Consider the following 70,253-nt stretch of genomic DNA (forward strand, 5'->3'; position numbering starts at 1 on the left):
CGGGAGAGAATCACCATATTTTGAGGGAAACGTGCTGATTTCCCGCGGAAACGCTGCGCTGCGCCGCGGGGATCGATCCCTTATTTCGAGGTGCACGGCGCGCACGTGGGCGCTTCCCACCGTGGACACGGGCAGACACACCCGTGTGCGGGTACACAGACGTGGTGCGAGTGTGAGCGGCGTGCGTACGTGTGTCTACGCGTGTGGACATTTTATATCGGTGACACAGGACGTGCCCAGCGAACGGCGGAGCCTCTTTCCCGGGGACACCGCTCCCAAAGTCTTTTCCCTCGGAGCTCTCGCGGTGAAACGCACACCGGCTCTGCCAGCACCGGGTCATTCGAAATACTCTGCCGTGTGTCAGCAGCCTTTTCCAGAGGGGATCTCCTGCCCGCTCCTGCCCGCTGGAAGTGGGCTTGGCGGCGGGGCTGCGGCTCCGCGCCGGGGCTCCCGCCGACCCGGCCGCGCTGCGGGGTTGCCTGCGCGCCCGCCGGCACCGGCCCGCCGCCGCGCCCGCCGCTTCCTCCCTTTAAAAGTTGCTCGGAAAGGAGCAAGCGCTCCGGACGTGGGAAAACTTGCAAAGTCGGAGCCGTGGCCAGAAAAGCAGTAAATAAACGTCCCGATGTTACGTGCATCAGCCCAGGGACTGCTACTTCCTTACGGCCAAAACAAGGGCGAGAAGCAGTCGAGGCCAGCGCGGAGCGTGTGTCCCCATTTCAAACAGTGTCTGCTTTAAAGAAGCTAACTTTGTCGTGTGTGAATGCCGGACTCGCCTTTTAAAAAATTCAAACGATCATTCAGAAGCCATTAAAGCGACCTGAAAGGCGAGTCTTTCGAAGGGGAAATGGAAGAGCCAGATTATTGTTTTGCGTTTAACTTTCTGCACGCAAACAGCGCAAGCACGGCCAGGGGTTGCCGTGTGCGCCCCGCGGGCACATCGCCCGAGCGGGGACAGCGCACACAGCCCCCCCCACACCCACCCCAAACAGCCCCCTGCGCCCTCCCGAGAGCGCTGCCGTGCTGCTGGGGGTATCTCCAAACGCTCTCCCTCGGCGGCAGGAGCCTCCGCGGGCGCGGGAGTCCGCGGACGGCGGACGTCGGGCCCCAGCGTTTTAGCTGCCACGACACAGGCAGCGCGGAGCGGCGCAGGGGCTGCCGGCACGGCCTGCCCTGGGCTCGGCGCGGCCCCGCGCAGGCAGCCCCCCGCCTACTTCGAAACCTGATAACCCACGCAGGAAAAGTACGCCGACAGCATCTCAAGAGACAGACATTAGAAGGAAAATCGTGGCCCCCGTCGAGGCTGGGGAGCCCGTGTTTCTCCCCGCAAGCCTTCGTGAGTAAATCTGCAAAGGACTCCTGGCTAGAGGAAAGTTGGCTTTAGGGACTGAAACAGCGTAGAAACAGCCGAGGGACGCCTCACAACCTCTCCGCCTTTAAAAATACCCCTCTGTCTGGCGGGGATTGCAAAGCCCTGCTCCCCTCTCCAGAGCCAAGCAAGCAGCACAAGCATGGCGTGGACTTGAATTCAGCATCAGCAATTCCAGCCCCAGCGATCGTCGCTAATTCAGAACATACACGGGATGGCGATCACCCAGTATTGCACCGCTCCCCCCACACCCCCCGATAAAAAAAACAACAAGCAGCAGCAGCAACACCACCACTAAAATCATTCTTTCTGCTGTAGGACGCTCAAACAAGCCTCAGACCAAAAGTTTAAAAGAATACTCATTAACCAAGTGCTCCAGTACACACAAGTAACAGATCTGTGCTAAGCGACCACTAGGGACTTTACAGAAGTTCAGAGAAACTTGCAATACACATCTTTAAAATATATCACCCCCACCACGTTTCTCCGGGTTTATTTTACAGTGGGATGGCTCAGACTATCTCTACCATTTTATATTTTTTTAGGTACGCTCAGGTTATTTTTTTAAAACCGCTGCCTGGTCAAGTCGGCGGGACAGTTAACCTGAAAGATTTGCAGACAGTAACATTTTCGGCGCACGAAACATTTTTTTTTTTCCCCTGGCTCTTCTGCCCGGTGGGTTAGATTTGCTCAAGTACCACCACTTTCTGCCTAGGTCCCACCGGGCTCCAACTTTTTCTATCTCGCCAGACCCTGCAAGGTGGCGCTCTTTTCACTGGAAACTGATATTAGCCTTATAATAATAACATTTTGTAGAAAGTAAAGTTAAAGTGAAGCCTTCCCACGGGTGCTGCAAGGAGCAGACGGTGATGCCGAGCTGGCAGGAGTGGGGCTTCGTCTGAGCAAGGCAAACTTTTTTTTTTTTTTTGGGGGGGGGGGGGGGGGCGTGCTTTGGGGCGGTGAAAAATCTCCGAGGGAGATCCCCCAAATGTTACGGACAAAGAAAAACACTTGCAGGGTTTTGCTGTCGGATAGACGGGCTGTGCTCTGGATGGGTTACAGCCAGAGCTAGGGAGCGCCCGCATGGATATGAGCAGAGAGCGTCTTCCCCCGGCACCCCCCCCACCCCCCCCAGCGGTTAATATGGCTATTGACTCGCTGTACACATAATATTTCTTTAAAGAAGCTGTTAAAGTGTCATCTTGGTCTACTGGAAGGTCAGTTTGTGCAATTCACTCTATGACATATCACAAGCCCTCGCAGCTTTAGCCAACCTCATGATTTGTGTTGTCTGTTGATATGTTGTCTGCTTAATGGGGCGATCATGCAAGCTACAACCAGGAACAAAGCCCAACAGTTCCAACAACCGTAGCTAAGTTAGTGGAAGCAGTACAGCTTGCAAATCTATCAAACTAAACTGCAAGGAAGACAATCTGATTTAGAGAAAAGGCGTTCTGCTACAGTCATTAAGCACAAGTAATTTAGATTTTTTATATTGTCTTCTCATTTACAAATTTACTGTATCAACGCCAGCCAATGGAACGAATTTCTTAAGTAAATGAGAAATAAATAAAAGAGATAGAAAGATAATCAAATTACATAAAATAATTCTTATCCCCTAGATTTATTTTTTTAGAAAGCTATTAACACTGGCAAAATTATAGTAATAATAATAACATAACATAAGAAGTAATTGATTTAAATTAACATCACGTTTTAAGGAATATCAGGGAAAAAAAAAAAAGGGAAGAAAAAAAAAAGAAAAATCCAAAAACCAAACAAAAAATACACCCAACAACAACAACAACGGCCTTAGTGAAACAGTGCTGTACTTCTGGGAGTAAAAGGCCCAAGGAAAGCCATGAATCCACTGCCTGAGAATTAGTTATGGTCATAAATGCCTTAAATTAAAATAGCAACCGAAATCTCTTCTGTTTTAAATCTCCTAATATATGTTATCCGAATTAATTTAATTTAGGGACCCAGTCTATGCAGATTCATGGGCAGTGTTGGAGTGGAGTGCAGCACTTCTCGTGTAACAATTCCCCACATTAATATTTATGTAGCATATGCAATCTATTTCTGTTATTTTTATGGTTGTTATTCTATGTCTGCAAAGGTCATTTAAATTATACTGCGGCCGAAAATTTGTTTCATAAATTTTGATATAAATACTAATTACACACTATAGTAATGCCAGCAGGGATCCTTTCATTTATCACATTTATATCACCTTCGCTGCTTTAGTGATGACATAATGGAAAGCAGTGAAAAACTGGGACAGTTTTATTCTAATATCCTAAAGCTAGTTGGAGTTGCAGCAGGTTGACTTAGTGAATAAGAATTCCTACCACAATTCATGGGATTTAAGAATCTTTAATAAGGTACGAAATGTTACCAAACAGTTCTGTAAACTAAATTTTACATACCAATTCTTCTAGCCATAAATATTGAATATCTTGTAACATGTATAACCGGACCTTTACATGCGGATAAATATGGAAATTAGGATTTATATACATTATGTTCTTGTATTTGCCAAAAGCAACGGACAGATATAGTTTATATCTTTTTTTTTTTTTTAATATCACTTTACATAAACAAATGTAACAGTTTGACACGCAGATCCAGGCTTTCACTATACGAATTTCTTGACAGGACGTGTAACAACATTTTACTGCACTACTTAGACTGGACTTTGGGACGAAATGTTGCACTTTATACAAAAAAGCACATTAATACCAATAATATTCTGTTAGATCGACGTTTAGACTGTAATAATACAAAGTAATTCACATTTTGGTACACATTTACTAGAACATTCTTGCCATTCAGTACAAATAGTTGAATTTCTACCTCTTCCCTCTGCCCCCCCACCACCTCCGCCCTCCCCGTCGCCGCTCCCGCCCGCCCGCCCCTCCCCCCACATATATGCAAAGACCACAAATCCACATATCCCCTTATTCAACTTGCGATATAACTATTTACAAAATCAAACAGTACATTTTTTTGTTGTTTTGTTTTTGAAGCTAATAATTCTGTATTTACAAGAGGGGATGGGGGGGGAAGGCCGCTGCCCGAGCAGACATGCAGTTGGAGATCTCTAATCAGTGGTTTCCAGTAAAGCCCTACACAGTTGGCATTTGCCCTGGTAACCTTGTCTTCTTACGCATTCTACTAACCCCTTCGCCTACCAAGCCTTGGAACAGAGCAGAACAATAAAAATTTAAAAAAAAAAAAAAAGAAAAAAAGAAAAAAAAAAGGAAAGAAAGAAAAAATTTAAAAAGGAGAGAAATAAAAGAGAAAAAAAAAAAGAAAGGAAAAAAAAATTTAAAATGAAGTCTTCATTTTACTCAGTCCTGGGTCTACTGGCAGCATTTTATTTTGTTTGCTCATTTAAATTCTGATTTCAAAGTGTTCATTATTTTTGGAGTCTTTAAATAGGGTATTTGTTTGCTCGCTTGGGGCTTTTTTGTTTTGTTTCGTTTTGTGTTTTTTTGTTGTTTTGTTTTAGCGTTTTAGACGTACCATTCGTTAAAATTTGATGTAAGCGTGCTGTGGCTGGACGTGTGGTGGACTGCGGAGGAGGAAGGGGATAAGGAGCTGGCGGTCTGGTTTTCTGTGGATGGAGACACGATGGTTGGAGGGGTGGAGGACTCGTAGCCTGAGCTGGCGGCGGGAGAAGGCTGGGACCCCTGCGAGGATGATTCATGGACCTGCAAGAGAAAACCCGGGCAGAAATAGAGAGCGGCGGGGGACGGAGGCCCTGGCGGCGGGCGCCTTCGGCGGGGGACGCGCCAGACAACGGGACCCAGCGCCGAGCCCCGGGCTCGGGCATCCCCGCGGGGCTCCCCGCCGGCTCCAGCCCCGGGGCCGCCCCCCCGGCCCCGGCCCCGGCCCCGGCCCCGGCCCCGGCCCCGGCCCGGCGGGGAAGGCCGGGCAGCGCCCACCGGCCGCCTCCTCGCACTGCCCCCCCCTCCCCTCTCCGCATAAAACGCACCGACAAAAGGCCCTGCCCGCGGCGCCGGGGCCGAGCGCGGCCGGGCGGGGGGCGGCGCGGCCCGGCGGGCCCGGGGCGGACTCCGGGGCCGGGCCCGGGCCGCGGCAGCGCGGAGACCCGCAGCCGGCCGGCCCCGGGCCGCGCTCCGCCCGCCGGCCCCGCCGCCCCACGGCCCCGGCGCTCCTGCCCGCCGGCCCCGCAGCCCTTTCCCCCGGCCAGGCCCGAGGCGGCGTCCGAGCCCCGCACACCAGGCGCCCTCCGTTTACCTTCATGTGCTTTCTGAGGGAGCTGGGGTGCGTGTAGGACTTGTCACACATTTTGCAGAGATAGGGCTTGTCGGAAGTGTGCACATGCATGTGCTTTTTGCGGTCGCTGCTGTTTGCAAAGCGCCTGTCACAGCCCTCGAATTCACACTTAAATGGTTTTTCACCTATTGCAGACGGAAGGGGGGGAAAACGGATCTGATTAAGCAGGGCCGGCTGGATAGCTCATTGTCCCCATCGCACCGCCGGATGGAAGCCCAGGGCTCCATTTCAAACACTTGCAACTTTCTAACTTCAACGAGGCTCAAATCCCAAAACCTTGCTTCTCTTCTCTGTCCTTTCCGCACCTCCGACCCCTGCTCAGCGCCCATTTCGGGGGGGAGGGGGGAGGGGGAAGCTAAATAACTTTTTTTTTTCTCCCCCATTGGAGGGGCGAGTTTCGGTTACAGCCCCAGCCCTGGGCACCTCTCCCCCCTCGCAACGCTCCAAGCGGGAGAGCAGGCGTGGTGGTATTTACACACAATCCTCAGTGTCTAGTTTCCGTTTTTATAGCTCATTCTCGTGATATTTTTCGCTCCCACCCACCCCAGCCCCCTCCCCCGTATTTTCTTGCAATATTGAAAATTATCCGGCCGGGAAATACAACGCGAGGGCAGCCCCACAAACCCTCTGCAAAAGCGCTCGGGAAAGCGGCGCTGGCTTTCGGCACTCGGGGGTGGGAGCAGGGGGAGAGCGCTCTCCCGGCCAGGGGCTGCTGCTTTTCCACCTCCCGCGATGGGGAAAAGTTCTCAGGGATCCCGGCGCCTGCCCTCCGCACAACAATAACACATTAACGCGCCGGGCTCGGTTTATTTAAAATCGCTCCTCTGAATTAAATATTTACCAAGCCCTGAATTGCAGAGGGGAGACGGATGAGCTGCCTGCAATATTTAGCACAATTTCTCATCGTGCCACAGTCAAAACTGCCGAACAATTAATTAAAACCTATAAATTTAAACAGGACAGGTTGCTGCGATTTTCTCCCCCCACCCCCCCACCCCCCCCCCCCGCCCTAACAATCCCAGCAGCAAACCCTGCCTTTCTCCCCCTCTCCCTCGGCAGGGATAATTTTCTTTTTGTTGCTGCCGCTGGCGTGGCTGTGACCGAGCTCGTCTCGCAGCGGAGCTCCGAGCCTGCCTCTCCTGGAAAAATCAGTGGCCCTGGACCATAACCCTCCCCCTTCCACCCCGACCCTCAGCCAAGCAGAGCCCCGGCCCCCCCCCCCCCCCCCCCCCCCGCGCCCCGCTCCGGCCCCGGCGCTGGGCGCTTCCACTCGCAGAGAGAAAAGCTACCGCGAAGGTACCGTACCTGTGTGAGTTCTTTTGTGTATTTTGAGATTCTCTGATCTGGCAAACACTTTGCCACAGCCTGGGAAAGGGCAGGGGAAAGGTTTTTCACCTGTGTGGACTCTGATGTGATTTACAAGTTTATATTTGGCCTTGAAAGGTTTCCCTTCTCTCGGACACTCTTCCCAGAAACATATGTGATTGGACTGCTCGGGTCCTCCAACGTGCTCCACCGTGACATGAGTCACCAGCTCGTGCATCGTGCTGAAAGTTTTGTTGCAGGACTTTTTGGGGTTTGACAATTGCTCGGGCTCAATCCACTTACAGATGAGTTCCTGTTTGATGGGCTGCCTCATGTAACGAAAGAAGGCCCCTGCCCCGTGGTGGGCTGCCATGTTCATGTTCATGTGGCCGTAGCCGTGCAGCTGGGTCGAGGCGTAGTGCTCGGAGCGGGGACTGGTGACCTGGCCGTACTGGTCGGGTCTGCCGTACATGTCTCCGGAGAAGCCCAGGCGCATCTGCCCGTTCACCACGTTCGGCGAAGCGTGGCTGGTGGCTTGTTCGTGCAGCCCCGGGAAAAGTATATGTCCCGCGGCATCGGTGTGTCCGTGGGGTCCGGCGAAGCTGCCGGCGGCGGAGGCGAAGAGGCTGTGCTGGGCGCTGGCGGCCGCCGCCTCGCCGAAGCCGCGGTTGCGGAACAGAAAGTCCCGGGTGGAGTTGAAGGCGGCGCTGGAGTAGGAGCTGACATGGGTCGGGTGGTGGTGGTGCCCCAGGGCCGCCGCCGCGTAGCCGGGCGCCTGCGAGGTGAAGGCGGTCTGGCCGGCCGAGGCCAGCTCGTGGGTGCTGGGGTTGATTTTGAAGGCGCCCATGCCGTCGGCGAAGGGGTTGATCCCCAGACCCACTTCTCTGTCCGTGACATCGGCCGTGGAGTGGTGGCGAGAGGATCCGAAGGTAGTGACTCCTATGGCGGGATACTGCGGTCCAGCATCCAGAAGCATCTTCCCAGCGTCGATGCAGCAACCAAAAAAAAAGCACGCGCGCACACACACAACGCGGAGAGAAGCAGCAGCAGCAGCAGCAGCAGCGGCGAAAACACCCTCTTTGGAAAGTCAGCGACGATCACCACCAAAGCAACCACATCAAAAACACCCCCTTCGGCATCAGCGCAGGGGGAAGAAAAAAAAAAGGGGGGGGAGAAGGGAAAAAAAAAAAAAAAAAAGAGGCTGGTGCGGAAGGGGGGAAGAGATCTTCGCAGTTGCAAATAATAATAATAAAAATGTGCCCCAAAAATATTCACTGTCTCTCTGCTTTGACTTTTCAGGGAGGTTTAAGTGGGGAGGGGGGAGTTGGATGGGCTCAAAAATAAACTGGCTGCAAATAACAATAACGGAGAGAGATCAACACAGGCAGCAAAAAAAAAAAAAAAAAAAAAAAAAAAACCAAAACAAAAAAGAAACTTCCTTCAGTGATTTTTTTGGCTATAGGAATGTTGCAAAGTGGCCGAGAGATTGTTTCTCTCTCCTCTTCGAGCTTCCCCACACTCTCCCCGATTTTTTTTTTGGGGACCTTTTTTTTTTTTTTCGCTTTGCAAAAAAAGGCGCAAATCATGCACAATATTGTCTTTTGCGGTTTATCTTCCTGGGGAGAAACTTTCACCTCCTCAGCCGGGCGGTGAACGCGAGACTGATAGCGGCAATCATTCCTGCAGATAAATGAATTGAAAAGACGACACCGTCCCCCCCCTTGATGAATGGGAGCCGGGGGCGGGGCGACGTGCGGGCGGACGTGGGCGCTCATTGGCCGCCGCCGGCTCCCCCTTCCCCGCGTAACTCCCCCCGGCCCCGCCAACGAGGGGCGCGCACGGCCGCCTCCCGCCGCTGATTGGCCCCTCCGCCTCATCAATCGCAGGTATTGTGAGCGCCCTGACATCCCTTCTGACAAACAGGGCTGCAGGAGTAGCAACTTTTTTTTTTTTTTTAATATATAAAGCCTTTTTTTTTTTTTCCACGAAAATATTTCCAGAGCATCTTTTTGTGTGTATGTGTGCTAAGGAAAAAAAAAATCTTTGATTATTATTAGGGTTATTTTCTCCCCCGCTCTCCCTCTCTCTGTCCCTCTCTCTCCAGCACTCAGATAATGATGGTAATGATGATTTCTTGGTGATCCAGAATTTTTAAGATCACTGAGCAACTTTTTAGTCTTTGAAAAGAGAAGCCCTGTAGGGACTCGCTTCTTTTGAAGTTGTTTTCCGCTTGTTTAAAACTGAAGCTCTCCGAGAGTAGGTGCTGGGTGCATTTGATTTTATTTTTAAACACCAGGCGTGATTTCTCTGAGTAGCTGACTCTGTCCCTCCATCAGGTTTCTGAAATAAATCTTGTTTTCTGCACCCATCAAAACGCAGGTGGGTGAGAACTCTTAACTTTCTACTTTTGTTGTTGTTGTTTTGCCTCTTTTTTGTTATTTTCTTTCTTCTTTCTCTCTCGCTCTCCCTTTCTCTCACTCTCTCTTTTTACGGAGTCTCTTTCATTCAGGTAAAACTGTAAATTTCCCAAACCTACATTGTTTCTCCTCCTGCTGCATGAAACTCCCGGATATTTCTTCTCTCTCTCTCTCTCTCTCTTTTTTTTTTTCTTTTTTTTTTTTTTTGTAAAAATTTATTTTAAATCCTCGATAGGAGCAATGTAAATTTTCTGACATTCAAACCTTTTCTAGTTCACAAATCAGTCACCCTTGTCACAGTTATTGAAATTCCTCAACTTGCCACACCAGGACGGTGGAAAAAGCAGGCGGTGTCTTTGTTGCTGACCAGGCTTTTGATCGCCAGAGAAAATTTACTTACCTTCAGATGAGTGAGCAGAAAAAGAAATAACACTCCCTTTGATTTAGTTAGAAAAATGCAGACATTTGGATTCAGTGCAAACATACAACACTTGGTTGTTTTCTAGATGCAACCCTCGATTAACCTGTCTTTCCCCAGCTCAAAGTCTATTGAAAAACTGCGGATAGTTCTGTTTTGTTCTCTCTACAAAGAGCTATTGACTATATATTAAAATGATTGTTGAAAGGTATAAGTATGGCATTTAAAAGCAGAAAACCTTTGTGGTTTAATCAATTAAGCTAAGCAACATTTGTACAATATTTTAAACGATGCTTCGGCACTAAAGAAAAAAAAATCTCTTGAAACTTTAAAATATAGACGTCTTTGTGTGCGTACGTATATATACACTTACGTATGTGCCCGTGTGTGTGTACATATATAAAACCGGCAAATTATTTATTTACTCAGTCGCCTGCATATTCATTAGCTCTAATTATTTTCTAGTAACGAAAACACCAAAAGCTCGCTAAGAGTCGGACTCCTTCCATTTCGCCTTTGTTCAACCCTTCACTTGCCTCCTTCGCAGCTCAATCCGAGCCCCTCCAATTCCTAGTGCCAAACAAAGAAACTTTAAACTCATCCTCTCTAATTAAAGGCGCTGGTAAGCAATCCGCAGCGCAGGTACTGGGGAATGAGACCAGCAGCGCTGCTGCGCGAACCCTTCTCGGGTGAGAACTGCCTCATTTCGAGAGGTATCAAAATGGCCATTGCGCCTAGAAAACAAACAAACAAACAAACAACAAATAAACTTTGATACGCCTTGAAGGAATGTTTCGCTGCAGTTTATCTGCAGATGCAGTTTGACTGTGCTCGGTGCACGGAGATCGCTTTCAAAGCAGATGTATTATGTAATTTCCCGTGGATCTTGGGAGGCTTTACAGTTTTTTTCAGAATAATGCTGGGCTGAATCTACACGTTTGCATTTATTCTGCCAAATCCATTCAAAGGAATTGCAATAGCTTATAGCAACAGGTATACCCGCTCTAGGAGCGCGCCTGTGTGTGGGCATGGTCTTTAGGCGGGTGTTACATTACTTTCTGTATTTGGTGCTAAAATTAAGCAAAGGACAGAGTTGTCAGCGTTATTGTGAAGTCTTCAGGGCGATGGCATTAGGAGATCCAGAAAGTTAGGTAGTCCGGGGCTAGCCTGCCTCCCAGTGCAGGGGGAACCCAGTGATCACTCCAGGTCGGTGCAAAATATACGAGAAAGCAGACGAGAGGATATTTTTAGGAAGCGTATCTAAATATACAGTGTAAGAGTGAATGTAAAAAAAAAAAAAAAAAATGTTGTGGGTTGTAGAAGTTATCAAGTGGGATTTGCGGCGCGCTCTCTGCAGGAAACGAAAGCTGCTCCAGTTCAAAGCCACATGCACCAACGTGACATATAAGCCATTAAAATATCATCCTGACGGCTCATTTCTGCTTCATCATACATTCCCTAACTGCTTCCAGAAAGCAAGAAAAGAAGAAATGAAGGATGACCGCCTCGATGGAAGCGCCAAAGAGGTGGTGGGTTCCTAGGGGGGGGTTATTGTTTTCTTCTTTCATTCTTTCTTTCTTTTCCCTTCCCCCCCAGCCCCACTATTATTTTTGTCAGTTCAGAAATGAGGGGAAACCTCAACAGGTCGCAGGGGTAAGTGTCTGGGAGCAGGGGGTGCCTGGGCAGCCCGGGCAGCTGGCGAGCCCCCACCGCCTGCCCCAAGGGCTGGACGAGATCTCCCTGCCCGCGGGGGGGCCCGGCGAGAGGAGGCTTGGCCGCCCCGGGGAGAAGGGCTGGAGCCCCGCTGTGAGGGGGGGGCAGTGCCTCGGCTGCCCCTCGCCCACGTGGGGGCCGGCCCCCGGCGGCACCTCGACGTCCGGGGGCGGGCGGAGGGAGAAGCGCCCGGGTGCCGTCGAGGAGGGCTCCAGCACCCTCCGCCGGACTCCGGGCCCCTCGCCTGCCCCCCCCCCGAGTCCGGGGCGGGGGGGGGGCGGCCCGGCTGTCCGCGCAGTGAGGGGGGGCTGGGGTCCGCGGAGCGGGGCGGAGGGGCTCCCAGCCTCGACAGCGGTCGGGCTCGGTGGGGACGGGCAGGCGGCGGGTCCGGCTGGGTCCTGCGGCCGCCCAGGCGGGGCCGGAGGGCCGGGGCGGCGGGCAGAGGACGAGGAGCGATGACAATGGCGAGCCCCGTGGGGAGGTCTCCCGGGGGACGCGCTCCCCGCCCAGCGCCTCGCCCACCGCCTCGCCCGGTGCCACGGGGGCGCGCCGGGGGAGCCGGCGCTCCGGCACCGCACGCCCTTCTTTATAGGCGGGACGGAGCCCGGGAGCCCGGCCGGCCCCCTCCACCCCCACCCCCACCCCCCTGCGGGCAGGGCCGGGGGAGCTGCCAAAGGAGCTGGGTGCCGCCGCCAACTTCGCGCAGAGCCCGCGGAGGGGCTGAGACCCCGGTCCCAGCCCCGTGGGGCCGCCCCGCGCCCGGCGCCGGCTGAGGAAGGGGAGATGATCCTAAATCCCCGCCGAGGGTGATGTCCCCGAGGGTGACCTCTGACCCGAGCCCGGCTCCATGTGTCAGCCCCGGGCACCGGCACAGCGCCGGACCGGACGGGGACGGGCGGGGGCTCCTCGCCGAGCCCCCCCGCCCCCCGCCTTGCTGCTCCTTTGTCACGCACGGTCCCTCAGCCCCGGGAAGTCCGTTTGCCGGGCGGGGAGCCTGTTCGCCGGGCTGGGCTCGGGAGTCGCTGCACCCGGAGCCGAGGAACTTTTATTTCTGCCCCGAGAGCTTCCCGGCGAGCGCTCCCTTCACCCCGCGCCGCCGCGGAGAGCACAGGTTGCGTGACAAGCCGGTGGCAGCGGGGCACACGCCGTCCCCGCCGCCGTACGCTCAGCCCGGCTCACACATCCCGGGGCAACGCCGCCAAACCCGCCCGGGGCCGCCGGGCTCCCGCGGGGGCGGCGGCTGCTCCCAGCCCCGCTCCGCCGGCGCACCGCTGGCCGGGTGTCGAAGAGAGCATGTGGGGAGGGGGGGCCGGGTCCCGCCTGCGCCGGCTGCAGCCCCTCGCACCCCCAGCCCCAGCGTGGGAGCCGAGGGGGGACTGGTACCCCGCAGTGGAGCGCCGGGGGTCGGCCCGGCCGAGACCCCGCCAGGTCGGGCAGTGGGGCACTCGCACCCCCCCGCTCCGCCGGTGACACTGCGTAGATGAGAAAGGCGTGCGAGGTCGAGCCGGAGTTTTAGCCAATATTTACTCTGAAATCCACAACTGTTTTTGCCTTCGTGTTTTGTCATCTGGTAATCATTTGAAATATTAAATGCAGCGATTTTTTTTTTTTTTTTGTCCAGTTTCAACAAGTTTTGGCGAACGCTTGGGAACCGAGCACTCCTCCAGCCTCCCATCCTAACCAATAAAGCACAACTCCTGCAAACCTTTCGCTAGCAGGGCAGTGTTTGCTGCTCTGACTTGATAAAAGTGTGAGGATGAATGGAAGTTGACTGGAAGATATAATTCCTAAGGGGTTCCTCTAGTTCTTTTTATTTCAGCAGTAATTTTCATCACAGCGGTGAAAATATTGAGGACATCAAATTATTTGTGATAAAGTATGACTATGATACGCTGATGAAGTTTCATAATTAATATCATCAATTATATGTGTTACTATAGATTTTTATTTACCAGCCCTACAATAATAGTAGCAAAAGCAATAATAATAATAATAATCTCCCTTGAAGTAACTGATTCCAGATTCTAGCGTTCTTTTCCGTATTGAGGGAGAAACAAATAAACAAACAAAAAACCTCAAACCCAGACCCTGAGAATTTCAAAGATATGTGCAAAAATTCAGACTCGGACACTGCATCAAACCCCAGATCTGCTCTCGGGGTTATTGCTGCCGCTCAAAGAAAGCTGTGCAAAGTTCTGCCTGCAGTAGTGGCAGTGCTCTGCCTTGCAGAGTGCAAAGAGCAAGCTGAAAATTATAGGCAGGAAGAAGTGCCAGGGTGGTACTATACTAATCCTTGCTGAGACAACAACTTGCGTTGGAGGCTCGCAGAGAGTCCGAAATTTAATTTCGGGAGGGAAGGATCTGTAAACAATATAGTGGAGTTGGTAAAAACCTGCCTTACAATAGCCTGCCAGAAGGTGAATGTCAGATCAAAGGAGAACTGAAAAGATGTCCTTTCATATTTTTTTTCCCCCTAAATCAGCCATGGAAACTTCATGACTCCATAAAACATGTGCTGCTTTGCTGGGGAGACAGCCTCCAGTTTCCCCTCGGAGAAGGCTTCTCTTCCCCCCTACCCTCGCTGCTTTACTCTTGTGTTTTGTTTGGGGTTTTTCTTTTCTTTTTAAATCCACGATGCCCGAGTCGTACAGCGCCTTACTCATTTCATATCACACACAAATGGTTTTGCTCTTAACTTTCCAACTCTCTCCCCAAACAGGAACAAAGTCAGGAAATGAGGCACAAGACTCCCCTTGTAATGAGGAAAAGAAAACGACTTTACAGAAACATCCTGGAAAAGTCAAGTAAGTTAAAATATGCTTCTTTTTTTTTTTTTCAGTTCAAAGGAGACAATTTTTTTTCAGCTTAGTGTTTAACGTACTTGCATAAACACAAATCAGCGACACAACTCCCCACCAGCAGCTGCCTAATCCTGCTCAATGCCTATTCATTTGGAGGTTCTAGAATTAATATTTGACGACTCTCTCATTGAAACAACAACCCCTGACCCCATGTGATTGCACTGTCACATTATTCTATGACATATTCATCTTGAATTCATTTACGGACGATTTGATTGGAATGAGGTTTGACATGTATTGGATCCTATTAAAGAAGACGACTTTGATCTTGTTGATGGGGTTTACATGATATGTATCATCTTTACCAGGGATACCAGGCTTCCACAATGTGGTGTCTAAGTAGTTAGTGACTGACAGCTTATCTGACAGGAATACCTTAATCTTGAGGTACTGAATGAAATATTCTATTTAAAATAAGCATATGATTTACTTGTCCTAGGGTAGCTCTAGGTCACAAAAAGTGAGAGGCAAACCTAGGCACAAACCGTTGCTCGTCTGGTAGCTGAGTTCCCATTATCCGAGAACCCTGAAGTAAAGAAGACCCCGTAAGTGGCAATGGGGCGAGGGAGTGGAAACAAAGGCAGAATGTGCTCCCGAGCCACCGGGTACCCTCTCCTCTTCCCTCCGGGGAGATGCTGGCACTACTGAAAGGCTTTCTTGAACCACCCTGCCCCCGGCAGGGACTCGGGCTCAGGTCCTGCGCCTGCCCCTGTGTCACTCGCTGCCGCCCTCATCTCTCCGTGTGAGCGACTCTGGGGGCTAAGGAATCGCACAGGGTGACTTCTTGGTCCTCTCCGTTGTTCTTCCTCGCTTTTTTCCCTTTCTCACAGTAAATGTTAGGATTTTCAGATGAAATCGTTCCCCTCCTCTCGTCCGGGAGTTGAAGCCTGGAACGTGCTGTTTGGAGACTTCAGGGCATCCCGTCCAGTTCAGTCCTCGGGCACCGGCTGGAAAGTTTCTAGCTGGCTCGTCGGGAACGGAAGTTTCCGCAGGGGCGGGCGTGGGAGAGCACGGAGCTGGGTGAAGGTCAGATTTTGCTCTCCCCGATGCTTCCCGGGGCTGGAGCTGCTGCTTGCGCTGAGCCACGACTCTACGGGTGAGCAGGATCCGGCCCATAGTCAAAGAGCACAACACGAGCAGCCCCTGATTTTCTGGGGCTTTGCACCTCACCTTCACAGCAAGCCCCTTCTCTGGGACCAAGGTAGAAATACGGGTAAGCGCCTTGCTCTATAGGTAGATTCCTACCCAAACCAAGGCAAAGGCTGGTGGATCTGTAAAGCCGTTCGGCAACGGGGGCTGTCCCCAACCCGAGGGTTACCCCAGAGGGGTGTGGGACGCAGTTTCCATCCTGTAGGCCCCGGCAGCCGTTGGGCACCGGGCCGGGGTGCAGGCAGGGGCCGGAGGGTTGGGGCTGCCCTGCTCGGCCCCGTACCCCCGAGGTGTGGGCAGGCGGAGCTCTGGGTCCCGCACGGCGGGGCAGGGGGCAGGGAGGCAGCTCAGCTCCCCTCCCAGGGCACAGCCCCGACGTGCGGGGCTCCTGCCTTCTCCCGGCACTGCCTCGGCCAGCTCACCTCTTCCCCGAGAGAGCTGGGCCGGGGGCAGGGTCGGACGAGGGGAGCGAGGAGGAAAAGTGCTTGTGACTCGTCTTTACAACATGTCACCTCTCTAGAGCAGCCCTCCAGCACGGGCGGGCTTTGGGGCGGGGGACTGTGGACGGAATGGCAGAAACACAGCAGCCACTAGAAAATTTGTACTCGGGCTCAAGCTGCCCGTCTGTTCGTGCTGGTCTGGCACTCAAGAGAGCACCGTGGTCCCTCTAAACTCCTCTTCCCTTAAGACAAGATCTATCCTTTAGATCTTATAAAAATATTGTCCTGTGGATGTGCCCTGGTGTCTGAGTTTCAGCTTCAGCTCAGGATGTTTCTGTTCTGCTGCTTGAGCAATCTTGGTTTACCCCTGGAAAGGCTCTGGCTTCATCCAGCTCATGAGTCCCCAGGGTAGTCTAGAAGGGGATGCCCTTACCGTAGCCAGGTGGGTTGGAAAGGAAATAATAGTAATTACAAAAAAAAAAAAAATAAATTGGTCCTGCACAAGCTGATGTTGACACATTTGAGAGTTTGCCGAGAGCCCGACTTATCTGGTCAAACAGGGCTCAGGCCGCTGCCAAGAAGCATGAGACCTCGGTCACCCCTGGAGTGGCAGCCGTGCGAGCTCAAGCTGCCAAAGGGCTGCACAAACAGGCATTAAGTTTTCAAAACATTCTGGGAGATGCGCGGAGCAAGGCCGGGTCTGGCCCCGCTCCCCTCCTCTTCCCCGTTTCTCCGCCTCCCCGCAGTCATGTGGTGGCCCCCGCCCGCCCCCCGCCCCGCTCCCCCCCCCCACACCAACCGGGGCTCACACTAACTTCACCTAAGAGTGAGGGACACCGAGGGCCAGGTTCTCCTGCACTGCCTGGAAAAGGGAGTGAGAGAACGCCCTGAGTGAGGGGCCAACTGAGAGCCATGAGTGTCTGACGAGAAACCATCACAATATTTTAAATGAGCTTAGGGCAAACCGGTTATGACATTTTTTTTAATTGATAAACTGTTCCAGATGTTTTCTCCCTTGACTGAGAAGTGTCAGAATTGATGGATAACAAGTATGTAGAGATGCAGTGTTTTAAGGAGGTATGAGGAAAGCAGCTTTATTTGGAATTCACACTCTCAGTACATTTGTAAGTAACAGATTCATCCTTCCTAACGTTTGTCTCTTCTGTGCACTCCTATTGAGATGGTCATGAATAGGACTGTCAAATCCATTTCGTAGAGCAAGTAGACTTGAAAGTTGAGATATTGTGAGGATGGTGTGGGGTTTAAAATGCCTGCGTAAACATGTTATGTAAGGGTGGAGAGCTAATTGCATCATTTGTCACTTTTCATCATCTCCACTCCGAAAGATGTACACAAGGATGTATCTATAGCGAAGTACCTAAATATCAGACTTGTGTTACAAGGGAAATACGGTAAAAACCAAGCAGAGCCAAAATACGTAACTGCAGCCAGCCCAGAGTACGCGAAGCTGTGACAAAAATGTCCCCTATGTGGTTATGTATGTCCTACACTTTAATCTTATGGTTTCTGATCATTGGTTGGTAGCTTCTGTTGTGAGAGTAGCTGAACCGAACATTGCCAAACAGTTTCTTGTTTTACTACTTAACATAAAGCCTATCGATCGCCGATACTGTTACATTTTTATGGAGATGCAAAATTCTGCACTGGAAGCTTTACCTGGCGTGCATGCAGTTACGTATCCACTGGCAAGTTAACAGCAATTGAGTGTATAAAAATGCTGAGAGTTTGACAGGATGGATAGGGAATTCATTGTTGCTTTATTTCATAAGACTGCGCGTTTATTGGTGGAGTTGGTTTTATGTCAGGATCCGAGTTCTGTGGCAATACGGTGGGCAGAAATTTATAGCTGTGTTTTTCTTTCCTGAAGCAGAAGAATCTTTTCCTGTGTTTCCTTTACTTTTTTAAAGTTCACAATCCCCTTCTTAAAAACTTAAGTAGATGCTTCCTTCTGTGCTGAAGCCCTAAGCTTTTCTAAACCTGTAAGGCCTCAGTGTATAAAGCTGAAACCCTGACCTACACTTTCATCACTAGCCATGCAAACGCTGCAGACCCATGCTATTTCCTTCAGGTGAGAAGCCTCAGAATTGAGTCGGTTATGAATGTTTTGCGATGCTTTTTTCCTTCGAGCCAAGGATGGGGATTTTACATGGAACTACCCTGTACGTGTGCGTGAGAGAGGGAAAGGAAGAGAGACTCCCTCTTCTGGGTTAAACACTCAGATTCAGTCTGAACATCACGATTTCTCGCATCGCTCCGGCAGCCAATAACCAGATAACTGCTAAAAGTTGTCAGAGGAGGAGGAAGGGGACAGGGACTCTTCCAGGAATCCTTTGTCAGGGCTCAGGCGACGGTACAGCAGTCCGAGTACAGGCCAAACGCGTACGCCCAGGGGGCGAGCTGCGGTGCGGCTCCCGCCGCCGTTCGTGCCGGGGAAGGACCCGCTCCCCGCGCTGCCAACAAGTGTCAGGGACCCGCAGGCTGGCCCGGGCCCGCTTCCGCGGGGGGCGCAGGGCCGCCTCGCCTCCCGCTGCTCCGGTCGGGCGGCGGGGACCGGGGGGGCTGCCGGGGCTCTCCCGGGGGGGTGGGGAACCCCGCGGGCTGCCCCCCGCGTCGGGGCAGGGCAGCGGGAATGGACAAAGGCCGGGTCGGGCAGCAGGGACGCTCCCCCCGCCGCGGTCCCGCCGCCCGCCTTGGCTTTGTTCCCGCACGGCAGCAGCCCCGGCGGCGGAAGCTCGGCGACGGCCCGACGGCGCGGCCCTGGGGGAAGGCCCCGGCCAGAGCCTCCCGCCACCGGGCCGGGCTGAGGCCGCGGGCTCCGCCGTGCCCCGGGGCCGGGCCGAGGGGCTCCGCGGGGCGGGAGGGGGCGGGGTGGGGGGGTGCCAGGGGAAGGGGGACGCCCGGCGGCGGCGCATGCGCAGTGCTCCCCCCCCGCCCCCCCCCCCCCGCCGCACCGAGAGATAACCCTTTCAGTCGGCAGCGGGACCTGTCATCGGTGACGTCACCCAGCCGGCAGCCAATGGGAAGGCGCGGCGATTGTTTGGCCGGCGGGGCCGGCGCCGCGGCCCGGGGGCGGCGCGCGGCCGCCCGCGCCCCGTCCCGTCCCGCGGCCGCGCCGCGTGGGGCTCCCCCGGCCCCGCGGGAGGACGGGCCGCGCGGGGGGACCTCCCCGGCCCGCCGCCGCCAAAAGCGGGACCCTGCCGGCCCCGCCGAGCCCACCCGCTGGCAGCGCCGCCCGCGCGCCCCGCCGCCGGGGCAGCGGGACCGGGAAACTTTTTGGGGGGAGAAAGAAAAAAAAAAAAAAGTTGCTTTTTTTTTTTTTTTTTCTCCTACCCCCCTCTCTGTGTCTCTCTCCTCCCGCAGTCAGGTGACTTTTTAGCGTTAGAAGCTAATGAGCGTGGATGCTCTGGGGCTCCCAGTGATGGACCCTGCTGCTCTCTCCAGGCGGAACACGGCGCTGAGATTAGTAGACTTGGCGGGGGCTCCTCGCCACCACCACCACCACCCCCCTCAGAGCATGACAGGCTTCCCAGGCTTCGCCGGGCACCCCCACGCCACGGCGCCCACGCAGCCGGGGGAGCACGCCGCCGAGTCCCGCCTCGGGCCGCACCCGCTCCGGCCAGAACACATGGGGCACCGCCACCATCCTCCTCCTCATCCTCCTCCTCAGCATCACCCCGCGGCCCTTAAGCTCAGCCCTGCCCCTCATCCCCACCACCAGCTCCACCACCACCACCACCACCATCATCATCATCATCATCATCATATGGCAGGCCAAGCCGAGGTGGTCTCTAGTCAAACGGGAGCGTTTGGCCCGGCGCAGTCACCAGCAGCCCCTTACCCCGTCTCTCACCCAGCCCAGGCTCTGGCAGCAGGTAGGGACTTCTTCATACGCAGAGACCTGCCGGCCCCACTCATGCCAGGGCTGACCGAGCAGCACCCCGCTGCAAGTTCTCACCACGGACTGTTTGTCTCAACAACAGGTAGCTACCCCGGACACCATGGTCACCACCACCACCACTCAGAAGCTGGGAATCCCTCTCTGTTCACTGGACTCCATGAGCAGCCTCCCCATGCAGCTCCAGGTGGCCATCTAAACGGACAGATAAGACTGGGGTTACCTGGAGAAATGTACGCCAGGTCTGAACATTTCACTCAAGTACCAGCCTCCAGGACAGATCCTTTTGCTGCTTCTTCGCTTCATAGCTACGGTGGCATGAATCTGAACGTGAATCTGGCTCCACACCACGGCCCGGGTGCCTTCTTTCGTTACATGAGGCAGCCCATCAAACAGGAACTCATCTGTAAGTGGATTGAGTTGGACCAGACTCCCAAAAAATTATGCTCGAAAACTTTCAGCACGATGCACGAGCTGGTGACTCATGTCACGGTGGAGCACGTTGGAGGACCCGAGCAGTCCAATCACATATGTTTCTGGGAAGAGTGTCCAAGAGAAGGGAAACCTTTCAAGGCCAAATATAAACTTGTAAATCACATCAGAGTCCACACAGGTGAAAAACCTTTCCCCTGCCCTTTCCCAGGCTGTGGCAAAGTGTTTGCCAGATCAGAGAATCTCAAAATACACAAAAGAACTCATACAGGTCAGTATGTAAAGCTCTCTTTACTCTCTCTCTGTGTTATTCAGCATACTGTTTCGCTTAATTTTGTTTTTAATGTATCCTTTGCGTTGTTATTGAATGCACGCCAAGTACTGCTGGAAAATAAATTCTCAGATTTGTTTGCTTCTTTACCGTTTGGAGGAGGGTGGAGAAAAGGGGGGGGGGGGGAAAGGGAAAGCGAGAACAAATCTCAGAATTCTCGTCCATATTTTTTTCTGGTTGTGCGGAGAGGCTGCTGTAATGTTTATGCGGGTAGACCTGTGTAAATATAGAGCGATATAGCTAGTATTTCTGCTAATTCACAAAAGCGAGGATATTTTTTTTTTTGGCAATTTAAAGTTGTTGGGGAAAAAAATGAAATCATTGTGCAAGCTCACAAATTAAAAGTGAACAATAGAAGTTACAACTTGTCTAGTCAGTTTTGACTGATGTCGCTGAGATGCTGCTGCTCTAACATTGTGAGAATAACACAGCTGCGACCTTTTCGTTCAACAGTTTTGTTTTGGGCAGAGGGAGTTTCAAATGTTTGATCTGAATAACACTGACATTTTTAATGAGCATTGCCTTCCAACGACTCTCTGCATTTGCAAATATGGGGAGCTGCAAGTTCTGATTCTCGGGAGGGGGAAAAAAAAGGAGAAGAAAACCTGGTATTGTTTCGGCCTGTACATTTTGAAATGTCATTTGCAGATCTGCTAAGCGAAATTGGGACGTGTCAGAAACATCTGTTAGTTCTAGTTAACAGAAAATAAAGTAACTCGATGGACGATCTTGCAAAAGTACGTTTGAACTCTTCCGGCCAGGAAAGCATTTATAATTAATGAAATTGCACGTAGAAAGTTTTCACACTTCCAGGAGCAGCTTGTGAAGTTGTATTAATTAGTTTAGCAGCCGGTGTTTGTAGTCTGTAGCGCTGCCTTTTTTTTTTTTTTTTTTTTTTTTTTTTTTTTCCCCCCTCTGAAGAAGAAGATAAGAAATAAGCCCTTTTTGGAAAATTTAATCTGTTCCAGTGTAGGGTTTTCCACCTCCCACCCCCTTCTGTACAGCCCTATGCACTGCGAGGGAAACTACATAATCCTATTGTAAGATCTGCTTACAGCCAAACGATTTTTTTCGCCTTCCAGTTCATAAAACTCCCCTTCCCCCATGCTCGGTGCAGGGCTTGACCTTCCAGGAGTTGCATTTTTATGATATAACTCGACGTGATATAATATGCAGAACGTATACTAATTTCGTATCGCTATCGTCTAAACATAGCACAGAGATTTTACAGCGACCGTCACTCGTCACCTAATTATTTTTCCATCGCTCTATGAATAGCTCGTCTGTGTGCGGTGGGGGTGGGGGGGTGGGGGGGGTGGATAGCAAAGTTGTGTTCCTCTGCTGCCTTCTCGGCCCCCTTTTCCGAGGAGAAAGGAGTATCCCCGGGTCACATAACTTGTATCCGAGCCAGCTCCTTGTCGGATCAGCACAGGTACAGCCATTAACCGGGAGAGCTCATCCCTTAATGACAGTGTTTTTCTTAAGTAAACAAACTTTTACTGCTCTTTAACGGCCTCACTGTTTGAAGTCTCTGAAGCAGAAAATGGTTAAATTCTTGGGAAAACTGACCTACATCGGAGAGGCAGGTTCAGGGCAAACCCGAGATCGGAGGTTTGCGTTTATTAAACATCATTCTGCGCGTCTGTACTTTTCGCTTTAACTTTCCCGGTGATTAATTGCTGTATTGTGAAAACTCCTGCAGGGTCTTTATGGTTCCACCGTTTCTATTAAACACCCAGAAGTTGTCAAAAACGCAATGTTTCTGAAACCCTAATAGAACTCGCTACGAATTATTCATGAAGACAGTTCTAGATTCAACAGGAAAATTATTGCCTCCTCAAATATTAATGACTTCTGATTTCTCCGAGGCTGGGGAGCAGGCAGAGGGATTTCTGGCGATGTGCGGATTTTCCAGGTTGGAGGATAAGGCCGTTAAGGCGGTGGCAGCGGGACGAGCAGGCCGGGCAGGGATCACTTCGCCGCCTTCCCAGCGGGCCAGGAACAATGGTGCGAGGCGTGGGACGGAGCCCCGCTCCCTCCCGGGAGGCCCCCGCCGCCCCCGCGCCTCGCCCGCCGCCCGGGGGCCGCCACCTCCGTCTCCCCCCCCCCCCCCCCCCCCCCAATCACCCCCCCGGAGAAGTTGGTAAATACCTTCATCCACTCCCGGAGACGGGGTGGGGGGGTTATGCCACAATGTCCAAGCCGAATTTCACTGAACACTTTTGCCCAGCTACAAGTGTGGGGTAAAATGGCGGTTGAGATCCTGCGCTTCTCCATCGCCCGGGGAACTTTCTGCGTGGCTGCACCTCCGTGCCCGGGCTGCGGCAGCCGGGACCTGTAAAATGTCCTCTCCCTGCCGGGTAGGGATTTCCACGTAAGAAAACCTGCTCTCGCGAAAGGAATACTTGCAAATGGCTCGGGTGGCTCCTCTTTATCGAGGCGTTCCGAGAATGCAAACCGGGCGGCTGAGAAACTGCTGCCCTCTTCCCACTTGAAACCTGAGTGTACGGAGGGACTTTTCCGTGGCTCTTTCAGGGGGTTAAGCGAAGTTGAACATTTTTCAACTCTCGGGAAAGCGGAATGCGCCGCAGCCCGCTTTTACCTGAATGTAACTCACTTTGCACAAGCAGAGTGCTTATGAGGATGGCTTTCCCTGGGGTCTCCTAACTTACTGCTTGCTTGTACTACACTAATATCCTTGATTTGTTGTCTCAACTTGGATGCTGAAGGTCAAATTGTTTCCTTACGTGAAACTGTAATTAGATTATATGCGTGCGTGTGTCTATGCATATGCACGGCTGTATGTCGACAGTATTTGGTTACAGGGCCCGCGTCGTTTTCCAAGAGACCTTATTTTTAACCTCTTCCCCCCTTGCCTCTAACGCCAGGTATTTACCCATCCTCTGTGCAAATCTTAGCGGTGCAGGATGAGAAAGTCCTTCGTTGACTATTACAGTGCGGAAAGGACATACTTTAAACGCGGGGCCATGAGCTTTTTCCCACCCACCTTGCATAAAGTGCATTCATGTGAAATATTTGGAATGCCTTCCTTTATGTGCCTCTGCCCGCAGCCGAGCACGAGGTGGGCTGCGTCCCTCCGAAATTTAATCGTGACGAACTGAGAGGGAAAAAAAATAAAAACAACCCCAAAACAAACAACAAATTAGAAAAAAAAACCAAAACCTGGAAGCTTTTACAAATATTGGAAGTCCTTTCGACTACATACGCCATGATGGTGAACACAGTGGCTTTGTTTGCACTTCACGTTTAGGGTTCGGCCATATATTTTTGTGGTGTCCTCTGCACCCTGATACTTTTTGGCTTTTGACGGATGAGGAGGTTATTTTCATTCTCCGTGGGTGCAGGACCTGGGTCCTCCTTGGCGAGCAGGGTTTTGCAGTTTGCTATTATCAGTGACAATAGTGTAGTCATCATTTCACCCCGAAGCTGTCTGTGGCGTTTCCTTGAAAGCTTCCTATATATCGTGTACCATGCCCGGTCCACACGATCCGAGGTTAAACTTTCACACGACTCCAGCAACACGATTATATTTCTATTATGCTTAACGTCACTTATCATATTACCAGACAAATTAATCCCGATTGCAATTCCTTCCATGACTGAGTAGGTTCAAATGAAAAGGGAATCCTACCCTCCTGACAGTGCCGTGCACCGGCCTAGTCATCCTCCTGCTGAATCTCTATCGTTTTGCCCCCCACAATCAATGTTCTTTTGAAAGATTTTGTGCCTTAACACACGGTATCAGCAAGCCGGGGAATGGGGAAAGGAGGGGGGATGCGGGTCTTCCACGATGGGCTTGTAATCAGTGCAAGGATGGAGTGGATGAGATGGGATCTAGCCAGGTTATGCATAATATTTCCACGTGCACCTGGGGGAGTGTGAGAAATGTATTTAACGTAAAAACCTTCCCAGGGATAAATCACTGACCGCTCTTTCTGCAGGACATGGGACTCTGCTGGGACAACACACGTTGTTTGCTCGAAACGAGCACTTGGCCTCTAAGTTTTCCTTATCTCGGGGCTTTGTCTTTTGCACAAAACCCCGCGCCGACACGGGCAGGGGCAGGGGCAGGGGCAGGGAAGAGGAAGGGGAAGGGGAAGAGGAAAGGGAAAAGGAAGGGGAAGGGGGAGGAGAAGCTGGCCGGGCAAGGCGCTCCCGGTGCGGAGTCGGCCGCGCAGCCGGGTGGGCCCGGGGCGGCAGCGCAGGGGGAGCGCGGCGGGGCGGGGAAGGGCAGGGCCGGCGCCGCGGGGGCAGGCGGAGGCCGGAGGGGAGCTGCCCCGGGGAGAGGAGACGTGCCAGGGCCGGAGAGAGGGGCCCGGGGAGGCTGCGGACTTGGGGGGATGCTGGGGTGCGCCGGTCCCTGCCCCGCGGCCGCGTCGCTAATGGCTGTGCTCGCCCATTGCCTCCTGCAGGGGAGAAGCCGTTCAAATGTGAATTCGAGGGCTGTGACAGACGCTTCGCCAACAGCAGCGACAGGAAGAAGCACTCGCACGTCCACACCAGCGACAAGCCCTACAACTGCAAAGTGAGAGGCTGCGACAAGTCCTACACCCACCCCAGCTCCCTGAGAAAACACATGAAAGTGCACTGCAAATCCCCTCCTCCCAGCTCCGGCTACGAGTCCTCCACGCCCTCCTTGGTGTCCCCCTCCTCGGACTCCGGCCGGGAGCCCCCCGCCTCCTGTTCTCACGCCGAGCCCTCCGCGCCCGCGCAGCCCGCCGCCAACCTGAGCGAATGGTACGTGTGTCAGGGCGCGGGGCTCCGCGGCGCCCCCGCGCCCCCCGCCGCCCCCCCGCCGCCGCCGCCGCGCCCCCCCGGCGAGCCCCGGCCCCGCTGCTAGGGCGGGCGGGCGGCGGAGCGGCGGCGGCGGCCCTCGCCCGCCCGGGGACAGGGAGCGCTGCTCTGGGGCTCGGGGAGGCCGAGCGGGAGAGGCGGAGAGAGCTGCTGGGCAGCGGGAGAGACGACGCGCTGCGAAGTACGCGGGTGGGCCGGCAGCGGGCCCTAGCCTGCGCTCCCGGCACCTCGCACCCGGGAGGGCTGCGCCCGCCTCGTCCGGGGTGCTGCCGCCGCCTCCCTCCGTGCCACACACCCCCCCCGCGACCGCCGTGCTCCACTCTGTTTACAAGCTCAGTGATTTCCCTTCCCTTCCCTTCCCTTCCCTTCCCTTCCCTTCCCTTCCCTTCCCTTCCCTTCCCTTCCCTTCCCTTCCCTTCCCTTCCCTTCCCTTCCCTTCCCTTCCCTTCCCTTCCCTTCCCTTCCCTTCCCTTCCCTTCCCTTCCCTTCCCTTCCCCCTTTCCCAAAGGACCAAAGTGGTTGCCTATAGATTTTGGCTGTACAGAATTTCTCTTGTCAACAGTACCGTGTGCTGCAGTGTTCTGTTCGCTCACGATTTTCTGTGAGAGTGTGGGTTTTTTTTAAGAAATATATATATATAAACTATTATTTGTTACCGAATTGTACAAAATGGATCCATTAAATTCTTTGATTAATTAACGCGTTCGATGGACGTTTCTCTAAAGAATTTCCTTACTTTTCCCTCTTGCTGTATACAAATACATATATATATATTTCACCCCCCCTCCAGTAGTCGCTAATAAAGGAAGGCCCGGGGGGGTGCGATGATTGACTGTCCATTTTAGCTCCCACCGGTAATGACTTCTAATACCCAAACATGCCCGTCCCCACCCAGAGTGTTGCTCCTGTTGAACCGTGGGCGCTGGGGCTCCCGGGGGGGCGGGGGGGGGGGGGGGGGGGGGAGGGCAGAGCCCGCCCGGTGACGTCAGGGCCGGGGCCGGGGCCGGGCAGCCCCCCCGGCAGCGCGGGGGCCCAGGGCCGCTGCTCCGCGGCGGCTGCCCTGCGAATAGTCCCGATGATAAATGCTCGTACCGGCCCGGGAACGCGGCTTTAGCATCTTCATCCCGCCCCAGAGCTTCGAACTAGACCCGATGCAAACCCACGGGGTTCACTCCTCTGGTTCAGAGAAAGAAGGAAGGGGAAAAAAAAAAAAAAACACAAACCAAAATAAATAAACAAACCCCTCCGCTGGGGTAGCTTGAAACTGCCGAATGGTGCCGTTTTAATTACTTTAATGATGTTTAAGAATACCAGATAGTATAGGCAAATAAATAGCATGGGCTGCTGGAAGAGGTTTGCATGGCTTGCTGAGTGCAGACAGAAGGCTGCTGTAACCGCATCTTCTCGTGTCTGATACATCACCTCTGCACCCAGGTGTCCGGGGTTAGTGTGTGTGTACAACTGTACACACATGCGCACACAGACGTATATGTATATGTCTATAAATATAAAAGCTACAGGAAAATAAATAGCTGGTCAGTGGATAAAAACACCCCCACGTCCAGCACCTCCCCTACTGATGCGGTTTTATTTCCCTCCCAGGGCACCAAGCCGGGGTTCCCTTCTTCGCTCGCCCAAACTCGACAACTTTTGTATTTAAACACGTCGAATAGTGACAAGAGCGTGTCGCCACCGGGAATACACGTAGGGAATTACCTAGGCGAGAGAAATGTGCGAGAGAGGAGCCCAGACTAGGGGAGAATTGTGCCCCTCTGCAGCCCCTGAAACTTGTGTCATGGCAATCGAGAGGTGCAGAAACCAGCTGCGGACAGGGAGGATATTTTCATCGTGTCCTGAGATCTGTTTATTTCTTTATTTCTCTATTTACAGAAGTATTTGGATGTGCAGGCTAATCACCTTTAATTTTTCATTTGCTTGTTACAGATGTCTACCCCGTTGCTCTCAAGGTAATCTAGACAGACGCAGCTGAAAGCCTGAATCTTATGCCTTAGACATCAAAGCAAGCTCGCACAAAGAAGTATTTCTTCACAACGGTGAATCTTCATGGTAAGTTAGGATTTCTATGGCAATAGGCAAGTCATACTTAAATAGTGAAAGGCGAAGTCTGGAGCCCGTCCAGTCTTTTCATTAAGGACATAATATTTACGTCTAACAGGCCCTTTTTCTTGTGTATACAAGTATATATTTTTGTTTGACGCGAACTAAATCATTTTCATTTAATTTCCGGTAAACAAAACCCACGCGAACAGGGCACTTGTTCCAGACCATAATAAAAATGGATAAGACTGTCAGGAAGAAAAGGCCCGCTTGAACCGTCGCCTCAGCTCACTTTTGTTTCTGCTTTCTGCCGGGATCAGAGAATGCGTTTGGGATTTGAGAGCGAGTTTCTAAAGGCAAGGAAATGGTTTTTAAGGGGGAAAAGAAAAGGAGAAAGGTCTAATCAAGCTCGGGTTGTTCAAAGGGCCTGATTTTGGGGTTGAAAGTGTGAGTTTTATGGTGCATCAGCATGCCACGTTAGGATCGCTATGGTAATGAGGAGAGCAATAGCAAGCGGCCTTCAAAGGAGGCACACTCCATTTGAGACAGTCTATTAAGATACATTTGCACTGACCTTTGGTTTCATGCTAGCTTAATACACTCAATCTGCTCCCCGCTAGAGATATACTTCCTCCACCTAAGTCACTTCGGCGGGATTGGGGTTTGCTGGGCTTCGCCCTCCCCCGAGCCGGGCTCTGCTCCGGTGCCGTAGCCCCGCTCTCCTTCTCTCCAGAGTAAGAGGCTGCCAGCCAAGCTCGGGGCGAGCTCTCGCCCCCTCTGCCCAGCGTTTCTGCCCAGATCCTCGTTGTAAAACCCGGCCACAAAGCCCGAGAAGTGCTTCCTTCTCCTCCCCGCCACCCCTCGCAGGGGAAGATAGGCTGGGGACCGAAAGAGCCCTCCTTGGGTCGCCTCGGCCCCGGGGACTAGGTGTGCTGATGGAAGTCCCCCAGGACCCGGGAAAGGGGGCGAGGGCCGGGGGGAGCTGCCCGTGTCCCCCTTCCCTTCCCTTCCCACCCCACCCTGGCCGGCCGGCGCTGCGCGGCGGCGAGCGGAGGCTCCGCGGTGCGGGGGAACTTGACACCCGCACGGCCGGGGCCATGGGCGCTGGGCCATGGGCCCGGGAAAGTTAGAAGTCCATGTTCCAGTAATTGTCTTGTTGTTTATTTTATCCAAGTACCCTAGTGAATAGGGGAAAAATAAACATGATGAAAAAAAATTCAAACAGTTGAGTCGTCTTTAGTGCCAGCCCTTGTGGTTGAATAAAAAGGATGGTCCAATTTCTATTGAGCTGAGAAATCTTTGAAGTGGGAGTTATTATCTGAGAAATTCCTGCTTGTCGTCCTAACAACGCTGATGAAACGTAAAAGGTTCTTTGTCAGCGATTTGTTCTCCTCTCTGTCAAACTCACCCTGCCCGTTAGCTTTAAACCGTTTCTAAAGAGATAAAATCAAACTTTTAAAGATAACTTTAGGGGCCCAGAGGGTGCAGAAAATACCAAACTATCGAATCCTGTGTATAGACATACATCTGGATATATGTGGCTGTGTCTGTGTGAAACTCTGTCTGTGTACAGATCTCCATAGATGTCTGTATGACCTTACTGTTCGAAAGTTGAAATGATGTCCATTTTTTTGCATTTTATCCTCTGAACTTTTCCGTCTAATAAATTATTCCTACACATATGCTGCACAGAATGCGATTCTTGGGAGAGGGCAGAAATGTTGGCTTTCATTAACACCAGTATGTGACCAACAAACGTTTTCTTTCCAGTAGAGTGAAAGCAAGAGCGTAGACATAAGAGTAAAGGCTTTGATCATTTTAACAGTCCGAATACCTATTAAGCATGTATATACTGCAATGTATCGAAGTTGTTAACGCATTCAAAGCGATGGCTTCCATATGCTCTCATGTTTTATTGTCCGTAAGTGTAAAGATAGTCAAACTGCATCCCTTTTGTATCTTCATTTTATAAACATCACAGTGTATACTGAAATGATTCCCTGATCAAGGTTTATTTAGTAGTTTCTCATTGGAGATCATGCAATGCTCTGTTCGTAACGCGAATTCCTTGAAGTTGTAACTCATCAGTGTGCTTCTGTTTTAGTTGCTACAGAATGATCTGAGCCCAATCCTGCCATTCTAAGCAACCCCATTAATTTAATGGGACTTTTCCTGAGTAAAGACCGAGTCAAACTGCAGTGGAGTGGGTATTATTATTATTGTTGTTATTATTAATTCTGGATCTTGTCATATTTATGGGAAAATCTACCGCATTCCTTGTGAACTGTACAGAGGAGAACCCTCTGAAAATGTAGCTCGCAAAAAACATTTGCAATGTTGATATGCTGTATCACTTTCCAGACGTCTTATATTCCATATTTGCCTTCATCACATGTTTGGTAATGAAGGAATGTTCTGTTGTGTGTTTGAACATACTATTTATTTTTTAATATTTGGATTTTTTTACAATAAATATTTATAAGCGTTTCGATTCTATGGTTATTTTTTAAAATGTGCACTTTTAAAATATGTGTTTGTACTGATGATACCGAGTCATTCCTAAAACACTGTATAATCAACCCTGTCTTTCTGTTGATTTTTATATTAGATGAAAAAAATTTCCCCAAACCCGTGTACTATTAATGTGGTGTACAATCAAGTACTAATGCGTGGTTTTTGTTGGTCTTTAACCTCTTTTAATGTTAATCGTTTTAGGTTGGCATTTGCATTAAAAGAACAAAACAAAACACTTCTTTGGCTTCATTTCTGAGATAACATTTTTCAGAGCGGAGACTTCAAAGGAATCGTACTTTCAATCTTGACCGAGGTGCAGAGTGTGAAAACAGAGCCCGGTGTCACCCAGGTGGAGCCCTGTCCCTTTGTTGTCCCCCCCCGGTTACCTCTGCAGTGGCACCCTGACTCCTGCACACGCAGTTTGCGGTTCAGGGGTCACTAAGGGGGTTCTGGGGTCCCTAATACTCTGGATATTGGCGAGAGTTTCCAGGCGGAGCCGCCCCCGAAAGGCTGCTGCTCCCCTCCGCCCCCGAGGGGTTGTTGTTTTGGCAAGGCGGGTGAGGGATGAAACTGGTTTTTTGAAGAATTTCCCCCCCCCCCAATGAGTCCCTGTCACAGTGACACTTTTTATAAGGTTCCTAGGAGGATTTAGAGCATTTTATTTCTTTTTAAGAGAGGAAATCCATTAGTCAGCTAAAGTAATCTGAAGGCAAGCCTTCTTCGCCTTGCATATTCCCCCACCCGATTTTAATACGTTGCAGGGTTTCGCAGCTCCCGAACATGCTCAGGGTTTTCTTTGCATGACTTTTAAAACCTCAGCTTTGCAATTCAGAGAGATGCAGCAGCCTTGGGCACATAGCGGTCCTAACACCGGCGGGCGTCGTGCGCATGCGCGCTGCCTTGACGCTTTTTAAAACAGGAAAACTTGAAAGAAGTTGCCTAACACAGATGACAAAAAGTTGGCTTTGGTTGGTAGGAATTTTGTCAATACAGAATACATTTGACTAACAGAAAAAGAGAGAGAAAGAAAGAAAATAATTAAAGAAAGAAAGGAATTCAAGAAAAAGAACCGAAGGAAAACATTTTTGCTGGTCTGTAAAATACAAAAAAATGGCCCATAAAGGAAAGGAGGGCTAACAGTACATGCTAATTAAAGAATACAATTCTATGGTCTATAATGATTGAGCGAAGACATGTACTTATTACACTTGACTGTCAACAAGGGAAGGAATGTCCCCTCAGACAACATGGTGAGAGACGTGTGGGCATTATTAGTGGTCCTTTTATAGACATTGCCTTTTCTTTCTCAATGCTGACAAACCATTTTGGAGGGAACCATCCCCTGTTGCTTCCTATCATCGATCCCCATGCAAGCCCCTGCATTGTGCAAGTGCATTAATTAAAGACCATTCATTTAACAAAAGAACATTGTATGTTCAGGAAAGGAAGATTAGAAATATGAATCAGTAACCGAGACCCGTTTCCACCGCCTTATCGGGAGAAGCGGAGGGGAAGGAGGTGCGGCGTGCGGTTAAACGCACCGCACCTCCCCCGCCCGAGCGGGGGCCCGGGCACCATTTAGGCTTTTTGGGACAGAAACCCTGAAATGGATTACAAGGTGTGTGTGGGGGGAGGGTTGTTGTCAAGTGTTGTCAGCTCCGAGGGGCTGGCCCGACCCGCACCGCTCCGCGCCGCTGCCGCGTCCCGGGGCCGGACCCCCCACCCGCGGCTGGTGTGCGTGTGTACACACATCCCCACGCACATTTGTTATGTCAACGGGGTTCTTCCAGCTGCACGTAGAGGCATAGACACGCAGACGTGCGCCCATCCCTCCCCATCCCTCACTGCCTAGGTTTTTTCAGTCTGAAGATAAAACCAGCTGGTTCCCCAAAGCCGGTCGCGACATGAGCGTGACTTATCGTGAGAAGGCCGAAGGAGAGCGCAGGGAAGCGGAGGTTATGCGGGAGTGGGGGAAGGAGAGAAGTCGGATTCCCTGTATCACCCACATGACTTGCTAAGCGGCTCCAGCTTCTCTAAAACCTCTGGGCCATATGTTGGTTTATTTACACCCTTTGTCTTTTCGTGTGTCGCCTGGTGAAAGAATATTCCTGGGATATAAATGAAAGTAAGCTAGAGTAAACAAACAAGGGGAGCGCCTGCTTAAGGGATATGTAACGTTTCTGAGATCCCAACAGAGCACGTCGTTCCCATGGTTATAATGGGGCCAGAATAGCAATTAAAGCTTTTAGTTAAAACCCCCAGATTTTTAATGCTGAATGACACATTGACTCCATTTTCTCGTAGATGATTTAGAGTTTTTGCAGGATTATACTGGGGGAGGAGAAGGAGGGGGAACGACAAAAGTAACCGGAGAAACAACTCTTTAACAGTAAAAAAAAAAAAAAAAAAGGGCACAACAGATTAAGGTGTTCCTAATGATGGCAACAGCTCAGAGAAACCTCTGCAGCTTTCCCGTGAGGGTGAATTTGTTTTCAACTTCTCCTGCATTTGGAGCTACCCCGCTCCGAGCGAGGACCGCGCTAGCTCGCCTGGATTAGGCGACGAGACCCCGCGGCTTCGGGCACCAGCCTCCGCTCTTGGAAATCTGCGCATCAGCTTCGTTTTCTTCTTCTTCAACCGCGGCAGCCAACCCCATGGCCGGGCTGGAGCACGCCGGGCTACGAGGAAACCTTTTCCCCTAAAATAAACAGGACGCCCTAACAAATCGGCTGATTTTTTTTTTTTTTTTTTTTTTTTAATCTTTCCCCTCAAGTCAATGTCACCCAGAGGATCGGCTCATTACTGCTGCAAAACCTGTCTCCGGGTCACGGTGCTGGCGTGCACGGACTGGGGAAGACACCCCGGGGGACCGGGCTGAGCACCCGGGGACCGGGGCCGGGGAGAGCCAGGCGGGGCTGCGCCGCCCCACCGGGCCGGAGACCCCCCCCGGGACCGCGCTGCCCGCGGCCAGCGGCTCCCTCCTGCCCTCGTCCTGCCTCGTTGCTGCCCCAGAGGATACCTGCTCCAGCCCGCCCTGAAACCAGACAAAAGCGCGGATCCAGCCCACCTTCCCTTCCCTTACACCACCCCCCCACCCCCCACCCCCAAGCTGTTTTGGGAAGACACATACACAAAAATTTATTCTCCAACTTTTGACTAGTCACTGCTGGCTTAAATTATCCTCTGCCCTGGGGGGGCAATAGTGAAGCAATGGGAGCTCCTTGCTCCACCGCCTGCTCCTGCGAGCGGCTGGGAAACAGGGTGCAGCTGAACTTGGGCAAACCCGGGCTGCCCTCACGCAGCCCTCTGCCCTCGACCCCCCGGGCCGGGGGCGGCCAGGGTGGGAGTCCCGCAGTGGGGAGTCAAAGGGAGGTTTCAAGGGGGGAGGTTTTGTTCTCCGTACCTGAGGACAGATTAATCCTCGCATATACTCGATAAAGATGAAGATCTTGCTGGGAGGAAGGGGGCGGAGGTGGGGGGGTGGAGGAGAAAATGGGTAGGAAAAGAAAGAAGGAGTCACTGGATTGTTATTGTCTAGAAAACAGGCCACCTTTAAAAACCTGTTGTAGAAATACAGAGACTCCTTTAAGTGTGAAATATCATTTCATTGTAAATAGTCAAAAAAGAGTCGGTAATCCAACTTCCGGAAACTGTTCTGAATTATTTCAGCAGACTCTTTTAAAAGGGGATTAGCAGGGCTTTAGGGGCAAAATCCTTCTGTTTTATTCAATCTGATTTTATGTTATAATTACTAGATGTAAAGACTCGCGAATTAGTATGCAGGCGTCGTCCAGACATTATGCAGGTGCTATTCTAATCATTCAGCTTTTTAATTAAGGAACGAGGTAAGAAAACAGAATCATAAAAACACTTTTGTGAGAGCTGAGAAAATCGTGAGCGACTGCATGAATAAAGCCTTTATACCTTATCCTGACAGGTCAGACACCAATTGCCTGACTTACGACCTTTTCTTGCTGAAACAATGGTTAACAGCTTTCTCACCTTGTTCCCATTATAGCCTTTATTCTCGCGGAGAATTTATGGAAATAGCCCTAAAATGCTTACACTAAAGAGGGATGCAAAAAAGTATTGCAATTTTAATTGGTGCGTGTCCCGTACAAAGATACTTTTATTCGGGTCGTTCGGGAATGAAGGGTCTCAGCCCGGCACGAGGATTTGGGCAGATCGAAACGTTTTGAAGCATAAAATTCTCCTTCAGGAGAGGAGGGGACACAAACAAACAAACAAGCCACCCAAAGTTGCCGGAATGCCCGGGCAGCCGCCGCGGCTGGGACGACGCCGGGGTCCCCCTTTGTTCAGTGCATCAGAAGGCATCGTGCTCCCTGATCCCGCGATGCAAACTTAAAGCCTTTGTGGGGCTTTGTTATTATTATTTAATTTCTTTCCCTTGCCTTCCTCCCCTCCCCTCCTCTCCCCCCTCCCCACGCCTGGCACTACTGCATCACGTGTATTAACATATGAATGAAACAACCAGAGCCAATGCACTTAAGGTAATACCTATGCTCCGTTCTCGCCTGATTATCTTTTTATAGAAAGTTACATTAACTAATGACATTTACATAAATATGAATAATTAGTAAGGTAAGTAATTCTGCTCCGTCGGGGGAAGGCGGAGGAGAGCAGTGCCTGAGACCTGAGCCCAATTTTCGGCTCCGCAGACCTGGGCGCTGCTTCGCCTTCGCACCGGGCAGGAGGCGCGGAGTCGTCTGTTGGGAGGAGGGGAACTGTCACATTTATATTGTTTTCTCTTTTTTTCCCCCCCTTTTTTCCCCTAATGTGAAACTTTTCTCTTGTGTCCCTCTTTTATCTCCCCTCCAGACCTCCAGTTTTGAGCAGAGTTCAGTGGCTGTAAATGATAGGTTCCCAAAAGCATCAATCCGCGCTCCTCTAGTACTTGGCCGAGAACAATGCAAGTATTAGGATATCAGCAGCACTCGAAATGATCACGCGTTAAATTATTTTGCTTTCACGGATGAGGGGGCTTTTTTCCAATGTAAATCAAGCGCTTTAGTTATTAAGTCTGAACACTAATCTCCAACAACCTTTACATAATGTGGCAGAATGTGCCACACCACTTCGCACCTGCACTCTGAATAGAGCCGCCTTTTCAATGTAAGACACGCTTGTTGCCCCTGGGCTCCAAAGGAGTTGTGTGAATAAGTCAAGCTTTTTGAATACCCCTACTCGCTTTCTCTTCCTCCTTTGATCACAGAAAATGTCTTCTAATTTGTCCTTTTTCATTGTAACAACGTTTTCAAGTCTCTTTTTATTTTCCAAACCACATATTTATAAAGAACATAAATCGCCCCAGAAAACAAAAGTTCTCTCCTCGCCAACTGGCCGAGTAGCCTATGATCACTTTGTTATTCACAAGGAGAAGGGGAAAACAAGGTTCTCGCAAAGACTGTTGCTTCTCGAGTTTGTCCTAAACAAACGTTTAACTTTGGGACGGGACGCGGGGGGAGAAACATGTCTGTTCCCTTCAAAAATAAGGGCAGCTTCATTTGACTTGGGGATCCGCTCGCTGCTCTCTCCAGGCTGGTGGCCAGCTGCGCTTCAACCTTTTAGGTACCGGCGATAAATGGCGTGGAGGAGGGCAGGAGGGACCGGTGTCTCTCCTTGCCCACTGGAGTGGCTGTAGCCTCCGCCTGCTCTCTGAGCCCACCAGACAGCTCAGGGCGAAGCCAGCTGTAGCGAGGGGGTTTGCACGCATTAATTCTTAGCTGAGCTGCCTACTATAACGACCTTCGAGGATAATGAACTCTAATTTATAAATCCGCGTAAGATGTCAAAGTTAATAGGGAGCGGAACCGCTGCAAAGACGTGCCGGGCTCCTTTCCCTCCCCTCCCCCCCCCCCCCCCCCCCCCCAGCCCCCCGACCCCGTTTTTCCGCCGAGGAGCCGGGCAGCGGCTGCCCCGGTGCCGAGTGCGCGGTGCCCGGCCCGGCGGCTGCGGGCTGTCCTGCCCTGCCCGGGATGCCCTGCCCGCTCCGGGCTGCTCTGCATGCCCCGGACTGCCCTGTCCTGCCCGCTCTGGGCTGCCCTGCCCTGCCCGGGCTGTTCTGTCCGCTTCGTGCTGCCCTGCCCGCCCCCGGCTGCCCTGCCCGCCCCGCAGCCCCGCGCCGAGAAGGGGCAGAGGCTGGAGCCCAGCGGGGATCCCACCTCCTGCCTCAGCCTCGGCCCCGTCTCAGACATTTCCGAGGTGTTTTGCCCAAGTGTCTGCTAAGGAGCAGTAGGTTAATGGCATTTTAGTTAAGTTGGTCTCTCTGCAGGCTAAGCCCAACCTAGGAGTTTCTCACTCCTCCTTCTCACAGACGGGTTTCCGGACGAGTCTTTAACATCCCTATTCATTAGCGCGTTAATCAAGGCTGTAATCCCAGCGAAGAGGTGCCCGTGCATTCCTGCTGCAGCTAAAACCGCCTCTCGAGCGTGCACCTACGCGCAGCGCTGCGCAGCGCTCGCTCCCCCTCTGACGGGCTGCCTCCACCGAGAGGCTATTTTCTTACGTTACCGTAGGCTCAGGGTAAGAAAACTAACAAACCCTTCGAATACAGTTTAAAACACTTTGATGTCTTGCCAAGAAACACGCTTCCTTCAAGAGACAAGTCAACATTTGTTTTTCACATTAAATGGCGTTTAGTCGCCACTGAAAAAATGATGCTGAAGGACCACTTTTTAATTCGATGTATAACAACCGCGGGGGTCTAAGAGAAAATAACGGCGAAAGCTATAGACACAAATAACTAAATTACCAAAACGTTAGTATATCTCCTAGGTTCATTAATATGTAACAGACTCCCCAGTTAATCTCCAAAAGCCAGTGTTCCCCCTCTAAAATAGCACTCTGGGACGAATTGTACAGGAGATCAATCACTGCTAATGCAGTAAGGTTTACTGCAAGGGGGGAAAAAGCTATTTACACCTTCAAATAGAAGCTTTTGAGATTTAAGAGTAAGGGTCATACATCACCAAGAATAAATGATTATGAATTGGTAAACGCGCCCTCCAGCCATTAGCTATGCGACGCGATTTATCATTTCTGGGTGTTTTTCTTTTTAAAATCATCTGGCTGTTTGAAAAGAAAAGCATGACGGAGAAAAAAAACCACCGCGGGAAAGTTTGTTTTTGCATATACTATAAGTCATCAAAACATGGCTATTCAGAAATAAACGGGGTCACTTATGAACTGCTTAACGAGAGACAATAAAGCCCTTCTATTGTACACTTTTATGACTAAGGGATCGGTGGGCTTCTCCCAGCCCAGCCTCCGGCCGCTTCTGCCTTTTTTCCTCTTTTCGTTGCAAGTTACAAGCCCGCGAGTGTCGTAAGAAATCATTTACGCCCTAAAAATGAGTTGCCAGTGTCTTTCCGTCGCCTGACATATATTGAACTTAAATTACAGGGAACATTTTGCCAGTTTTCAACAATCGCCAGTTGTTAGCCAAGATGCTCACAAACAGCCGTGTAAGGACTGGACGGGGAGGACCTGCCCTGGCAGCAGATGTGGGATGGTAGGACAGGACACCTCTTGTTCCTTGTCTCCATTAGAAAAAAAGACACGAGGGCTTGTTTGGGTGGAAAACCTTGCAACCCAGGTCGGTGGAAGCCGGCTCAGCGCCTCTGGCGATATTTTGAGAGCTTTTTTGCTTGTGTGCGCGTCGTTGGCTTCTTTTTATTTTTTAATTATTATGGTTGAAATTGCTTCGCAATGCCAAGTAAACCTTTTTCCACTTAGACTGTGCTCAGGGCGGTGGGAATGTTGCTCATCAAATTAAATAATCTGTAATAAAACGCATACTTCAGAGCTGGGAAAGAATGACAGCGTGTTGTCGGAGGGCGGGGGGGGGATAGCTGGCGACACCCGTCCCCGGCTGCTGGGGCCGGGGGTGGCGATTCCCAGCGCCGGGCAGCGCTGCCGCCGCACCCGCCCTGCCGGTCCCGGGCTTGGGGCTGGCACCTGGACCTGCCGTCGGGGCAGACCGCCCGGCACAACCGACGGGGCGGGGGGGGCATAGGAAAACGGGGTTCTGGGGGGGAATCACCTGCCATCTGGTCGAAATCTCTTTCACCCCGTAAGTAACTGAGCGACAGGCCAGAGGCAAGGTACTGGCGGTGGGCAGGGGGGACCGGCGAGGGGCATGTCTCTGGACGTGGCCCTCAGAGGTGTTGAGGCCAGGGCAGACCCTTCAGGCCTCTCGGGCGAGGCGTGTTAGGGACCTCCGCTTGGAAGGGCCTCCGGGGAAAATATAAAGTTCCCTAAACTGTTACATCCCGCTGCCCCGATACGTCGGGTTTCAATTGTGACAAGTGCCTGTTTTCTTAGGGTAAGAGATTTAATATGTCTGGTGAAAGGGTCTGTGGCAGTGAGGCTCACAGCAGGTAACCAGCTCTGCCAGGGGGCTTTTTAGTCCCACTTCTAACACTCCTAACATATTTGCAAGATTTGGGAATAAAGCGACTTGCTTGTAGACTCGAGGAAGAGCTGAGATTTCTGGTTTGTTTTACAAGCTCGTTACAGGCACATTTGGCCAAAGGGCACTGTTTTATGTAAAGACAAAGACACAGAGCCCGTTCTGGGGAATGCGGGGCTTTTACAAAACTCTGCTCCGTGGCTTATTGTCTACTGGGTGGCTTTGGGGAGAAAAAAAAAAAAAAAAAAAAAAAAGGCAAAAAAAAAAAAAAGCGCCAGGCAGTTGCACGCGATGGGTTTGCTGACCCTCTGGGTGCAAATACCTTGTTGGAGGCACCTGGAGACATTTATCAGGCGATGCTGTCCCCTCTCGGTTTCTGGGCGTCTCCCTGCTCTCCACGGTAAGCAGCGAAGCGCTCCTGCGCCCAGCCGCGGAGAGCCGCGGAGAGGGCGAGCGGAGGGGGTGGGCGAAGGGGCGCAGGACCCAGCCGGGGAGCCGCCCCGTGCCCCTCGCTCCCCGAAACCTTGAGTGGCAGCCTCGCCGTGGGCTTCAGTGGGGCGCTGTGCTGGGAAGCGGGGAGGCTCTGGAAACCCGCACCGCATCCCGCCGGGCGGGGCCGGGGGGGCGCAGGCAGGCGGGCCGGCAGCTGCCCAGGCCTGCCCGCGCCCCCGGGCCCCGGCCCCGCGCAGCCACTTCCGCACGCGTACGCGCAAAGCAGCGCCCCCGGCCCCCTCTCTCCCCGAGATGAAGAGTGATAATAAACTCGTAATTCCCCTTTGTCACAGGAGAGCGAAGGGAGGCTGGCGCTGCTCCTTGCCTCCCCGGGAGCCCCACTGGAGGGTCCACTTCTTGGTCCAGCAAAGAGGACTGGGGTGCAAGACGTTTTCCTCAGAAACCCTCTTTTCTTTAACAAGCCCATTTCACAACACAGAAGGAAAAAAAAATAGTCTGAGATGATCTAGTTCTTTGGAATAGATGAGATTGTTTCCCTGAATATCTAATGTTGCAATTCCAGTTCGAAGTATATCCATTTCCTCTTTATTACATCATTCCGCATTTTATTTCTATGATTTTATGTTTTACTGCTGTTCCTGTGAAAGTCTATATTTTCAGCGTTATAGAAAGTCTCTGAAGATCCATAAGATTATTATTTATCTGACTTTCTGTGTCTCCGAGTGCTGTATACATTATATAATTGCTTTAAAATGTTTTCATAAATTACATTCAGAAATGTGTCATAGTAAATTACCTTTGTAATAAAATGTAAAAAATGCAAATGGCTGTTGTCTTTATTACGTTTTAAACCATTGGTTTATCTGCACTATTTCACTTGTCAGTTGCACAATATGTTGTATAAAGGGAAAGCACAGTTTGATAACAGATAGATGGAACCTCGTGTGTAATCTAGCAGGCACGTACAGTTTGGGTCATTTCCTTATCTCCCGCAGAAAAGACATTATCCCCCTCATATTTACATACTTTTCAATATTTGTCAAACAATCATAAATTATAAATTAATGAAATGTTCGACAGTCTTCAGAGATCAGACTAATGAAGACATTTACCTTTTTGGTGATTTGGAGTCTCATCTTTGTAAGTTTAATGACATTTAGACTCTCACGGTTTATTAGGCTTTATTAGATTTGTCCTTCACTCCTGCTGTCATTCAGATGTCTCTGCATAAACATCACCTGCTTCAGGTACAAGAACAAATCGACTTCTTCCAGGAAGGCTCCGGCGCTGCAGCGCCACCACGCCTGGGCGCGGGGCGGGCGCGGAGCGGGGCGCCGGGGGCCGCGCAGGCCGCGCGGAGCTGGCTTGGCCCGGGCCGGCAGGCTGCTGGCCGGCCTGGCCGGGGCTGGCAGCCCGCTCCGCAGCCCCCCTGCGCCGCGGGTGACTGCCTGCCCGCCCGGGCCAGCGCACCCAGGCGCCCGTGACTCCGCCGGGGCCCGAGCCCAGCCAGGTCGCGCACCCACCCCCCCACCCCCCCACCCCGGCGGCCCGGGCTCTCCAGGCCCTCCTGGTCGCGGTCCTGAGCCACGCCTGAGCGTCCCAAGCACAAGCGGCAGCTTTATTACATCGGGGATTTTGTCTTGCATTTTTTTTTTTTTTTTTTTTTTTTTTTTTGGGCCGAGCGTGCTTGGTGCTCTGGGGGGCTGTGGGCCGGGCGCGGCGGTGCCCGGGCGGGCAGGCGGCCTGTCCCCCCTCGGCGCCGTGCGGGGAACTCGCCCTGATGGATGGGACCTGCCTCCCCAACACGATTAGGCTGCAGAAATTAAGTTGCCCGCAGAAAGGTCGCACTCGTCCCCCTCCACCTCTGCCTGGAGAGGCGCGCGCTGCATCCCGCCGGCCAGACCCTGCCGCCATCTTCCCGGGAACAAAGACCCGGGGCTCCCCCAGCCTCGCCGCCGCCCTGTAATCGAGTTTCCTAATTGCATTACTCCGCTCGCAAATGTCAGGAGCATGTGTTGGGGCACGGTGCCCCCCCCGTCTCCGCACGCCTCCCTCCCCGGGGACGGCGCGGAGGCCCGCCGGCGTGCCTCGACGCCCGGCCCGGCCAGCGCCGCTCCCCTCTGCCGGCCCCGGGAGCGGGGAGCGGGCACGGGGGGGACGGGCGCTGCTTCATCGCCTTTGCACTTCATCAAATATAGATCAGGTCTAAACCTCGCTCTACGAACGTCGAACATTGTTTGTAGAGGCTTCCAAATATTTCCAAACAACGCTTTTTTAAAACACAATGGAGAGTTATTAAAGCGCTTGTTGGTAAAGTGAGCATGTGTTCTGCAATCATCAAAAATTGATATGTACCGCCAGTAAAGTAATTATGCACCATCCTGAGGATACGAGAACAGTACATTGTTAATCCACTTGCACACCCGTTGACTTGCAGCATCAGGCTGCAAATAGCTTAATTAAGTCATACACGTGGAATATAACCATATTGTTACATTGCATTATGCACACTATATCTCAATTTATTGGGACAATTAATGCTAGTGATAGACCTCGGGCAAAAAATATTAACCGCAAAGCACTAAAGTTGCATTCTGGTGACATTTGCAGTACGGGGAGCAAACACTGAACCAAGGCGCAACCTTCTGAGAACTGCGAGGACTTCTGAGGATGCCTCCTGCCCCCAAGCCCGTCCTTAGCAGGCACTTTGACCAGCCGGAGGGAAAGATCTCCGCAATTCGCTGCACCTTAGCTGTGTGTCCTGACTTGAGAAAACACTCCGAGAGCCAAACCCGCTCACTCCTCTTGACTCCAGGGAAGTTTGGGCTGGATGGGAGCTCCTGGATGGGTCCTCAGAGGGTGTGAAGTCCAGAGTAAGGGGGCTCAGAGCCAGAGCGAGTTTCCCCGCGAGGCTGCGGAAGGGTGACATGCCGGGGGGGTGGTGTCGAACACTAGCGTTTCACGGGCAACCTGGAGCTAGGAAGACCCACCAGCCCGTCTAATAGCTTGCACCCTCGTGAACGTGACCACATGCCGGTATTTCGCCCAGGGGAGCGGCGAGGCTGCATCTCGGGGCGCGACCCCGGGGTGGCTCCGGGCCCGCCGTGCCTTGAGCGGGGCAGAGCCGTCCCGGTGCGCCCGGATCCTGGCGGAACAGGGGCACAACGAAAGAGGCGTCGGCAGTGCCCAGCCGGTGGCCAGCCTGGGGACACCCAGCACGGCCGGCAGCTCTCAGCCCCCCGCCCGGGGCCAGCCTGCCCCCTCGCCTCCCCAAACTGCGGTGCTCCCCCCCGGTGTCGCCCCCCGAGGGAGCCCCGAGGGCGAAGCTGACGCCAGTGATGCTCACAGCATCCCGTCTCCCCGGGGGATCTCCAAGCACTCTGCACAGGCTACAGAGCCGGGGATGAGCCGGCGCTGGGAGAGGCGGGGGGAGCTGCCCCACGCCGGGAGCAGTCCCGGGGGGCGCAGAGCCCCGGGGGAGCTCTGTGGGGGGGCAGCGGGGCTCTGCCCTGCCAGAAGGCTGCCCAAGTCATTTGTGTAAGGAGACGCAGGTACGCTTCTGGGAGCACGCGGCTGGGGCACTCCTTTATTGCCGGATTTACCCCTTTTTCTGCAAAACCGGTCAGAATCGATATTGTTTTCTGGGGAACAAAATATCCCCAAATCAAAACCAAAACCTATTTGTTTGACCGATTTAACTGCCTCCTCTAAATTTTCTAAACGCCCCTCGATGGTGCGCTGTCATTCCCATCGGGATGAAGTCTCTTCAAGTTTCCCCAGCCTGTGCTCTTTGGGGATGCAAAGGGCGATCTCCAACCTCGCGAGGTCTTTGATTTAACGGATTTCTCAAGCATTTTGGGAAAAAGGCGTCCAGAAGGTAACCAGGATTCCCCCAGACGTCTCTCCTGCCCACGTCGAGGTGACCCGTTAAGGGCAGCCCCGGGTGCAGGCAGGAGCAGGGGTTCGAGCCGTGCGCTGGGCAGCAGCGGGGGCTGCAGCAGGGCAGGAGGTACCATGCGGGACACGCGTGTCCGCTCCCATCCTGGTGACCGGCGCTGCTCAGCCCCGTACACACACGAGTGGGGGGTGCTCCGGAGTTGTTTTTTTCCGTAATTTTCCCCGCCAGCTCCTTTTTACTCTTATTTCAGCACTTCTCTCAAGCTGCTGCACCAGCGGCGGAAACGACTGCAAACTGGTTTCTGCTCCTGACCACTGGCGTGGCTGGTGCCGTGGTCATCCCGGTAGCGCCTGTCGGGGAACCAGCCCCCGGCACGGAGGTCATTAGGCGTTAGGAAACTTCACAGTAAACCTGCTCTTTGAAAGGTGGCTGTGCCCAGTGCGCGACTCGCACACTCCTACAGACGCGCAAACACACGCTCCTTCCTCCGCTCTGTGTCTGACTTCCAGCAGGGTTGCGCGTTATTCTCCTTCCATTTCGTTTAATCGTTTACAAACTGAGCCCAATGTTCGATTTTAAATCCCCACCACCCGCGGGAAGCAGCCGGCTCACGGGGATCCCCTTCTCTCCTCGGCTCCCAGGGGCCGTCCGCAGCATCCCCCCCCCCGCACACTGGACCACGGGCAGGACCTTCCAGCTCCCTGGGCAGCACCTGCCGCCGGCACGCGTGGGCGCGGCGGCTCCCTCCCCGCGGAGGGACGCGCAGCCCTCCCTCGGGGTCCCGCGCACCGGCCGCCGCGCTACCTGCGGCGGGGGGGTTCCCTGCCTGCCGGGGCACAGGTGGCTTCGGCCGGCGGGGCGGCTCTGGCCGCGCCGGGGTCGCGCTGTGCGGATGGCGGAGCGCCCGCCCCAGCCCCGCCGTGCGCTCCCGGCCCGGCCCGGCCCGAGGGCAGCAGGGGGCCGGATCCGTCCCGCCGGGTCCCGGCCCCGCGGCGCGGGGGGCAGGGGTGAAGCGGGGGAGGTTTGTCTCGGCGTTAGGCTCTTGCGGGCTGGCTGCAGCCCCCCGCCCGCGGGGCGGCGCGGACACTTGTTTTGCAGGATGGGAATAACTATGGAATAAGGAGGAAGAGGCGAAGGGAGCCCGGGCAGGGCGGGCAGGGCGCTTCTAGCCCGGGATTCTCCTGCAAATTACTGTCCCCGCTGCACAGCCAGCACTGACATTTCCCTCGGACCAGGGGCACCAAAAGCTCCGTCCTGTTATCAAAGCAGGTGGACACAGCCTCAGATCCAGGATAAGGCGCCAGATCTTTGCCCTCGCTTACAGCCAGGACAACTTTCTGGAAGCCAGTGACTGCCTCCAAGTGCCACTGAAATCACAAGAATTGCAAAGGTTTTTACGCCAGGAGAGAATAGTTTACTACTAGTGGTTTTGGGGCTGTTTATGGACGTTTCCTAACAACAAACAAAACCCACACTGAATTCAACGCCCTACCCCACAGAGTCCCTAGTCTGGCATATCTATTATTGTTATTATTAATAATCGTTGTTATTATTTAGATCTATTTATTACTTAGGAGCTGATTCACAGCACAACCTTCAGCTGCAATCTCTGCAGTCCTTCCGACTTGTCCTTTCTGGTGGCCCTGGGGACGAGAAATGAGGTGCTGGTAAATTAAAAAGTAACACCTTGCCCAGGGACTCTGAGATGCCGTGTCTTTTTAAAAACCAAAATCAAAAAATCTTGCCTTGTCCCTGTTCCAGAGGCGGAAAGAAAAACGGTTCGTGACACATGAACTGTAGAAGTTCAGTTTTGTTTGTTTGTTTGTTGAGATATTTTTAAAGGGGGGAAACAAAACACGATAAACATGAAAAAAACTACAAGTCTGGAGAACTGTAACTTCAGTGGATGGGTTTGAAGCGGGCAGACTCTGGCTACCTTTGGCCATCTGGCTGGTTTAAGCTTTTGCCCCCATGCTGTATGATTTTAGCTTAAAATCTCTTCCGTTGCAGTGCCGCTTTTATTGAATTCATCAAAAGCAAACTTTCCCCGAGTTTTCTTTTTTTTTTTTTTTTTTTTTTTTTTTTTTTAAGAAGGGCTAAAATAATAAGTCGACCACTGTGACATTCTCTGGGCTTAGGCCATTTTTCATAACGCAGCTGATACGCTTTTGTGCAGCTAAGGCGACCAAACAGATGAATAACGAGAAAAGTCTCTCGAAAACTAAAGCTTCCAGCTTTTCCCATCTTTAAAAAGTTAAGTAAAATGAGAGGTGCATGTAAAAAAACCCTCCCAAATCCAAAAAACAAACCCCATCACGCCAAAGATCAGGGCAATACTTTTATACCTCTGAATGGTAACGATGCCTTTTAAACAACTTACTGCACACACGCACACACACACGCACACACACACACGCGCACACACACACACTCACACAAAACTTTAAAGCTTGTGAAACTGCCCAGGTGGTGTTTATAGGACCGTAGCCAGTGGGTTGTAAAGAAATCCGAGACATTTGAAGGAGATTAGACTATTTAGAAATATATGACAAAATATTTTTTTAAAAAAATTTATTCCTGTTTCACTGTATTCACCGTGTTTAATGCAGGGCTTGAAGGACCAAGTTGTCTGCAGCACTAAAGAAGAGTCTCACCAATTGTGATGATTTGGCAGGCGGGGGTAAGTTTATTTTTTTTTTTAAACGTGTTTTCTCATTCGTGTGTGCTTGTGTTTAAAGTCTGCGCTGCAAAGAAAATACGTCCTCGTGATTTTAATGTCATTTTAGCCATAAGCCAGTTTTGTGCTTAGAATCACGTCTCTAACGTTGTTGATGTTCTTCCTGGAATTTTGTCAAAAAAAAAAAAAAAAAATCACCCCACTTCTCCCAGCAGCAGAGGCAGGCAGCAGCCAGACCCCACGGTGCGGGACTGGGAGGCGACTGCCTCCATAGCACAAGGCAACAAGTAAGAATTTCACGAGCTTTCGCCTGGGTTCAAAATAATGTTATTTGGCGGTTTGTTGGGGATTTGGGGTTGATTTTTTTTTTTTTTTAAAATCCCACTGCCATGTATGTATGTATTTATTTATTTATTTATTCTGCACGTGCAACCTCCAAACCTGAGTGCTTTAAGACCACAACTGTGAAACCCCGGTTTATTATGAAAACTACTGTAGGTACAGCCTGGATGGAAGCACAGCCATTGGTTCAAACAAAATGACTATTGATTCAAAGTGCGAGCCCTCCAGGCTGAACCGAGAAGGTAGGAATGGGTCGCCGTTTTTTTTTTTTTTTCCTCCCCCCCCCCCCCCCTTAAAAGAGAGAGAGACTTCTAAGCTCCGAGTGTGACAACCACCACCCAGTCCTTTGATTCTTTTCTATTTTTTTGGATGGCAGGAAGAATTTCCCTATAAGAAATAATAAGGTTTGCTTGGAAAATTCTGCAGGCAGATCACCCTCAGAGATAAATTCCAGCCTTTCCTATTCAAAACATGGCTTTAGTTTATTGCGACGACGTGGGGAGGAATGAGGATAATAAAGTAACTTGGTTCCTCCTCCCCCCTCCTCCCCACGCACTTTCAATGAGGAGTCAAACTGCACTTTCCTGCCACTGGTCTCCGCTCGCCCAGTTTCTCCGCAGCTGCTCAGCGCCCTGAGCCGGCCGGCGATGGGCAGCCCGGCTTCGTTTCTTCAGGGAATGGGGAGGGAGAGGAAGAAAATGCAGGGAATCAAATAAATAACAAGTTAAGGGGTGTGTGTGTGTGTGTGTGTGTGTGGTGTGGGGGGAACAGTACAAAAAGCACCAGCTTATTGGAAGGCGCTTGTTAGCAAAGGGAGGTGATGGTGCAGGAGCTGCACCCCGGGCACCCTCGGAGCCTCCAGCCCTTCCACCCGGGAGCTGTCTGGAAGCGATCACAGCCGGCTCACAGCTAATAATGCCCTTCGCAGAGGTTTGGTCTGCGGTGCTCGCAGAAAATGCAACTTTTGCCCCATTGGTTAGCTAGGTGAATTAGCACACACTGCAACTGAACAGTACTTGACCTTTGCCTTTATGTTTGCTCAAATGTTTGCCTAAAACACAATCACCCTTGACAAGAGAGCATGCTACCGTGTGACACTGCCTATTCAATAGATAGATGTTCCCTGCCACACACAACCCAGTTCAGCATTTTAAATAGCTTAGGTATTTGTAAAAGCCGTATAAATTAATGTCTGATGATTGCTAGTTGCTGGTTAAAGAGCCGACCATTTAACACGTAGAATAAGAGTCGGCTTAAAAAAGCCCAAACCAGCCCAAACCCAACAGCCGGCCGGACTGGGATATAAGGTCAGAAAAGCGGGTTGTAGCCAGGGCGATCAACAGATTCTTATCCTGCCCCGCTCACAGCGTGTCTTGTCGGGCTGCGCTAACAGATTAGGTTTGGGACCGGCTGTGGGAAAGGCTGAGTTCGGGCACTGTCCGGAGGCTGCAGATGGCAGAGATGTGCGGGCTGAGATGCAACCGTGCACCTGAGAAATTCATAGGTGACACAGGCGAAAGGATGGAGGCAGGCAGGCTACCCCGATATAAATTTGACTTATCCTTCGTCCCACGAACCCCTCTTGCCGAAATGGGGCAAACACCGCAAAACTTTTTTTTTTTTTTTTTTTTTTTTCTCTTCTCTTTCGGGGGGAAGTTGCCATTTGGCGGGAGCGTTTTGTACGTGAATTTGATCGCTGAAGTCTGGAGTCCCAGGCATCCCCCTAAAGCCTGGACGGAAGAGACCTGGAGCCGGGCTGGAGCCAGCCGCGGGCAGGGCGGCACTCGGCGGGGGCTGCTGGGCGGGCAGGGCGGCGGCCGGGGCTCCGCGGCGGCGGGACGGGACGGGACCGGCGGCAGGACGGAGCAGAAACCAGCCACCCTTCGTATTTATCAGGCAGAGCATCATTCATTAATAAAATGCCACCTGATGTGTGGCTTTTGTTTGAAAGGCTACTTTATTATTTGGAAGCATGTGATAAAGCTGTTCTTTGGAACAGAATATTTATACCACTGCAGTTTATAATGTAAGCGGATACCTGCACATCTTGCTAGTACTTCCACTCGGTAAAATACTGGGCAGCCCAACAGGAAAAGTACAAGTGATATTGCAAACAGTTGCTCTGCTTTGATTTACCTTTACTGTCTTCATCTGGAGATTTTTTTTTGATGACCAATTTTTTACTGTCTTTCAATTTTGGGAAACACAACTTCCCCTCCTCCTCTCCCTCTGTGTTTTATTTTCACGGCATGATTTAGTCAGGATCATTTTGAAAAAGTTGATCCTTATTTATACGAACATCCTGGTTTAGATCTAACGTTAACTTGACATTAAAACCAAATAGGTAGGCAGAAGCCAGCAATGTAGCCTTGACGAAACGGTTGTTACAGGAGCGGGATTGCAACGCACCGAGTGAAATACTCAGCTGTTACTCGTTGCCAGTTATACAGAGAATTTATTCCTATCAATCATTTCGATTTTTTAACCAACATTTATGTTATCTCGTTTACAACGACGTAGTAAATGATGTTTAGAAAAATAGCAGTCGGACTTCACAGATGAGACATTTGTAAATGAAAGGAATCCAAATCTAGTTTATTTAGAGCCTGGCTGCTCCCCGACGAGTTTCTTTCCGATCACACCGACACGCGTGAGGTGCGTGCCCACGGCTGCCCGCCCCGCGCTCCTGGCGGGAGCTGCCGGCGGGCAGCGGCTCCGCGCTCACCCGGGGCTGGTGCCAAAGTCAAAGTCCCTGCCAAGGTGGGAGCCCCGAGGAGCGCCGTCCCCTGGCACTGCGCTGAGTGCCTGCTGCGGGTGGGGAGCCCTGGCTTCGGCACTTCCCGGCTCCGCTCCGCTCGGCTTTTTGGCAGAGTCAAACTTGACCCGGCGGAACCTTCCCCATAGGCTGAAATGATACCTGGGCTTATTTGCTTCTGCGCGGCTGGTTTTTGATGTGGACACATGTTCACTTAGGCTTATAGGTCACTAGTGATCTAGAATAACATGGCACGTACCCCTAGAGGCAAAACAACCGAAGTGAACTTTAAGGCCAGATGATATTCAAAGCGAAGTTGGGTGGAAACCGCTGGGGCTCGTTTCAGCCAGGGGGAAGAGGGACCAGACCCGCGGGGACGGGCGGTGCGTGGCTTCACCCACGCACAGCTGCACATGCCAGGCACTGCCTCGGCTTGTCGCGAAGGAACTCGTTGGAAAACTTCACCTGAAAGAAACGGGAATTGAGGAAGCCCTCGAGTGAAATGGGCACCGACACCAGGAGAGGTTTTAGGAGCGTTTTCCGTGATTTTGCGGGGAGTTAGAGTCTGTTGGAAGGCGGAATCACCGGTTAAAGGAGGGACAGATGATTCTGCGCAGGGAGTGACAATAATGATTTCAAAACAAAACCGTTTGTTAAAAGAAGAACAGTCTCTGTATCAGAAATATATATTTATATTCCTTTAGGTATATAAAACCAAGCTTGTCTTTTTTTTCCCCCCTAAAGTGAAGAAAAAATAATTTCGAATATTATAAACTTGGTATGAAGTAAGGGCTTGATAAGGTCCCGAAGTGATTGTTGTTTTCAGTTAATTTTGGCCGGGCGCTCTTTTATATTTATTGGTTTTCTCTGTGGAAAAGGTAATTCTCTGGGTGCCTTGAGAAAAGTGGTTTGTTTTTTGTTTGTTTGTTTGTTTTTTTCTTTCTTTTTTTTTTTTTTCTTCCCCCCCCCCCCCCCCCCCCAGCAGTCCCATTTCGGCCAGCAATTCTGCCCGTTCTGCCCAGTAAAGCGCTCTTCTAGAGGCAGAGGACACAGCTCAGCACCGTCACCTGTTTCAGGAATATCCACATGTCTTGCTTTGCCTTTATACCTTTAATTTTTAAAGGCTGAGTTTTACTGGCAGGAGGATCAAGGATGTGTCTCTCTTCTATATTTGCTATGCTGTGCAGGTATCTCTAATTAGAATAAGACACCCAGCACAATGAGCAGCTATTGTATGAGAGTTTGAGGGACGACAGTTCCTCTTCTGGTTCAGAATCGCTGCCTACAGTTATTCTCCGATTTCCGATGCCTATTATGTATACAATCGAGCCTATAATTACCTGCTGATTTCTTTGTAGTAGTTAAAGAGAGTTTGTACTGTTCGGGCAATATTGTCCAGTCGTTATGTCTCCAGAAGCTGTCATGAAAGCTTGAATATACTCTGTACAATCTGCAAGTAATCAATGAAATTTACGATGTCGACCCCCCCTCCACGCACATTTCCTGTCCAAAGAAGAAAAAATGAGATATGAAGGTGCCTGGGTCTCCTTCACAGCACCTCTTACACAGTGGCTTTGGAAGGAAAATGGGTGACAGGTTCTGTGGTTTCACACGGGAGCGAGAACCGGGTGGGAGCGAGAGTGAGGTGGGAGCTCCCCGCGGGGCAGAGCCCCGAGAGCGACGTGGCTGGTGACAGCCGAGGGGACCCGTCAGGGCCGGGGCGCACCGAGGTGCTCTCCCCTCCCCGGCCGGCGGCGGGACCCTCCGGACCGTGGCGCCCGAGGCGGCCGCTGCTGCCCCGCGTGGGGCCGGGCGCTGCCCCCGCTGCTCCGCGCGTTTGCTGGTAGCGGGGCGAAGGAGCGGAGGCGGGAGGCTGGGCGAACCGCACGGCATCCCCGTGCCCGCCTCCCGCCCGGGCTGCGCGGTTCTGCCGGCTACGGGGGGGGGCGACCCGAGCGCCGGGCGATGCCCCCAGCCCGGCCGGCCCCAGCCGTGTCCCGTGGTCCTGTCCCCCGCGCGAGGGTGAGCGTGGAGATACCGCCGCCCTGCGCCCGGGGCTCCGCTCGGGGCTGTGCCCGGCTCTCCGTGCTGGGCTCCGGCCCCCACGGCCGGGCCGCTGCTCCCCGGCCAGGGCTCCCCGAGCCCCCGCCCTGCCCCCGCCCGCCCGCCCTGCGCCCTCCTCCCGTCTGCGCCTCCCCGGGGCGCCGCTGCCCGGAGGGGACCCGGGGGGTCCCTGGGGATGGGGGTCATCTGGAGCTAGGTGCCTTTTCACCGCTCCCCCCACCCCCTCCAAAGCTGTCCGGAGTGTATCTGTGCGTGTGTCGGGAAGAGAGGGAGCTGCTCCAGGCATCTCACTGCTTTTCTAAACACCAACCCGCTGCGGCTTTTTTTCAAACTCTGTTATTAAAACAACATTTAGGGAGTGTGCATAATTGTACAGTTAAAAGGCATGGCTGATGCTTCTCAGCCCAGAAGGTCGGATCGGGGTAGCAGCCCCCCGCCCTAAAAGATGGGGGAGGAGGAGGGAAGAGAGGGGGGCCTGAAGTTTAACTAAGGCTCTCTTAAAAAAAGGAAAGAAGAGAAAGGCACTTGCAGGCTGACACAATGGTGAATCCGCCCTGACCCAACAATTAATCTTGGGAAGAGAATGTGACCAGATAGGGTGGGAAGCCAGTTCCCCGGGGAATCGGGGGGCGGGGGGGGGGGGCGGGGGGGGAACCAGAAGGAGGAGGAGGGGGGAAGGGGGATTTATCTTGGGCCCCAGGCCTGCTACATCTTCTCCCAGTGGTTATCTTTCAGACAGGTGAAATACAGCCCTCCCCCTTCCTTTCCCCTTCTCCCCAAGGCCCAGATACTACCTGCAAGTGGATGCTGTGGTCTCCAAGTCTTCCCAGTGCCATGAAACCTTCTGCCTCAGTAACCATTTTTATGACAGGCACACCTCTTCAGTCTCTGGGCACAGACCGTGAGGCATGGGGATACCCCAGATGGTAAAGGGTCAGTTCCTGGGCACTGAGCTGAGGGCCTTTGTGGGCTTGGCATGGGACCAGGGTCCAAAAATCCCATACAGGTTATAGGCAATTGCTAGGAGACACTTGTAAGGGTGAGATGATGCCAGGCAGATGCAGCAGTGAAGACTTGGCTGCCTCCAGGTACTGGATGGAGCACCCAGAGCATCCCGGTTGTGATCTACAGCCAGACCTGAAACTGCCACAACATGCTGCTGGGACATGCAATGCCCTAACAGTCCCTCGTGCCCACCCATGAGTCTTCCATGCTGGGAAAAAGCTTGAGTGTCACCCCTGTTTCGTGTTTGTCTGACATAAAGGCAGGGGTGAGGGCCCTGAGCCCTGTGAAGCCACCCAGTCCCAGCCCCAACCCCTGCTCACAGCCCTCCACTGGTGAGGGGTACCTCTGTCTCCATTTGCAGCCCATGGCAAATGTTCCCCAGCAGCACAAACCCAGACAGGGGATCAGATGCTCTTGTCTAAATTAATTGCCTTTAACTAGGTATTTTGAAACTGGTGTTTTTCTTTCAAAAATAACTAAGAAAAGGTAGCCAGAGGCAGAACAAGCTCTCACGAAGGATGTCTGAGTTTCTTTAATAAACCTCCCTCTAAATGCCACTCTCTCTCCAACCTACTGTATTGTCTTGCCCAGAAATTGACTCCTCCAAAGTAGGAAGCTAGTCTGTGATGGAGTTAATCACTGAATCGTGTGGGAACACGTTTTAGCCAGGGCACCAAAGCCAGTGTAACCGATACAGCACAGACCAGTCATTTCTGTTGTTTCCTTTGCTGGCATTTTAATGAAAAGGAAGTAGCTGTAATGCAATCCTTTTGGAGAAATCAACACTTCCCGCTGTTCGAAGTGAGGCAAGGAACCGAGCTGAGCTTGAGTGATTAGGGTTAATTCCAGGAGGGTTACGTGCATAGAGTCACATGTGAACCCAACCAGCCACTTGTCCTCATGGAAAGAACCAGAACTAGACCCAGTTTCCCATCTAGGATTATTTATAGCCTGTCCTACACATGCGCGACACTGCCTGTTGCCACTTACAAACAAAGAAGTCAAACGCACACTTGCATATTTGCATGGACACTCCAGTTTCTTTTCTTTGCTGGCACATAAAGCCAAGATTTCAGCATCTCAGGGCCTCACGCTGTCCAGATTTGTCTGATTTCTAAGAAAAGAGTGTTAGTCTCGCATTCATTCCTCTAACGTTTACACAAAATCATGACTTGGAAAACAGCACCATTCTGCATCATGCATTAAATATACTGTGATGGGCATGCTGTTATTTGCACGCATCTGTGTTGTTAACACCGGCATTAATTAGTAGGCTTGGGTGATCCTATCTTGGCCCTGGGCAAGGGTCAGTGCCACCCCAGTGGTGGCCTGGGCCTGGCAGGTGGGAAGGCCCCAGCCTGCAGGAGAGCTCTCAGAGCCAAGGCCGGGGTGTGGGGGACACCCAGGCTGGGCAGCACCCGTCCCTATTCCTGGCTGCTTTGGGGAGGAGGAGGAGGGGAAAGGGAGGGGGGGCCTTTGGCACACGCCATGCCCGGGGTCGGCAGGGCTGGAGAGAGCCCAACACACGAATAAACTACCCTCCTTCCCTGCCCCTGCAATCCTCAGGCACAAAAGTAGACCCAAATTATAAAAGCCTGTTCTGTGCATCAACAACAAAAAAAAGCCCCCTATTCTCCCCTGACTTTGTTCTTTTGATTTTTTATAGATCAAAGGCAGGATAGAGAAAAAAAAAAATTGGCAGGCGAAGATAGACATTGTTCTAGTGACAAGATGAGGGTCCCGAAAGGAGAATGCTTGCTCCATCGGAAGTGGCTGCGTGGCAAAGGGAGAAACCTCACTTTTCAAGCCCCTTTGCGAGGCATTGTCTTTGGGGCTGGCGCTGCTGCCATACAGTAGGGTCCCCATGGCAACGCAACCTGCTGCTGCTGCTGCTGCTGCCCCTCTTCCAGAGTTGAAGGCACTGAAAGGCAGCTGAAGTGACTGGGCTTAAAGAGCAACAGAATAAACAATATTTTGATTCATTGGGAGAAGAGAGAGAGGCTCCCGCCCCCCCACCTCCGCCCCCCGACCCATGAATGCTGGCATTGTCCATGCTTTTCTGAATCTGATTTACCATATCATAACCCCTAGGAAGAAGAAAACATCAATATCCCGAAGGAATGGAGATGTTTCTATGGAAAACCTAGGAATTTTAGTCCATAACAGATCTGGTGTAAAAATCAAAGAGATCAAAGGCGGCGCTCCCAGGAGTGTAGATGCGTCTCTGAATTAAAGATGGACGATGCAGACTACAAAGTACTTTTTTTCCACCCTTCTTTATTCAGGCCTCTGTTTCCATTTCAAGGGAGGCGCTGTCCCAACATCATATCTGAGCCCAGACAGTCACCGCGAACAATGCTCGCGAAGGGGGAGAAACGCTAAAGAAAGCAAATCATAACAACCATCCGGCCTCGCAGGATTGTTTCCATTACAAACCCGAGTGCAACAATTAATTACGAAATTGTAAAAAAAAAAAAAAAAAGGGGAGGGGGGAGAGGCTCAAGCGAAGCGATTAATATAGATGGTGAAGGCTGCGGGGAGTGGTGTGGGGGCTCGGTGATTTGGGGGGGCTGCTGTCTGCCACCTCCTGCATCCCCGCCCGGCGCAGCCCCGAGCTCTCAGCGCCTCCCTGCCGCCCCTCGGTGTTGGGGGGCCGGGCTGCCCTCGGACGCGGGGTTTCGGTGCGGGGCTGCCCCGACCCCGCGGCTCTACCTGCGGCGGGCGCGGAGGCTCTGCCCGCGCAGGGGGCGCGGCCGCGGAGGGTGTCCGCGGGCCGTGAGCGCCCGCTCAGCCTGGCGCTCCCGGTCAGGGCGCTGCGCTCTTGATCGATGGGCAGCTCCGAGGGTGGTGCCGGGTCTTCTCGGGCTGGCACCAGTCCCCCCAGCGCCATAAAACAAAGCAAACCCGCATTTAGAACATGACGGGGATAGTGAGCTCGCCTGTCTACCCGCAGCCACTTCATCGCGCGCGGCCCGGACCCGCTGTGCCAGCCGGAGCGACGCCGGCGCACGGCTGTCCCCTCGGGGTGCGGGTTACCCCCGCGTCCTCACCCTCCGGCACAGCCACCCCTTCCCAAAGGTGAAGCTCCCTCCGTGCAGACACCCCTGGGCCTTTTTCCCGGAGACTGGGAAGCGGGGGGGAGACACCCGTTGTTCAGAGCCCAAGAAGATGAATATTAGAGAAGTCAATTAAGTTGTTTGGAAACACATGTAGGAAAAAAAGCGCGCTGGGACTAATGTTATGAAGAAAGCCAATTAAAATGGTTTGATAAGCATATGTATTAGCAACAAGTGTAGCACAGAGGTCAGAAACAACACTAAGTAAACAGAGTTGACAGAAGAGTGAATCTTTTGTGGCGGGTGCGCAGCTGTCCGGCCTCCCTTTGTCCGGGCTGAGGCTGGGTGCACGCTCCCTGCTGCCCTCTCCCCAACTCAATGCACAAAAACAGATTGGGATGTTCTGCATGCATAGGCAACATTGCAGCTCCAGTCCTCCCTTTTCTGTTCCTTCTTTAGGAGACAGGGCTCTCCAGACATTTTTGCCTGACAGTAACAAAGCGGGGCTGTAAAACAGTTGAGAATAGGAGGGGAGAAAGAAGAGAAAGGAGTCCCCGAGGGGGAAAAAAGCGCCATGTCACGGGACAAAAGAATAGGAAGTTGAAAATAGAAATAAAACTGAAAGCAAGAATTATCTTGTTAAACAGAGGTGCTTTTTGTCCAGAGTCGTCTTTGTGAAAGTTTTTAAAGTATCACGACGTGGAACAAGTGTGTAAGTCCCCACACATACCAGTCAAAGATTCATGAGCTTCCGAGAGCCTTGATGGCTTATTTATGTGTCAGCAAATTCTGCAGCTTAAATACGTTTTAAAAAACAGATCTAGGTTTAGTCGGAGTCCCACAGACATGGCTTAAAACGTGCGGGGCGGGCAGGGGGATTCCTCCCAGGCCAGGGAAAGGAAATGAAAAGATCAAGAAGCAACGAGCCGGTTTCTTTTCATTTCAAGTCTGGAGAATAAACACAGGCCGGGCTGTTTTCTGTCGGCTTGGCCCCCCCTGCGCACGCAGGCACTGGGTGCGAGTGCTTCAGGATGGGACCGGGAATTTTATTTCAGTGAAATAAACCAAACTTTTTCTGGCGAGGTGAGGTGCCAGGGCCGAGCTGCCCCGGCCGTGTCAGCCGGGCTGGGGGGTCGGGGCTGTCACCGAGGTATTCTTCTCCCTTGGGAAAATCAGATACTGTCGTGTGAAAAACCATCATTTTCTCCTGTCACCTCTTTCCGAGGAAAGGATGCACATCGAGGGAATGATGCCGCACTTCTCACCCAGGCAGAGCCCCGGCACAGCCGCCTTGAAGTCGCCTTAAGTTCTGCACTTGTCTGTCTTGGTTTAATGTCACCGGGAAAAAAAAAAAAAAAAAAATAGTTAAAAAGGGAGGGGAAACAAAGTCAAGCCGGAAGCAGCAACAAAGCCCCAAGTCGAGCGAACACACCTCCTCCCTAACTCTCTGCTCATTCTCTATGTCCAACATCTAGCCTTGCTCGCCTTTCCCGGGAAACCTTCTTGGAGCACAACTGTTGTTAAACCGGAGCTGACAGGGAAACCTCAGGAGAAACAATACAGCTCGGTTCCCAGGGACAACACGTGTTGCCCAATGTTGCCCAAATTGTTCGCAATACTGTCAGAGTAACTATGCGGCAAGTGGCTTTTGCAGTCCCCTGAGAAATTGATAGCTCTTGCGCGCTTTTGATCCTGGACTCTCTGGTTTAGTCAAGTTTCGGTTTGGAAAAGACAAATGCGAAAGCCTAAACTTTATGACTTCGGGATTTGAATATGAATCTTCGGTCTGGGCACAAGAACACACCAGCCCACTGCAAATCAGAGGGGGAAAATCATTATGGCCTGTCACTGGAGTTGTTGTTCTGTCTTTGAAGCAGAGTCCAAGCGCAAACTTTTCTGATGAATCGAAGTCGTTAAATTTTAGTGCGGATGAGTTATGGCTTAGCTTCCAAAATAGTACAAATGTTTAATAAAAATCGTCTCATCTGTGGCCTTTTAGAATTGTCTTGTTTCACCAGCGAAAATTAAATTTGGGACATCTCACCCTTTTCTAAATGTCATCTTCCCAGTAAACTCAATTTATTAACATTATCAATTTTCTCTCTCGAGTCTGTCATTCTCATGATTTAAGGAGACTCTTTGTCTTAAAGCAGAGCTTTCACAATCGGAAAAAGCCGACTCGAGTCACGCTGCTGCGTGATTTCGGAAGCGTGGGCAAGCGGCCCCAGGGGCGTGCGGCCATCGCGCCAAGAGCCCGCCGACGAGACACGCGGGGCGCGGTGCCGCCGGCCCTGGCGGGTGCGGGCGGGCTGCGGGACCCCCGCTCCGCCCGGGCGGGACCCCGGGCGCGGCCGCTCCCGCGGGCTCTGCCCGGCCGGCGGCGGCGGGACGGCCGCGGGGTGGGTGCGCGGGGTCTGCGTGGGCGCCGGGGTCAGCTCCCACCCGCGCTCAGCCCGCCGTGAACTCGCCTCGCACTTCCGAGCGCGGCCGGCCCGGGGCGAGGCACCTTCCCCGGCGCTTGGCCCGCTCCCCCCTTCCCGCCCGGGAAGGCTGGGGTAGTTTGCACATTCGACATGAACTTCAGTGAAACCAGATGCCAGTGTCTAAATTAATACTAGTGTTTTGCAGATTCTATAACCATTAAAGCATCGAATTAATTAAGTTCTGCGGCTTTCTTTAAGTCGAATGCTATCGCTTTATTCCCATCGATGGGAGGCGGGTCAGCGCGCTCGGGCACAGTCATCAGATACTTTCCAGAAGTTTATCTGTGCATCAGAACACGTTCTGAACCGATTCCAGCAACACTCTGCTTCTTATCCATGAAGCCTGCAAGCTTTGGAGAGTACGGTATAAATAGCGCGGACAAGCCTGTAATTGCAGCAGAGCAGACCCCAGCCCTCCCAACCTGGCCATTTGAAGGAGTATTTGGATTTTTTTTTTTTTTCAGAGGGGGGAGGGCTTGGAGCTCTTTTTAACTTTTGTTTTTTCTAAGGGTTTTCTTTTTTTTTTTTTTTTTTTTGAGAGGCACTTTCCCGCAACCCCGCCTCATCACAGCTAGGTAAAGTCAACAGGCAGGGTCTAAATTACAAATGTTTTAATGGGAGAGGGATTGGCTAAGGACCTCTCTCGTTCACCCCCTTGCAAAAAAAAAAAAAAAAAAAAGTTTCCTAGAGCACAGGAAAGCCCTGATGACCTTACAATTCACCCCACACATTAAAACAGTGGCTGCACGGCTGCCTGCCTGAGAAGAAAAAGCAATAGACTTAAGAGGAAATTGGAACAAGGACATTTCAGCTGAGATCGGAGTTGGTCTGGTACATCTTTCGGACCAGATCAAGACAACTGGGTTTGATTTTGCTTGGCTTTACAGGGAACACTGGGAAGAGAAAACCGCATCAAGGTGGGGCCCAGGGCCTCAGAAGTGAGCAGCTGATGAGCGCTTCTCTCCACGCCAGAGCGGTGCCTTATGCTAAGCAGAAAAGGCAGGTACAGCTCAGCCCTGCTCCTGGCTTTTGCGCCACATGCCAATACCGGAGGAGGAGGAGGTCTCTGACCAGGCTGCGGATCTCTTTGCTAAAAGAGGCGCACTCACCCCCCACGGCTCCCTGGGGCCACGAGTGGACCCTGTGTCCCGACCCCTCTTCCGCCCCCTCCCGCGGAGCTTCAAAGGTTGTCCTTCTGCGGGGGTTTCCGCCGACCCTGGCCACTGCCTGCTCGCCTTGAAATAGCAATCCCATCTGGCGCAGGGGATCTCACCGCCAGGTTTTCTCCATCGAGAGGAGCTGCGCCCTGCAAAGTGTCGTTACAAGGGGAGAACAAAACGGCAAACTTTGGCAGAGCCCTTTAGGGGAGAAACCGGCAGGTTAAAAAACAGGCTAGAGGCAGAGGCAGGGTTTCTTCGGCTGCTGGGGATCACAAGGAGAGGGGTCCCTTTTCAGCAGACTTTCCGAGAAACCACAGGAGGAGGGAGAAACGGGCTGCGTAGGACACTTCAGTACTGGGTAGCTGCGTGCGGCAGCGCCTGAGCAGCGGGATGAACGCGCAGAAATTTAGTCTTCATTTTTCCCGTGCTTAATCCCCACGATTGCCATTACCCCTGCATGCCTTCCCCTGCGTGTCCTCACTCAATTAATAAAAGAAAGAAAAAAAAAAAGATAACTGTACCAGAGGCCTTTGACAAGCTGAACGCATCCAGGGGTTGGCGTTAGGCACAACGCTTCGCGCCGCGCTGCTCGGCCGGGCTGGGGCCGGCGCGGCCCGGCCGCCCTGCGCGCCCGCGGAAGGGCAGCGCGGAGCGCCCCGAGCGGCGGCCGCCCTGGCAGCACCTCTCACCTCCACCCCGACATTTTGTCTATCGCGACACGAGTGGGGCCCTGCCAGCGCGACACCCGCCTGCGGGGCGAAGGGGGGAGGCTGGAGAGTGCTCCGGTCCAGGGCGATTCCCCCGACATCCTCGGAAGTGGGAAGGTTTTCTGGCTTCGCATGGCCGGATCTGGGACTGGGGCTCGGCCGAGCTCGCCAAGACCCTCTCAGGAATGTAAATATTTCAGTCTTTCCTATGAGAAAAAAAACCCTGCCCGGGGTAAGTCCCTGCGTGGGAGTTTGCTGACCACGGCCAGTCCCTCCCCACGGCCACATCCCCTCGCTAAGGTCATCGGCGAGCTCTGATGGTAAAAGGAGAAATGACTTCATTGCCAAGGGTCACATTTCTAGTAGCAAAGTGTTGTTAATATTTTAATTACAGTAAAAAACCCACCTCGATTAAAGGATGCAGTTTATTGGAATAATGCGAGTGTATTTCAAAGAAATCAAATACCCAGCGTTAATCAATATTCAGACACTCGAGGCTACAAAGCTAGGTGAAAACAAAGCCTTTTTCAGCAGAGTAGCAGTAATGTGCGGCACCTGAAGTAAGTCACTGCTGGGGAGCTCTGTCAGACACTACTAATTAACCTACTTTTCAACTGAGTTGATGTCAACTTTTTGTAAGCCAGGAGAGAGTCGCGCTTTTCTTCGGATTGCATCCTCGCCCATCGCGGTTCTTCCCCGCGCCACCCGCCCGCGGGGCGCCCCCGGCTCCGCCGCCGCGGATCCACCGCGCAGCGGGGCTCCGGGCAGCCCCGGCTGGGCGGCGCTCCCGCTCGCCAGCCCCAGCCCCGGCGGTGAGACCCCCCCGCGCTCTTGGGAGCGGGCAGCGCTATCAGGCGAGCTACGCGGTATCTGACTTTTTGTTTTTAATGGCTTTTGGAGCGCGCTAGCGCAGCACCGTTTGCAATGGCTCTTTCCCCAGGAGAGACCCTCTGTCTCATCCTAAACGTTACCGGGTGGTGACCAGTCGGGGCAGCCGCCTTCAGCCCCCGGACCCGCAGTCAAGAAGTCACTCTCTGCGTGGGAAAGCAGCCCCTTTGCCAGGGGGATGTAACACGGTGCTGTTTGTTTTACTTTAAGAAACTCATCAGAGCAGGAAGACAATATTAAACTCTTTTCTACCCACCCAGGAATGCCTCTCAGGGATTCTTTAATTCAACAACAGGAAAATCTTCTAAATAGTGCCCCCCTCTCCAACTCCCCTAAATTCTCACACAGAAACAAATAAAAGGAAAGAACTAGTCTTTCTCTCTACCACATCTTTCCTAAAGCAACCACAAAGACAACTATCCCACCTCCTCTGAATTTACATAACTCTTTAATTAGGTACAGGCCTGTGCCAATTTATGTCACCTGTGGATCTGGCCCATGGCTATATATGAGAGCACTAATTTTTCCTTTTGAGTGCTCCTGCTAAGGGAGAAGGAAGAGCTAGAAGGTTACTGGTAGGTAGTTCAGATCTGGGCTATAAATAAAGGAAAATTAGGAAACTCTACAAGAAACCAGCTCTAGGGCATGGTTTGTGAGGAAAGATACCACAAAAAATATTTAGTGTAGAGAGGACAAAGCTTAGAAGAACCTCTGAATATATAAAAAGTTATTGGTAAGGAAAAGGACTGAACTCTTTCTTTCTCTACAGCAGACAGCAGAAAAAATAATGATCTTAAATTGCAGCAAAGGGGGTTTGGGGTAGAGGTCTCCAGTTGTAAGGAGAGCTGAGTGCTGGAACTGACCTATGGAGCTTTTGGAGTCTCCATCCATAGTGGAGAAACCAGACAAGTCTCTGACAGGAATGACATGACTATGGGGATCCTGTCTTGAGGCAGAAGAGTCATTCTTCAATATCTCTACCTATATCCCAAACATTTTAGGTAAATGTCCGCTTTGGCACTAAAGAAGAATAAAGTTGAAGAACTCAACCTTGTAACATCAGTACATTGAAGGGGAAGAGGCTCAGACAATGCACAGTTTCTCTGACATTGCTCCCAGCAAGTGGGACCAGCTTTGAGGATACTAAGGCAGGCTTTGGCAGCAGAGGGAGTATTGTAAGTATTTAATTATGTACTTACCATATTAAGTAATAAAAGAGAAGCCAGGTGAAAGGGTAAACTTTTCAAGGTGGGAGGACTGGGTACTGCAACTCCAACTAGGAGTTGAAGTTGCAAGGTTCCCAACTAATGTGTGCATCACTGAGGTTGTTTTGGACCACGTCCTGATGTGCAGGAATGTTCTTAACTTCAGAAACCCTTTTACTGTGGAGGTGACTGTTTTCCCAAAACAAGTAAGGATCTAACTTTTGAAATCAGTGTGGGTGCTAACAGTTCTGAATGTCAGTGTATTTTAATTTGAACTGTCTAGGCCTCTTAATCTTAATTTTTCTACCTGCCATACCACTAGGAACAAGATTCAGCACATGCCCAAATGCTGACAATTTAACTGATTTTACACCTGCATGTCTCTGAAATCAAGCAAACAGCTTTTTCTTAACTGGGGCCTGAGGAAAACAAGTATGTTATCTTGAAGCTTGGTTTCTCAGTGTATTGGAGGAAGTGCAAGGGGTGGTGAGAAATATGAAGGGAGCTATTTCTAATGGAAAGCAGAACACAACTCTACAGTGTTCATCCCTGGAATTTAGTTGTCATCCAAGTGTTTCCCATGAGCAGTAACATTCCAGATATATTCACCTGGTAGCACTGGGTACAGCTTTAGAGTTTAAAATGATTTTTTGCTTATATGAACCTGAAAACATTCTTTCTACTGGGAGACAAGCTGTTTGGTGAAGAACTCCCACTCTTTCCTCTGCTTTGATTTAAGCTTTTTTTTTTTTTTTCCATTTACTGACTTATGGAAATAATTTGCAAACATATTGTATCTTTTAAAGTTTGAGATATAGTGCTATTTGTTCTTATGCAGACTCTTAAGTGAAGTCGTTGTGGGGGTTCTGCTTAAACAGTGGATGTGAAGAAAGCTTCATGTATTTCACGGGTTGGTGGGTATGGATTTTGCTACAGCATTTCCCCTCCTGCTTGTTGCACAATTGTGCATTAACTTTTCACTTTTCATTTAAAGAAATAATAAAAAGTTGAGTCTAGCAGCCTCAGTCACAGAGATGACTATATAAAAATAACCCCCAAACCTAAACTGATGCATTATTGCCATTTTGGGTTTGAGGGAAGGTGAAATAAGCTGTAGCTATGAACAACCCCATGTATTTTAACAGATTGTTAATTCAGAAGCAAAAATTAGATTGGGATGAATATTGTATAAAATAAATACCATGTGTTTGACTCATCAGCATGTTGTTTCTTTTCACGTTTAATTATATCAAGGCTTCAAGATCTGTCATTTACCTTAAGCTACCAGGAAACACCCAACTTTTTTAACAAAATGCAGTAAAATTTAGATATTTCAGTCCCATTTGCTCCATGAAAGTATCCAGGGTGCTAGCTACATCACAGAAAGAAGAAACTTTATCTGTGATAATTTCATTTTGAAAAGTTTGCCATGTATATGTTTTAAGAAGATAAACACAAGCACATGAGCAGTGCAGCAATTACAATGCCAGACAGTCATTTGTATTGAATAGGTCGTTTAGAATGGAGTTCTGGCAAGTGTAAATGTCTGCCGTGCCACTTACAGCTTCTCTTGGGCACAATAAGATTTGTGAAAATGTTTTCTACTTGGTGTTACTTGAACAAACATTTTCTTTGGAGGAGTCAGGGACGTGTGTCTTTTTCTTGTTTGTTCTCCCTGAGCACAAATGACAACATAATTATTGCATGCAAGGTAGTGGTGGTGTTGAGGGACTTTCAGCATATTTGTGATTTTTCTCTTAATTATTTTTTCTTTCCTTCCTCTGGCTAAAATTTTCAGAAATGTATTAATTGTCTGTATAACTCAGATATAAACCCTACAATTTATGAAATTACTATTATTATGGAGGATGGATACTGACATTTTTGCTTTCATATACCAAGAACTTATTTGTTCTTTTGTTGATTTTATGAAATATCATAGCTTTCTGTCTAGGAAATAGTATTGTAATTTGGATTTTGCCTGTACAGACACCCATGGGAAGGGGTTCCTTTTTTTTTGGTGGGTAAGTACTCTAATGTGACAAAGAGAAAAATCTGGTGTGCTGTTACTTGTGCAAAAAATGGCAGATTGAAACATGATACAGGATGGTAATTTGTGTCGCTGGCAATAGGATTCCTCAGCCTCTCTACTACTACCTATCACAAGTTATTTAATGAGATTGTCTGACTATATTCACCACTAAAATTTAAAAAAAAAGTAGAAATGTGGGAATCTGAAGATTATATAAAGGGGAAACTTCCTTTCTGTGTTCAGTCTATGAGTTGTAGAAAACTCTGATTAGAAAGAAAGACTGTGCAGCAAAAGGTCTCTTCTAGTGCAGTGCAATGTCACCCTGAGGTGCTGAAAGTACCTGGGGCAAAAGCCTTGGCTACATAGATGGTGGCTAATGGTGGCCTGAAACAAAGCTCTCCAGATCTCCTGTAATAGAAGCAGTAATCATGCCGAGTGTTTCTCGTATCCTTTGAGTCATGAGTTCATGGGGCAGCAGTAGCATGTGTCCAACCTATGGGGCAAATAGTCTACTTGACATTCCCTGATTATCCAGAGAGTAAGCATGGCTGATATATGCCATGAGGAAACCAGTGGTGAGGAGATGGGAAAGGGCTCGTGCTTCCACCTTGCCCTAATACGGTCATGATGAGGACTGTGGAATATGCTATGAGCTGGAGCCTGCACATGCTCCTGAGTTTCACAAGCTGTAAGCAGCAGCTTGTCCTTTCCAGGCTTTTCTCCTGACTCTAAGGCTGATACCCAGTTTCGTAAAGAGCCAGTAACCTCTTTTGACAAATCACCATAAATCAGTATAGGTCAGAAGTTAGTGGTCAAGGACTGACAGCTCCGGAGAGTACTATGGCAAAAAAAAAGAAACAGCAGAATTCCTGGATCTTCCAATTTTAGACAATTTATGATGGGGAAAGCGTCATAAATTGTAGGAGTTCAGCAAAGAACTTCTTATTTTGATAATTATTGTCTCAGGTCCATACACACCACAGATGTTTGTTGGGATTTGTAATGGTTACTTTTAGCTACAACTGCTGCAGAATCTTGTGGTGCGGTGCATGGATGCTTATGTTTTTGAGCTGCTGTTGGCTTCTGTGCCACATTGAGCTGAGGTTGTTGGAAAAAAAGTAGTAGCTGGTACATCTGGTTCTGTTAAAGTGCTGGTGATGGCTGGTGCAAACAGCCTTGCTGACACCTGCACAGTTAATCTTGTCCCGCAAGGGCTGGTTCACTTTTCTTTCTGATCCACAGATTGAGACTGACTGTTCAAGTATTTACACTTGGTTACACATCTGCCGCTGGGCGAGGAGGGAAAATATCTGTCTGCTGCTATGTCAGATGCATGAATTTGCTGATTGCTTCCTTGAAGAGCACTCCTTTAGTGGCTGTGGCATTGGGTACAATGGCTTAATTTCAAAAAAGCAGTATGGTTAGTAATGTAATGCCTGGCATTTGAATGATTTGTGGTGTTCTCCATAGCTTATACTGGCAGGTCTGTTCCTTACTGTTTGGGGTGGAGCAAGGTCCTCCTAAAAGGATTTCAATGGGAATTCCCTTACTTCACATATATTGGCTGTTCAATTAATTTTTACTTGACTTATTCTTGCCCTACATCCAACACTTTTAGGGAGAGGGGCCTTGCCCTTGTCCTTTAGGAAAATATGTCTTTTTTTTTTTTTTCCCCCACATTGTTACTTAAACCTTAAAGGTAATCTCCTGGTTACTGTGTCTTCCTTGCCTTGCTTGTTGTGCCCTAAAACTGGCCTGCTTTGCTGTGATGAAAGACTGTGGATTTGATCTAGTTATTTTTGCTTTGGCTTGCACACACTTTTTTGAAGTGTCATTGACTGTATCATTCATCACATTAGATCAGATACGAAACTCTCTTTTTCTGAACATCAGTTGTATCTAGAGGCAATGAGATAAATTTCCGGACCAAAGCTTTCTGATATTCTAGAGGCTTCTAATTTCAGATCACTGTCACGCTGGTGAACAACAAGGATCTTGGCAGACTTCAGATTTACGTGTAGCAGAGAAAAAAAAAAACCTGAGCCTCTAGATATGATATGTCTGGCCTAATTCTGGTATGGTCCAGTGAGCTGTGCAGTGTTCTGCTTGATTTACCTCAGTGTAAACAGTGTCTGATCTCCTCTCCCATATCAGTCTGGTCCCCCCTCCTTAATAAGGAAATCAGGAGAATTTTTGACCCCTATAGTCAGAGCAGTGGCCTGGCCTCCCACAACTTGTTTTATTTGAGGGACTCCCCAGCCAAATCTCCTGTGTTCAGTTGGATGCTGTTGTTTCCAGGATGGGCTGTTCATATTCACCCTGCTGTGCTGGCACTTCTCTGCATGTCTTTAGTATGTCTGTGATGTTACAAATACCCCAAGATATATGGATAACCTTTACCACAGTTTGCTTGAATTCCTTCTTTATTTTTAATGGATCACATAGATCTGATAAACAAACATTTGTTTTCATCTAAATCATAGACTGGAATGCCCCTTTTGGCCTTTCGGCTGTTTGTTTGTGTGTGTGTAAAGTGCAGAGTGTTTTGTAGAAATTCAGAACTCCAGGAAGAAAATACCTTTCAGATGTGTTTTCACTAGGAAAAAAAAAGTTTCTCATTATTTTCCAACATTATGCATAGTTATGGTATTCAGATTTAATTACATACAGAATAAATATAATGCAGACCCCAAACTGGTGAGATCAGCTTTCAATCACAGCAGGCCATAAGCTCTAGTAATTAACCATACCTCCACAAACCATCCCCACTAATAAATCCAGGGGAAGAAGAACACAGCAGAGGAAAAAAGGAGAAATGAAAAATACAAGATTTTATAGCAAAGGGCCAAACAACACCCTGATGTATGCACAATGTATCCCTCAGAAAACATACGGTGGTAAAGCATTTGTTTTCCAAACTGAAGTGCCTGAAGCTGGAGATCTGTAAGAAAGAGCCGAGGTCTGCATTTAAGTCAGCACTTCTTTCAAATGAAGATGTGTCAGAGAGTTGAGTAGGAAGACTGTGTGGTGACTTGACTCCCTGTCCCTTCATCCATTAGTCCCCAAGCCCCTCGGGGGACTGTGGAAGATAAAGAGCCATGGAGGTAGCTGACAGGTGGTGTGAGCAAGCTGCTCCGTTGAGCTGACTGAAGACAAGGAGGTCTGGACTGCCCTGACCTAATGTGGGAGGTGGCAGCACCACTGCAAAGCCTGAGTCAAGAGACTGAGTAAATATGGACTATCCTCTCCCATGTGGGATGGTAGGGTTTCACATTGTTTTTCAGTGATGGTTAAAATTCTTCACTCTGCTTTTATTGTGGTGCATACAGCCTTTGAAAGTCCCCAAACTGGAGTATTAACAAAAAGAATATAAAGCAAGGAGTCATTCTTCAGTTAAAAACAAACAAAATTAAGGAAATTCTAAATGAAACAATGGCAATTGTAGAAAGATCACCTGTTTCATTCCAGTCAGGCCCCCAGAGATATTAAACACACTTACTTCACAGACTTAATTGCCTCAGGATGAGGCAATCCTGTATATCTTTTTTAGAACCATTAATAACCTACTTCACCTGATTGCAGCAAGTATTTTATTAGAGGATTTGTCAAATGGTAAATGCAAGGACTTTATGCACAGATAAACAACAAAAATTGACCAAATTTAGCCTCCACTTACAGCTAAAGCTCATTTTTATTTTAATCTTCCATTTAATTTGAAACTTAACAGCTTTTCAAAAATTAAACCTACGTGATTTTCCTACAACACTTATTTTGATTAAATCAAATATGCTCATTTCTACAATGCTCAGTGCCTTGTTCTCGAGCATTGTTGAACATGTGCAATTTTATCTCCACTCTTTTTATTTCTGACATGACATAGAAACAAGCAGAAATTCTTAAAAGACAAGGAGAAACTAGCCATCCACAATTTATACTTGTAGATAAATACATCTAAATTTGAGGACAAGTGTAAAGTGCTGCCCTTCAGTCATGCACGCAATAGAAGTGTCTGCATGGTTACCAGGACTGCAGAAAAGGATCTGCACGTTTTAGGGTGTCTCGGTGAAAACCTAAAACAACGCAATGGTGCTGCAAAAAATGAAGCTGCCTTCCCAGTGGGATTTGATGTTTCCGGCAGGCAATGTGTTTGAGAGCAAGGGGAGGTTGCTGCTGTATGGCATCCAGCCCTGGTTGGCCATGCAAAGAAAGAGGGGAGCAAAGTGGTGGGAATCCAGCAGAGAACAGCAAACAAAAGCAGGGATTTAACAAATGCTACCTACAATGAAATGTTGTAATAATTTGCTTTCTTTAATATTAAAAGGAGGACAATGAGAGGCCTCATTGGTGTTCTGAGACAGAAAGGTTATAACAAAAAAAAAAAGGCCATCTATCATTTACTTCTGTGTAGCCATTATTCAAAATTAGCTGATATTTACAGGAAGGAAAGATTAAGTTGGATATTAAAGAACAATTTATAGCTGCTGGGATGGTGAAATGGGGAACAGTATATCAGGATATGTGTAGAAACTTCCTTGATGGAAATTTGAAAAACCAAGTCAGAACTCGGCTGTTTGGAGGCCAGTCATCCAGCTCCCACTCTGTGGCTGGTCTGGTCTCTTGCACTGCTGCTCAGGTCTCCGTTTATGTGGCTATGTCCTACAGCAAGGTCAGGTAAACATATATGCAATGCAGCAGAGGGACTTTTCTGTAAAATAGAACAGTTTCTGATCCTCAGTATGCAATACACATTTCTGGCTGGGAATTAAGATGTGAACTGAGAATGATGTCTGTCTCCCCTACTCTACAGAGTTGATACATCTTCTGCTGAAGCTGCTTTTAACAGAATTTTTTACTACAAATTTACACTGCCATATTTTCATTACTTTTCTTTAAATAAACAAACCAAAAAGCTAGCATGGCTTTGGCACCACCTTCCTCACTCCCAAAGGTTTTCATCTAAAATACCACTGTGGTGCCTCATAGTGTCTATAATTTACTGTCTCACATTGTTGCCCTTTGCACGAGCTCTGCAGCCAGGAACTCCCTATTCTGTCTTCTGATAGGGGGAAAACTGGAAATCTGAAAGAAGACAGGAATGGGAAACAAAGCATCAAGAGAATACAATATTGGCTCTTAGTCTCATTATTTTGTTTTTCAGCTGAAATACACATTAATTTTAACAAAAGAAGTTATAAAAGGTAAAAACATCGCTGTGGCTATTAAAAATCAGTGTTTTGATATACCTGCAGATTCACAGAGAACTCTCCTGTGTATGTTTGAATGGAAACCTAAGAAGAGGCTGTTAAAAAGAAAGGAAATTTCCGCTACTGAAATAGTATTTCCTTATGAAATCATTATGACTTATTCTGCTGTTGTGTATTGGTGACTTTAAGAACATTGTGGAAGATAAGGACTGGTTATAAATCCTGTGTTGGTGAAGATTAAAGATCCCCTTTAATTCCTGATGAATTATTCTAAAAGGAAAATATCATGTCTCAGCAGTAAATTCTGGATATTTACTTGCTCTTTGGCAGGGAAAGACACAGAGACAGGGACTCTTCAACCACATGCTGTCTGAGTTCTGAGGAGAGTGCACTGACAGTTCATCCAACAAACTCGCCAGTTTGACTAGCTGTCCAAAGGAGGAAGATATTTTCATGTACAAAATACCCTTTAGCCCTAAGCTTCTCCTGAAGCTTCTAAATTTCAATTAAAAACCTAACCTCAGGCACCATTAATGCATTCCTTTTTCAAAACCATCTTTATTGCGTTAAAAGGAGATAAGATATGTACACTTACATTGTAAGGGGAACATAATGAAGAGGGGAAAATCAGCCTTTAATAATATTAGCATATCATCAGTCACAAACTTAACAGCATTCATCTTTCAGTGATAAAAATCCAACTGGTTCCAGTGCAGGATAGTCCTTCACTAGTCAACAGAAGCCATCTAGCCACATCCTGCAGGTGGCCAGCTCTGCTCTCCTGCAAATAGGATTGTTCCTTTATTTTCTCCAGCAAGTGTAATTAATGTTGCAGGACATTCACTTCCCTAAGGAGGTGTCCTAGCTGCTGCACTCCCTAACTGCTGTTATACTTGGGCTCCCTTTTGGGTTATTTTATACTTTCTAAAAGATAGAGAATATCACAGTTCAGAGGGGTTTGTAGGTAGGCTGTTTGCACGTCCTCTGCTTACTAGGCTTCCAAATCATCACACTTTGGCAGGTAGGATTTGAACCTCACCTTTCTGGCTTTCAGTCTGAATGTCTCCTAGCATGTTGCCTCCTAAGAGACCCAAATAGACTCTTTCTCTAGCTGTGTGTTGAAGTCAAGCTGCTGCAGTCACTGAATATTGTGGATGGCTCAAGCCTGGTTAACCCATGCTCTGCAAATGCCAGCCCTACTCGCTGGGCAAGATATGACTGGTTTCAGTATCTCCACTGGACTTAAGAATGGGAGTGTTGCCAAACTGCTTGTCATTAGATGATAAAACAAGGAAGTTCTGTGCATGTTCAGACAGAGACTTTCCAAGTAATTTATTACTTTTTTTAAAGGTATGGGAAAAATGTACAAGCTGGAACACTTGATAGCAGCTCTGCAGAGGTTTTTACAACTCTTGACTTGTGGGTGTTTACGTTCTGTTTAAGACTCATTTTAGGTGATTTATGTTCTGTTTGAATCTGGGCCCAAGGTATCAGCTTATCATTTTGCAGAAGTATTCTCTGCAGTAAGATTCTGACCTGCTGCTGTCTGGGGACTTGTCTTTTTACTGGAACATTATCTTTGATAGAAAACAAGGTGTTTTCTTCCGTTAAGGAACTGGATTATAAAGCTACAGGTCTGAAAACCTCAAGAGGTGAGCCAGTCAATCTTCCTTTCCTAGCTATAGCTAAAATCATGTCTTTTGTGTTGGTGTTGGACTGTATATAGGAGACAGCTTTGGAATGAGGAAAAATCTGGAGAATATATAGCATCAATTGATTTCCTAGTTTAGGATCCAGGAAGGGAGAGTAAGTGATTGGGGTATGAAAGTTGTAGTTTAAAATTATACTTTAAT

General features: G+C 50.5%; 2 protein-coding genes across 7 annotated transcripts; one reads left to right on the forward strand and one right to left on the reverse strand.

The window, feature by feature from the left end:
- Nucleotides 1–3,726: 3,726 nt before the first annotated feature.
- On the reverse strand, nucleotides 3,727–10,741 carry ZIC1 (Zic family member 1). The gene is made up of 3 exons (XM_074877537.1): nucleotides 6,977–10,741; nucleotides 5,633–5,796; nucleotides 3,727–5,082 (listed from the first exon to the last, which is right to left on the reverse strand). The coding sequence occupies exons 1-3, from the start codon at nucleotides 7,950–7,952 to the stop codon at nucleotides 4,885–4,887; spliced, it is 1,338 nt and encodes a 445-aa protein (XP_074733638.1). The 5' UTR covers nucleotides 7,953–10,741; the 3' UTR covers nucleotides 3,727–4,884.
- Nucleotides 10,742–10,893: 152 nt separating this feature from the next.
- ZIC4 (Zic family member 4) lies at nucleotides 10,894–30,273 on the forward strand. 6 transcript variants are annotated; one of them, XR_012629992.1, is made up of 6 exons: nucleotides 19,105–19,867; nucleotides 19,976–20,593; nucleotides 25,087–25,199; nucleotides 25,283–25,411; nucleotides 27,413–27,535; nucleotides 27,739–30,273. XR_012629992.1 is itself a non-coding variant. In XM_074877536.1 (5 exons), coding segments are annotated over exons 1-5 (1,254 nt in total). In that variant the 5' UTR covers nucleotides 10,894–11,115; the 3' UTR covers nucleotides 27,414–30,273. The 6 variants fall into 6 exon arrangements, 5 of the variants coding, with proteins under 5 accessions (XP_074733637.1, XP_074733636.1, XP_074733635.1 ...); XM_074877536.1 differs by lacking the exon at nucleotides 19,105–19,867 and adding exons at nucleotides 10,894–11,340; nucleotides 14,244–14,328 and having other exon boundaries at nucleotides 25,087–25,411; nucleotides 27,413–30,273; XM_074877535.1 differs by having other exon boundaries at nucleotides 27,413–30,273.
- The last annotated feature ends 39,980 nt before the right edge of the window (nucleotides 30,274–70,253 follow it).

Source organism: Strix uralensis, chromosome 9 (assembly GCF_047716275.1).
Source record: "Strix uralensis isolate ZFMK-TIS-50842 chromosome 9, bStrUra1, whole genome shotgun sequence".
Lineage (NCBI taxonomy): Eukaryota > Metazoa > Chordata > Aves > Strigiformes > Strigidae > Strix > Strix uralensis.

Coding starts and splice junctions, on each gene's coding strand:
- ZIC4 (XM_074877532.1), top strand. CDS start 19,384: ATGAGCGTGGATGCTCTGGGGCTCCCAGTGATGGACCCTGCTGCTCTC. Junction 20,594..25,086: donor ACACAAAAGAACTCATACAG/GTCAGTATGTAA, acceptor TGCCTCCTGCAG/GGGAGAAGCCGTTCAAATGT.
- ZIC1 (XM_074877537.1), bottom strand. CDS start 7,952: ATGCTTCTGGATGCTGGACCGCAGTATCCCGCCATAGGAGTCACTACC. Junction 5,797..6,976: donor ACACAAAAGAACTCACACAG/GTACGGTACCTT, acceptor CGTCTGCAATAG/GTGAAAAACCATTTAAGTGT. Junction 5,083..5,632: donor CCCTCAGAAAGCACATGAAG/GTAAACGGAGGG, acceptor TTTCTCTTGCAG/GTCCATGAATCATCCTCGCA.